Source organism: Chenopodium quinoa, unplaced genomic scaffold, assembly GCF_001683475.1.
Source record: "Chenopodium quinoa cultivar QQ74 unplaced genomic scaffold, ASM168347v1, whole genome shotgun sequence".
In the NCBI taxonomy this organism is placed as follows: Eukaryota; Viridiplantae; Streptophyta; class Magnoliopsida; order Caryophyllales; family Amaranthaceae; genus Chenopodium; species Chenopodium quinoa.
In genome coordinates, this window is record NW_018742630.1 from 1,511,933 (window position 1) to 1,566,369 (window position 54,437).

The 54,437-nt window shown below is 36.6% G+C and overlaps 1 protein-coding gene and 1 pseudogene across 2 annotated transcripts; both read left to right on the plus strand.

Moving 5' to 3' along the window:
* Positions 1-7,647: 7,647 nt before the first annotated feature.
* Positions 7,648-12,815, plus strand: LOC110721800. 2 transcript variants are annotated; one of them, XM_021900997.1, is made up of 5 exons: positions 7,648-7,837; positions 9,299-9,383; positions 9,804-10,300; positions 10,520-10,694; positions 11,499-12,815. In XM_021900997.1, exons 1-5 carry the CDS (start codon positions 7,820-7,822, stop codon positions 11,516-11,518), a joined length of 795 nt encoding a protein of 264 aa, XP_021756689.1. In that variant the 5' UTR covers positions 7,648-7,819; the 3' UTR covers positions 11,519-12,815. The 2 variants fall into 2 exon arrangements, with proteins under 2 accessions (XP_021756689.1, XP_021756690.1); XM_021900998.1 differs by lacking the exon at positions 7,648-7,837 and adding an exon at positions 9,058-9,159.
* Positions 12,816-25,807: 12,992 nt separating this feature from the next.
* On the plus strand, positions 25,808-28,527 carry LOC110721801 (annotated as a pseudogene).
* Positions 28,528-54,437: the final 25,910 nt, after the last annotated feature.

A 54,437-nucleotide genomic window follows, 5' to 3' on the forward strand; every position in this document is an offset into this window, starting at 1 on the left:
GAAAAATAGGCATACCCAAAGGTATGACATCAGCCTTCAGATGCTCACCGGCGTCAGCTAAGACAAGGATATGTTGTAACCATTCAACACTAGGGTTACAAAAGAGTGAAGTGGGAACCGAAGCCCGTATTGCAGCTGACGGACATAAACTCCGATATAACCAGGCGAAGGGCAATGAATCCGCTCATCCGAAGTGGGCATTCGGCACCAATACCCAACCTCTTCCATGATTCCATAGCAAACCTCCATTTGCTCGAAAAACTTGAATTCGGCATCATTTCTAACCCACCAGTCATACGGGGGGAAGCTCATGATGCCCTCATTCGCAGCCTCTTCTAGCCAATCCCTTTATTCGGGAGCCAAAGGCCTAGATGTCGAAGGCCCGCTTCGGTCAAAAGTGTTGGCCGATCTCGAAGCCCTGGGAGGAAAAACGTTAATTGGGACGACGCTGATGGCAGAGCTGTCAGGAGCGGCGACAGAAACAATTCTAACCCTAGGATTCTGGTCGCTAAGAGGCGACATCATCGCCAAAGGACGGTTTCGCCGCAACATCCACTGCAGAACCTCCTCATCCTCTTCTACATTCGGCTCAGCCTCCACTTTCCTTTTTCCACAGTCGCCGGCCATTATCAACGGTGGTTGTGCGAAAGAACGAAAAAGGAGGGTATTCGAAAAAGCAAGAAAAAACGAAGAAATTCCAAAAAAAATTACCTTGGTCAGACGCGGAATTTGCCGATCTATAAGCTTGGAGCAACAAATCTCGATTTTTAGCCTCAGATTGCTAAATATGAAAGAAAAAAGGGAAAAGAGTTTAAAGGCGGTGATTAGCGAGAAACGATTGGAAATTAGAGAAGTAAAGTAAGGAGAGAGTGTGGTATGAGTGGTGTAAATACCTGCCAAATTGGGAATTTTGGGAGTTCGCGCCACTAAAGCCCCCACTAACTCCACTTTAATGCTCCACCTTTCCGTCTTCTTCTCATGTTAACCTCCTACTAAACTCTCCGAATTCCCTATTAACTCCCACAACCATTATTATTTTAATAACCCCCAAAATAAATTCAAATGGTAATTAAATCATTTGCTTCCCTCCATTTTGCAAGTCAAAACCCAATTCGTCAAATTTCCGAACCGGGTCTAGGGGGCAAGTTGTTTGGGTCCAATTTACTCCAATTGGGCCAGTCCACAAATGATCCAATTACAAGCCCAAAGAAGCTAAGGTTCAACCCTCTAAAAGCATACCAAGTTAGTCAAAGGCCTAGTCAACGTGGCAAGCCCACTTGAATTCCAAGCCCACTCAATCTATTTGAGTAAGATATAAAAGCCTTCACTTCTTTTCTCTCAAGTCATTCACATCAAGACTCAAGCAATTAATTCTCTTGCATAACTTTCTCTCTCTAGAAAACATTGTACTGACTTCGGCATTGGAGGGGCTTTCCTCGGCACAACCCCCGAGGCCAATTTACGTGTGTTTGATGTGCAAGATTTTCTCGTCCCAGTCATCACTTAGGTCGAGTCCAATCTTCAGCCCACAGGAAAGGTCCGGACGAAGGACACATTGTTTTCACCCGAAACACTAGGTATAATTTGTGAGTTAGGGAACCTACATACATTGCAGTATCAATAAATAACTCGGGCATCGCCCGAGGCACAAAACTAGTATATATATAAAGGGGAGTTTTTTCCCGAGTTTTTAGAGAGCCGCGTAGGATTAAATTCTTAACGCGCCATATAAGATTATAAATTTTAGTTATAGCCAATTAAATAAGAGATTTATTTGTAAATTTTTTTAGAATTAAATAATTCAAATGTCACATAAGCAAAATTGGTGAATGAGATTTGAAAGTTTAAAACTTTAAATTAATTAAATATAAAATATTATCTTTTAAAATTATTAGGAATTTTATCTAAATATATAACGAATGAGAGAAAATTCACAATTTACTTTAAAATAAAAATATTAAATGATATACTACGAATTGAACAACGAATTAAATTACAAATTTTATCACATAAAAAAATATATATTTATTTTAAAAAATACAAACAAACCGCTTCATCTAGTAGTAATCATATTTCTAAATTTAAACTGTAGTTGTTATTGGAGCATCTTTAATCATCAAAACAATCTCGAAAAGTAATTTCATATGTAGGTGAAAAATTTATCCTCCGTGAAATTGTGATGATGTTCGGTTGTGTATTCGAAAGAAGAGATAGGAAAGTGATAGGGAGATAATTGTAGAGGAGAGGAAACTTTTTAATGCTAAAAAATTACTAAGGGGTCGTTTGGTTGGGGGTAATCAGGAAAGGGAAAGGTAATCAACTATCTTAAATCCCTTTGTTGATGTTTGTTAGACATTTTTAATCATTCTTTTTGCCTATCCTATTACCCTATTTTCCTCTACTTTGATTCCCCTCCCCCCTCCCCCCTAAGGAATCACTCTTACCCCAAAATATTCCTCTTCACCCAACTACCTTGACCACCCCTACAACTACCTTTGACCAACCTTGAAAATACCACCCACCACCTAACACTACTGCCGAGCCATAGGTCATCAGCCACCATGACCACCGCCCAGCCGTCCACATCACTCCTAATCGCCACTAAAACCACCGTGAAACCCGTCTCCCACCCAAAATCATCCTAGACCCACCCGAAAAATAAGGGATTTACTTTCCTTTCTCTTTCTTTCCATTTGTTGATTCTATTTCGTTTACCCCGTGTAAACCAAACGGCCCATAAGTACCCAATAAGATAAATTAAGCTATAAGATATAATCAAATGTATTGTTGGAGTAAACTAAGCAACATCGAATTTTACATAGATCGTCGTTAAAAAGAAGAATGCGAAGAAAAGTGGTGTTATATATTCTGAGTTAATCAAATGGTTTATTTAAACAAATTATCAAACGATTGGTTATTTGAATCAAAATTTTGTTTTAGAGTTAGATTAAGTTTGTATCGTAGTATTAAAAGTGGATTATTATTGTTAAGAGGAATTCAAGCCCAACATCTAACGGTTCGAAGTCAACCCAAACAGATAAATTTGTTATATTACCGTAGTATCACTTTTTTTTTTTTTTTTTTTTTTTTTTTTTTTTTTTGTGATAAACGTAATATCACATGTAAAATGTTCAATGATTTTTAAATTGATGAACAACCCTAAATTATAGGAAATTTGATATCGGTTGTTACATTTTCATTTTGAGTTAAAGAGTATAAAGTGTAGCCATTGTAGCCGGTACATATAATTGGCGGTGAAAAAAAAAGAAACAACAAAAAAAAAAATATAATGCATTTCAAATACTGGTGTATATCTCTATAAAAAAAATGCAAAAAAATAATAATTGTATATATATCTTATGTTATTCGGAGTATCTCTAAGCTATAAAATGCCTAATATATACCAGTATAACGAGTCAAAGGAATATGTTTTATTAGAGGTTGATCGACAAGCAACAATAACCAAAACCCTAAAAAAAAAAATCCTATGATTCAACATGTCTCATCACAGACTGACAATAACACGAACAAGCCTCTAATTTCTCCTTCGGATAATCCAGGTAATAATTCATTCGTTCATTTTGCTCAACTATTTTGACTTACAATTAATTATGTTGATTTATTGTGAATTTGGGATGAATCCTTACCTTTTAAAAAATTTGAGATAACACTTATGAATAGTGTTTGGACAATTATACCTTCTAAAATGTTTATTTACTTATTTATCTATCATCATTAATATTAATTACCTCTTTTTTTAACACTTAAAGAACAGTGTGCGGACATTTATACTCTAAAAATATTTGTTTACATATTTCCCCTCATTAATATTACCAATAATTAAGTTGTGATTTAAGGCCAAATTGAAAGAGATTTTCGTACATAATAAGCTATGGTGTGCGCATCGCGCGCGTTATCCCCCTAATATTTAATATAAATCCACAAATGATGAGCATTCAAAAAATAATCCAATATATGAAAATATGTGTCTACAAAGTACCCTAAAATTATAAGGGGTGAGTATTACATATACTAAAAACTCTCACTACAACTAACAAAGGAGAAATATGTAAGGATATTGCATTGGATTATGAAGATTAATTGTGTGTAAGTAGATACTTTGATCATGATATCTTAGATATGTGTAAATAAATTCTCAAAAGCCGAAATATTATGGAGGGACATACACTCACAAAGTGTATAATAGTATCGGAGCATTGGAGGATGATGTAGGTGGACGCATGCTACCAAATGATGTCCAACATTTATATTTATAGATGATGTACGTAGGTGAAAGAAGTGGGTAGAAACTTCTACATATTTGCTTTTTAAATTGTCACGTAAATCTAGAATCTCATTAACATTCTAGATTCTTCCACAAATTTCCGCCAATTCTCAACATGGTAGCGTTTTCTAGAAACTTTGAGATGTACTCCCTCTATCCTTATTTTTTTGCCCTATTTGACTGTGCGCGATCTCTAAGATGCGTTTTAAAACGTCTATATCTTTATTTCCATATACGTAAAAATTATAAAAACATGATATTAATAATATATACAATGAGACAAATCTAACAAGACCACTCATGACTATATTATCTTTTATATATTAACGGTAAATTATGGTCAAAGTTTGACCCAAAAAATGACAATGGGGCAAAAATAAAGTGACGGAGGGAGTAATTAATTAGACTTATAAAATTTCGGTAACACTAAACCAACAACTTCTTATTTATACTCCTTTGTATTTTGTTAAATAATCCTTAAAATCATGTACATATCATAGTTTTAACATTAGTCAAATGTTAGTGAAAACATTAGCAACAGAAATATATTGTCAAGTATAATTTCAAAAGTACAATTGAAACATATTTTTAAGTGGATCGATGTTATTAATCATTTAATTATTTTTTTTTAATTCTTTTGGATTTTGGAATTGTAAAACTAATGTTATTAGTCAATTGACCAATTGTATCAGCATAAAGTGAAACATTTGCGTAAAGACACACCCTAATCCCATGAATCAATGTGGTAAAAAACCTGAATAACACTGTATATTGTACAGTAAAAAAAATTTAGAAAATGAAAAGTGTTAAAAATAGAAAATAAAATGAAGAAAATTAGGGAAGAAAGTAGGGTAGTTGTTTCTAAATTTGTATTGAATAGACAGACAACCTAACAAATTGTACGGCAAGATAAATCTTGGACACACGTGTTGATTTGATATAATAATTAAGAATCCATCAACAGTACTGTCGTTTGACACCTGGATTTGATGATGTCATTTATTAATTTTTTTAATCCTCCGATCGTATGGTTAAACTGTTTCTTGGCCTTCTTTGTCTAGACTATAGGATGAACACCATGTGATTTTACACCAATTCTTCTAATTCTTTTCACTAATTAAGGAAATTATTATTTCTACTTTTTAATTTTTATATTACAAAAATATTAAAAATGTACTTTTATTTCATTCGTGATTCCAAACTCATATCATTATGTGAACCATACGCCCTCTTAGGAGATTTTTGTGTGAGAAATTAATTATAAGTTAAGGTAAATGAATAATAGAGAAAGAACTAAAGTATCTTTAGCAATTACAAGCTGGAACAATTCATGGAAAAATCATCCTAAGAGAAAACTAATTATAACTAATGTAAAAAATACTTCCTCCTACTCACTTTTTATTTTCATCTGTTTTTCTAAGTTATGTTCACTTTTTCTTTATTCATTCCTTTTATAATAACCTTTATTCAATTTTTATTATCATCTACAACCTGATCAAACCTGCTAGTCCAGCCGGGCCCATAAAAGGGCAGTTTAGTTAACTTTTTTGGGACTAAATTCCGCACTCAACTCGACCTTTTTTATTTTATTTTTTCCCGGGTTATGGGCAGCCCAAAAAAAACCAATTTTAGTTAATATTTTGGCTCTAAAAAACAGCCGTTTTTGAGAAGTTGGGCCCAACTCAAAGTATAGACCTGAAATGATCCATTTTGGGCAAAGCTCAGCCTGACCTGACCCATGATCACCTCTATATATAACCTTATTTTGTGGGACCCAATTATGTTTAATTTTTTTGAAACCCAATTATGTTATACCTCTCTCATGTTTAAAGCAAAAGTATTGACATGTATGGTCCTCATTTCCATTTTTCCTTGGTTTGCGTTGCTAGAGTAACTAAGTATAATTTAGGAAAACAGGGAGAGTAATAAAAAGCATCTTAGAAAATAAAACAATCTCTTGAGTGACTTCCTAAATTCTAAAGATGAAATAAATAAAAATAATAAAATCATAAGCTACAATATCATTGGACGATAGATGATATTGTGAAATGAAGACATGGTGATGACAAACCGAACGTGACTTAAATGCTGGTTGTACACTCGCAAACAAGTTCGAGTGCTACTCCCTATGTTTCAAAATAAATGGTCCAAGTTTGACCGATACATTTTTTCAATGTAGAATTTTGACCAATAATAATATCTTCTTTTATACAACATATATAAATTAATATAAGTGGATGTTTGAAAATTATACATTGAAGCGATTCAAATAAATACTCAGATAACTATATTTAATCTTATGTATTATGTACAAACAGAGGTCAAAGTGGTGTGTGTGTGTGTGCGCGCGCATGTGTGTGTGAATAGTGCAAAAGTCAAATCGAGCATTTATCTTGAAACGAAGAGAGTAGGCATTCATTAAATTTTTCGGGGCAAGTGAGCTGCCTCAGACAATTTGTCGTGTAGATCTAGTTGGGGGGAAGATGCTTGGGCGGCGAGCAAGTTCGCACGGCTGTTTTTCGAAGGTCGTTACTCAAATTCTGGCAAGGAACTTTCTTGAGGCGTGTGACCTATCGCTGGAAAGCACTTCAAGTCTAATTTCCAAATTACCAACTTAAATTTCTTCGATCCTTAATTGCTTCTTTACTTTTATCCTTCATGGAAATAAAGAAGAAAAAATTGTCTTTAGCCAGGTGGAGTAGGTTATGTTAACCAAACTACGTGTATATGATGTACGTTCATCTTCTTATATTTATGTTGGATGTAGTTTGTTGTCTATGTTCTACACAAATAAAAAAACAAATGACCTCCTAGTCCGTTACAATCACGCACTAACACCATCAGTTGAGAATCGTAACCAATTAACATGAATTTTCGTTATTTGACCACATGAAAGTGCCTTCATCCAATTACACTTTTAAAAAAATCATTTATCAAACTAGGCTATCAGAAAAAGTAAAGTCGAAAATAACACACGTAAGATCAATTGACATCTCACTTTACTATTCACAAATTTCTATTATTAAAGTTTCCTGGACCTTGGATATAATCAATCACAATAGTATATTATATGTATGAACATTACATTCTTGTCTTCATCATAGACAAGATCATATAAATGATAGGAAAATGCATAGGAAGCAAGGTGTAGCACACAATTATTGTATGGCAATGTGGGACATTTCTGGTGGACAACTTAGGGTTGTTTTCATGATAATTGAGCATGGGGCATGCACCCCCCAAATTAGAAGTCCCATGAGCTGTGAAATAGTACACACCCCACTTCCTTTATTTCTGTCCATACCATAAACATTAGGGTTACCTCATCTTGTTCATCAAAATAAATCAAATTCCCTCAAAAATATTCTCCTTAGCTTGCAAACTCTTTCGGTTTGTCTTCATACTATGAGCAAGATATTGTTTTTTGAACAAAAAGTTGAAGTTTTGGATCGGAAACTAGCAAGAAACTCTGTGGAAGTAAATGCTTATTAGCTAGCTTATGTTTATTGTCTATGCAAAGAGGATTGTGAATGCATGGGTTCAAATAGTAAGGTAATAAATAATTTAGTTCTATATTTATTTTCGAAGACTTTTATTTAATTAATTTATTGGAAATGTAAAATTGATTTTTCTTCATGGTAATAAGGATTGCATGCATTAGCTATGAAGTAATACTCCGTATGAGACAGAACTAAGCTAAGCTAGTTAGTAGAATATAAAATGGTCAAATAATGTGAAACGGGAGAGACTACTAATGCTTAAATGCAGGGGCGGACCTATTAAGGGGCTCAGGTGGCACCGACTCCGCCAAAAATTGATTTTTTTATTTTATTTTATTTAGGTAAAGATGTAAATTTATGGGTTAAATACAATTTTAATGTATTAAATAACATTAAATTAGCTTTGTCATAATGGTAATGCATTGAGTTTGTACTAAAAGTCTTAGGTTCAAGCCTTCTTACAAGCGTTTATGTACTTGCTAATTAATATAGTTAAGAAAAAAATTATTGACAATAATTCTTCATTTCTGGCCAATGCTGTAGTAACATCGACTCAATCCCTGGCATTAGGGTTTTTTTTTTTTGATCCATGACTTCAAACTTTTACTCCTTTTATCTCAAGTTGCATTGCGTATATTTAGATACAGATAGAATAATATACTCCGTATTATGTTATTATATGTTGATAAGTTTATAAGTGGTTATAGAATACAAGGGGCCGGACTTATCACAATACAACCAATCCAATGTTGTAAAAATGGTGGTAATTAAAAACTTATAATAATTGGCAAATGAAATACCATAAGGATCATGTAGACGATTGAGGTGATCTTGTTATTATTTTCTTGTATTTTATTTTTTATTTTTTGAGGTGAGACAATTGAGATGGAAATAGTTAAAAGAAAATGCTATACATAGTTTTTAGAGCTACATATAAGCATTAAATACACACTAGAAAATCGTATAAATTTAGAAAATCATAAAAATATAAACACTAATTACACTAATTTACGCGTGTTTTTGTCATAAATTCTTAGTTTTATACAATTTTTAAGAGTGTATTTAATGCTTATATATTGCCCTAAGGTTTACATATAACATTAATTAAGATAATTAATTAAAGAAAGAGTTTAGAGAAAGCTGGAAAGCGACAAAATGCATGACATGGGAACTTGAACCAAATTAGCAAGTAGTGATTTGGCTATGGAATTTTCCCATGAAAGCTCACTTCTATATAATGTTGTCCTACTTATTTAGCTCACATTGGCTTAACAAAACTCTATTTATTTTTAAACACTTTGTTTTTGTAAGCCCCCTTTCAACTAAATTTCTTATTGCTTCAATTCAAGAATCTCATTTGTCCTAATAATGAAGGTATGTTGTTAAAATATTTATAAATTTAAATGCATGTACCAAAATTTGGAATCTTAGATTAATTTTCTATTTTAGGTGTAGATTTTATTCTTATTAATCACTATTTTTGTTTGTGTTGTTGTTTTACTTGTTTATGTAGCTTTTCGGCTGGATGCATGGCAAGTTCAATGGAAGATCACAAAGCAACAATACTAGTAGTACAAAGGTTCATGCATCTAACAAAAGTGAGTTCCTCCACCCCTGGATATATCTAGTGTAACTGTTGTATATAGCTTATGTGGATCAAGTTACGAGTAATCAATTTTTAGCTTTTGATCAAGACTTGTCTTATAATTTGATATGTTAAACCCCATCATATTTCAGGGGTTATGAGAGAGTTGCATCACTGACATATATATGTGTATTTGATATAAGGAATTTACAAGAGTTATATACAAACATATGATTCTCTTTTTTTTCCCCCTTAAAAGAGGAGGGGTACGGTAGTGTTGGGCAATGTAGATAGTTAAGGTGGTCCTAGATTTAATTACATATCCTAATCCTTGATTAATTACAGTACTTTTCTAGTGTAGTATATAGTTAGATCTTTTGCCATGTTTTTTGGGAATGCTTCACTAACCAATTATATTGTCCCTTTTCTATAGATCAAACTCCACAATTAGGAGCTCAGAAAGAGGAGTTTAGTGATTGGCCTCAAGGATTTCTATCAATCGGTACACTTTTTAATAAATCAACAAAAGATGATAATATTAAAGAGAATTCTCCTCCATCATCTCAAAACCCTATACTTGACTTCACATTGGAAGAGGTTAAAGAGCTTCAAAAGGAGTTGAACGCGTTAATGTCCTCAAATGATCTCAATTGTTTATCGAGTTTAGATGCTAATAGGAAAGAGGACGACGAAGAAGAGGATGATGAAGACGAAGACCAATCGGACTATCAACATGATGATACAATGGTCTTGTCTAACAACAATAAAGCCAAAGATGTGTACTTGGACTACAATGGTAGTAAACTTATTGGTAAAAAGTCATTGAAATTCCTCCTTAAGAAGGCGTTCATTTGTGGTGTTGGAGGGATGGGGCCAACACGTAGTCTAAAAGATCCAACTCTTACGGTCCCTAAGTCGAGAATTAGTAAGGTAACCATACATTCAACAAATTCAAATCCCTTCTTTCTATGTTATTATCCGACTACTTAACAAACGTAACCTTTTTTTTAAAATTTCCTAAGCTATTATTTGTCCGTTAAAATATTATAAATGCATAATTACTTATCAGTTTAAACCGTTTCTTAAAAGTAAAAATATATTTACGCGACTAGAGATTCATGATTAATGATTGTTCATTGAATCTTGTAGATCTTGAGAGCAATGCTTCGAAAGAAGATATATCCCCAAACTTCTTGTCCAAATATGTCAAAAAAGAGGTATTTGGGGAATGTACAAACAGAAAGTTGCAACTATGATGATGATGAAGATGAACTTGACATCGAAAGAGAGAACAGAATCAAGTGGGACAAAAGTGATACAGAATGTAAGTGTTACTAATCATAATTACATTTATGTATCTAGTAAGATTTACATATGATCGATTAAGATAAGATTAAGGTAATATAAAGGCTTCTTTTTCTCTCTCTATGTAACAAATCCTAATGAAAGAAATTAGAAAAAACAACATATGCATGAGCACATAAGAATCCTAAAAGTTGAAATATTAAGTTAAATCAAATATTAGCGATATCAATTTATGAGTGATTTTGTCATAAAATTTTAAATTATTGCTATTTAGAAAATGTATTAAATGCTTATATGCAACCTTTAAAAGTATTTTATTGTTTTTTTAACCTTTTCTAATCCTTATCACAGGTTTAAAGGAGTGTTTTAGCCAATTGATGTCACTTTTATATCGATTGAAGGGTTACTTGATTGGTACATTACAATTTTGAATGCCCCAAATTTTTTGCAAAAGATGAATGATACACCACTCATATATATATATATATATATATATATATATATATATATATATATATATATATATATATATATATATATATATATATATATATATATATATATATATATATATATATATATATATATATTCACAATAATTTAAAACATTATCCACGCACTAATTGAAGTCATTTTATAAATATTCGGTGTATGTGAATATATATGCGGACAAAATAGGTATTTTCCTTACCATATCGAGGGGCATTTTTCTTACCATGCCTTAATGACTATATACATCCTTGCTTTAATTCGCCTTAGATTTATGAACAAAATCAAATGATTACAATATGTAACCATGACTGGATTTTTCTCTTTGTTGCAGTTATTGTTCTAGAAATTTAACCTATTCATAGCATGAAAGGCGATTCTTAAGTTTTCATCAAATGGCTGATCAATTGATTCTATTCGAAGAGACCTTATACCAAAAGAAAATGCAACATCTTTTGGTTCTTTCATTCATATGCAGAGATGAAATTTGGTCATTTTATCTTGGTTTATGAAGCATCATTTTGACCATGGGATTGATATATATATGTACAAGAAGGATTTTTTTTTTTTTTTTTTTTTTTTTGTTTTAGGACGGGGCTGTTCAAGAGCAAATAAGGTGTATTCTTGTATATGAATTATTATTAAACTCGATCTATTCTTATCAAATATTACATGGGAAATTGAGTATTGTAAAATAATGCAAACAATTGTACTGTATTTCTAAACTTGAATGAGTTGAACCTCTCAAGGTAATAATAACTAGTATGTAGTGTAATGATTGAGTGACTAATTCTAAATTTTTAAGTTGAATCTTTTTTACTACCTCCGCTTCATATTACTCGCAACATTTGTCAAAAATGGCCGCTTTACATTACTCGCAACAAATATTTTCTTACCAATAAGTTTTTGGCTGCGAAATGACATTTTACCTTTACTGTTTTTTTTAAAACATCCTAATTAAACTATGAATATGTTCTTATTACATTAAACCCTAAGGTTAATTAATTTCACCTTACCACCAAATTCATTTCCCTCCTCCATCTACATTCAACATCTTCCTTCATAAGTTTTCTCTCTCTTCCTTCATAATTCAACATCTACATTCAACCACCACCTTCAATGGCAACCACCACCATCACCACCACCACTACCACCGATCACTACCACCATCATCTTCAATGGCAACCACCACCTTCATCGCCGCCTCTATTTTCTCTCTCTTCCTTTGCTTTTTGTTTCCTCATTGCTGATGAAACCCAAATTCGAAGGTTTTATAGTCATATTTAACCATCAAAACTCTAGATCTAGAGTTTTGATGGTTAAATTTGACCAATTAAAGCTTTAATTGATGATAGAGAAGGATTTGTGGGTTTGTGGTTGGTTTGTTCGTGGTTGCTGGGTTCGTGGGTGCGGTGGCATCGTGGGTTCGTGAGTTTGATTGAGGGTTCGGTTTTGGTTTCGATTGTGGGTTTGGTTTTGGTTTCGATTGTGGGTTTGATTGATCTTCTGGGTTCGATTGTTTGTTCTGGGTTTTGATTGTGCAGGGTGGTACGGTGGGTTGTTGCGGCTAGGTTTGTGGTAGTGCTGGGTGCGTCGGTGGTGCTGGGTTCGTGGGGTTCGATGCTGGGTGGTGGTGGTGGGTGGTGGTTTCGGTGATGCTGGGTGGTGGTGGTTGGTTTCAGCGCTGCTTGGTGGTGTCGGTGGTGATGGGTTATTTAATTTAATTAAGGTTGAATTTATTTTTATTTTTTATTTTTCTTTGGGTTGGATTAATAGTTAAGCATATATCCTTATTTTTCAATAATCATGCTTTCTATCTTTTGCCTAGGAGTTTGCATGCACCCTCTTTGCTGCGAGTAATCTGAATTAGAGGTATTATTCAAAATTAATAATTATTGTGTATAACACAAAATTGACCATAGTCAAATTTGAACAAAAAGTCCTAATGACTAGTACATCAATCAATCAAATCTTCCTTCACAGTACATTAACTGAGGTTATCAATTGACCTTAATTTTTTTCACGTTAATTGAGGTTCAACTTATTGGGTTAAATTGATGATGATTGAATTCACTTTAAGTCTAAGCTTCTTCATTCATTGGCTTATGGATCAAGCGATGCAAATTGAAAAGGATATCATAATTTTGTCAATAAATCTCATATTACTCGTATAGACTTAAGTATGATTCGTATGGAATTAAAATTTAATGTTAAAGATAAATTAAGAAGATGTAGGATCAATTCTCTCCACGTAGTAACACATACATACCGTCATTGTATGTAAAATTGTAAATGATAATAATGATCAGTTGGACCTTTCGTTACATACCCCCTTTTTTTTTCTCTCACCTCAGCTCAGCCCACCACCACCACCGTATCACCATGGTCAGAAACCCCACCATAGTCTCTATAGGCCTATAGTAGAGATTGATGTCATCAATGGATTGGGTTCAGATTGGGTGAAGCTTCACTCACATCCATCCTCCATTCCATCCGATCCATGTTCGATTTGATCCATCAATCCATCATATTGCTCGTTCTCAACCATTTAAATCAAGATTTAGTCCATTGAGCAGTTGGCAAACCTATTTTATTTCTTGATTTTAACAGAACTTTTAAAACTAATGGATCAAATCAATGGATATTATACAAAGTATATAATATTGTCATACCTAGCAACCATTAACCCTCCACACTTCACTATGCATCCTAGCTACCACAACCACCAAGACCAACACCTTCTAGCCATCACCACACCACACCACCTACGCCATGCTTAAAACCTACACAACCCCACCATATCATAACTTTGCCCTCCTTTCTACTCTCAAACACCGCATAAATTCCACAACCTTGCCAATTCTTTTTGGATCACCGCGTACCATATGACAGACATATGCGGATTGTGTTAAATTGTTATATGCTTCAAAGTTGTGGAATATGTTTCCTAACATTTCTCAGTTACGTGGCTATTACTTGGTAAGCTAGTGGGTTTAATACTTTGTTGGGTCATGTGTTAATTTGTTAGTGGTTTAGTCTTCTATGAAATTAGGAACACTTTTTTTTTTTTAAAAAAAAAGAAATTAGGAACACCTTATTTTTGCTAAACTAAATAATTTTCACTACTGGAATTAATTTTGCCACTAGGCGAAAAATGGTCTTTAGCACCGGTTCAAACCCCCCTTTGCGCACCGGTTTTCAACCGTTCCAAATTTGAGGGATGACAAATCTCTGAAGATTTCGCTCCGGTTCAAAACCGGTGGCAATTCAGAGATCCAGCACCGGTTAACCGGTGCGAAATACCCTCTTTGGCACCGGTTAACCGGTGCTAAAAGGTCATGGCTCGCTTTTTTTTTCAATACAATTGGCACCGGTTTGAAGCCTGAACCGGTGCCTTTAACTGTGTTTTTTTATCGGCAATAAATAATAATATTAATACTAATAATAATAATAAAAAAACCTGTACATCCTGCATTAATAATTCTACCATTATTATAATATATTATAATAACAATAATAATTATAATTATAATTATTATAATAATAATAATAATAACAATAATAACAATAATAACAACAACAACAACAACAACAACAACAACAACAACAACAACAACAACAACAACAACAACAACAACAACAACAACAATAATAATAATAATAATAATAATAATAATAATAATTTCTAAATTGAAATAATAAAAATAATACATAAATATTAATTAATATTCCCAAATGCAATACAATGAAGGGTCATCTGTATTTACAATTCCTCAAAAAAAGAAGAAGTGTCATATTTACAAACAATACTAATTAATAATGTAGTTAAAAAGTTAACAAAATATAAATTCCAATAGACATGATATTTACACATTAAAGGTGATGAAAGACGCCAACATGTCTCGAACTTCATTAAGTTCCTTGCTTATCAATAGATCTCTCTTTTGTACCTTGCAAAACTTGGAACAAACAAAAATTATGTTATAAGTAATTACTTAGGTTATGCATGTAAAAATACATTTACAAGTTCACTTAGGCAAAAACTACATAGTTAGGCCTATAATATGACTACTACTTCGCCTATTTTCTACATTTCTTATCAAATGAACTCATTCTTTCTCAAAACATGTCAATATTACTTAGTTATATGCGGCTAAGGCTTGAAATTACATGAATTGAGCAATTCAAGTGTTTTAGGACACATATTGATCCAAAATGGCCCAAGCATGGCCTATATGATTACTAGGATGCCTATTTCCTACATTTCTTGTCAAATCAACACATTGTTACTCATAACATGTCATTATTACTTAGTTATTATTACTTGTCATTATTAAAACATTTCTTGTCATTATTACTTTGTTATAGGCGGCTAAGGCTTGAAATGACATGAATTGAGCAATTCAAGTTTTTTAGGATGCATTTTGATCCAAAATGGCGCAAGTAAGGCCTATATGACTACTAGGATGCCTATTTCCTACATTTCTTGTCAATTCAACTCATTGTTACTCATAACATGTCATTATTACTTAGTTATAGGCGGCTAATGCTTGAAATCACATGAATTGGGCAATTTAAGTGTTTTAGGATGCATTTTGATCCAAAATGGCCCAAGTAAGGCCTATATGACTACTAGGATGCCTATTTCCTACATTTCTTGTCAAATCAACTCATTTTTACTCATAAGATGTCATTATTGCTTAGTTATAGGCGGTAAGGCTTGGAATCACATGAAAAGAACAATTCAAGTGCTTTAGGATGCATTTTGGTCCAAAATGGCCCAAGTAAGGCCTATATGACTACTAGGATGCCTATTCCCTACATTTATTGTCAAAACAACTCATTGTTACTCATAAAATGTCATTATTACTTAGTTATAGGCGGCTAAGGCTTAAAATCACATGAAAAGAGCAATTCAAGTGTTTTAGGACGCATTTTGATCCAAAATGGCCCAACTAAGGCCTATATGACTTCTAGGATGCCTATTTCCTACATTTCTTGTCAAATCAACTCATTGTTACTCATAACATGTCATTATTACTTAGTTATAGGCGGCTAAGGCTTGAAATTACATGAATTGAGCAATTCAAGCATTTTGATCCAAAATGGCCCAAGTAAGACCTATATGACTACCAGGATGCCTATTTCCTACATTTCTTGTCAAATCAACACATTTTTACACATAACATGTCATTATTACTTAGTTATAGGCGGATAAGGCTTGAAACTACGTGAATTGAGTAATTCAGGTGTTTTAGGACGCATTTTGATCCAAAATGGCCCAAGTAAGGCCTATATGACTACTAGGATGCCTATTTCCTACATTTCTTGTCAAATCACATGCTAAGAGCAAATAAACTAAGTCAATGGCATATCTCATCAAGCTGTAGTGTGTCTGTATAACGACTCACTATGTCAAACATGAATCTCATCACATATAGGCCACAATCAACTCCGTTATCTTGTTGTGCACACTAGCATAGGAACAAAGTACATGAATCAAACATGCATAGCAAATTAGTAACATTTTACGCATTGTTTATTACGAAAATCACAATATCATGTGGCATTACCATCGGTGATTTCCATGTGGGACCTTGAGGAGCTCGACAATTTATCTTCTTCATAACACTATAGAAAAGTAAGTTCAAATTTGATTAGTATGACTAATAAATGAGTTAGGTAATGATAATCAACACTAGGTAGCTTTATTTACTTTTGCAGTATGGACTTCACGAGGAGCTTTTTTGGATGAGGCAATCGAGCTGAATCAAAAAGGAAGATTGTGTTACTAGAAACACAAATCACCAACAGGGTCCAATGCAAACTACACAAATTCACAATAGACAAACAAATCAATAATTATCCATGTACAACATATAATCAGGGGAAACAAATGAATTTGACATGTTTAGACGTACTCCTCATAACATGGGGTGAATATGAACTTGTCTCCCACACGCACTAATTCCTTGATACTCCGTTCAACATAGTACAACACGTCAGGGTGGTTGCCTAAGATTCTAGTAGTGCAGATCTACTCGGGGCATAACCACCCAACTTGACACGGAGAATCAATGTCACGTAAGTGCTCCTATAATGCTCTGCATGCATGATAATAGAATATTAATGGAAAAATAAACGACAATCACCACTAATCTGAATAACATAATTTGAGCGGCATTGAATTACCTCATGAATGTTTGAATGAGGGAACTGTTAAGCATTGAACCACTTAGAAATTCCTTCACATCTTCTTTGATGAGCCATGCAATTGCATCGTCATCATAGTGGAACAATGCCTTAGGTAGTGCAACTTCAATAGGAGTGTCACTAGGCAACATACTAACACGGTTGTGTAGATAAGTTAAATCTTTAGAGTGCGATTGAAGGACCGTGTCTGCAACAAGTGGAGTAGCTTGAATAACTGAACCTCTCGAAGAGTTCTTCTTCAAAGCTTTTTCACTCTCCGACCGTTGTTCACTCCTCTTCTTTGGCACCGGTTGATCAATGCTTTTAGGCTGCTCCACCCTCCTTCTCTTTAAAGTTTGTCTTTTCTTCAAAATCTAATAAAGCAAATCACGCAATTGGTTAGAAAATAAATCCATCCAACTCTTGGGAAGACAACCAGGCATAGAGTAAAGAGTGAACCTAAAATCTTACCTCGTTGATCAACCTTACCCAAGCACATGACCATTGCACAAAGCTACCTTTTGCTTCCCAGAGTGTAGTAATCCCATCCTCCTCTATGGGCACCGGTACTAGGATGTACTCGAACCTCGCAATCACATAATTGATCCCGACCGAGTAATGTTGTGGCCTAAGCGGTCACAAATGAACCGTACCACTGGTCGGTTGTGCACTACCATACGCAACCAACTGCAAAGCTCCATTGTTTGATAGCCCCGGGTGTAGAAGTGCACAACGGGTCTTTTCCTACACCAATTTGGAAGAAGAAATTTCATTACCAAAGCGATTATAAACAATGCCTACACCAAAAACAAAACAAGCAAAGGCAACAAAAAAGGCCTACAAAACACCACAACACCTAACAAAACTACACAAATAAGAAAACAAAAACTGCTCTGCACAGCCACAAACAACAACAACACACATCACACAAACAACAGCAACACACACAACCACAAACAACAGCAGCACACACACGCCACAAACAACATCAACATAACCCATCCTTGAACGTGTAATCTCACTAGTGAATGTATGTCGACTTTCCAATTATAAGGAAAATGCGGTAGCATTTCCCCCCAGTTCTCCAAGTACACAATGTAGGTGATTACTTACCCACATATGTACCCAGAGAATAGGGTGAGGAAATGGTAAGCCAAGATGTTCCTTAAAATCGAAAAAAGACATACATTCACCACCTAAGTGAGAGTAAATGTTCAAAAACAGTCCCAACCGGGGACTATTCAAGACTTTCTCCTAATGAGAAAGCCTTGAATGGGTATCTAGGCATATGATGATGCAAGCATTTTATATATTGCTGTATTTATTTGTCATTAAACAATACACAAGTTGTAATAGCATGAAAAAACTTTTATTAAATGAATAAAGAAAAAGAAATATTTATAGCTTAGAGAAGTTTATAATTCATACCAATTACCAATATAGCAAGTACAATGGAGGTATTCTTTCTAACTTCCCACTTGAGCTAAATATGTAGTCTTCAAGCTAAACTTGTACTTCAATTCACATATGAATCTATAAAAACACAAAAACAAAAAACAAAACAAAAAACAAAAGTTAGTAAGTATGAGAATGGATAATAAGAAAAGATAGGGGCATATGATTAAGGAAGGAGAAAGAAAATGGGGATAGATTATGCAAAAGCTAGCAATTGTAGCAACCGCGGCTAATTAACCACCCTCCATAACACCCGCCACACAGGCCACCACCTTGATACACCACCACTTTGCAGCACCACCCAGTGAAAGTCGCCAACACCAACTCGTAGCCACCACACACCTGCACAGTACAAACCAGAAACAACCTATCCTACCCACCTCTCCACCAATTGCCGCCAAGCGCAGCAGTTGCTCTACCAAGCTGTTGCAACTACACTCACCGAACAAAACCAGTAGCCCCTACTTCACCATTCACTAATCAACCAATTCAACCCACACCACACGTCCACACCTGCCACACCTCACCAAACTCCCCTGCTCCCTCACAACCCACAATTCATCCACCAAATACCACCGCAGCCCAACCACTAAAACAAGAAATACCCATAAACAATTTGCATGCAAGCTCACAACAAGGCAATAACTCAATGCACAGCAAGTAAAGGAAACCGGAAAGGCAAGCTCACCAGACACCAATGTACACTGTTTGAAGTCGTGACAAGAAGGCCATTGTTGAGGTGGAGTCGTGCGCGCTTCAATGACAAACCCTAGATTACAAGAACCCTAAAATTACTAACTGAAAAACAAATCCACAAAAAACCCAAGAATGCGAAGGGATTCGATAGTTTAAAAAGACCACAAAAAAACTTACCTCGAAGTTGCTTCAATGGAGGTAAGAAAGCTCAAAATCCGCTTCAATGGAGAATAAAGAGCACGAGCTTCAATGGAGGAGATAGAAATATGGAGAGAGAAGGAGGTGCAGCTGCTTCAATGGAGGTGAGAAAGCTAAAAAACTGCTTCAATGGAGATGGTGGAAGAGAAGAGTGAAAAAACGAGGGAAACAAATGAATGAAAATAGCAGGGGAAAGAAATACATAAAGTCTGACCGTTTTTTTTTAAAAATATTTCGCACCAGTTTGAACCGGTGCTAATTCTTTATTTCGCACCAGTTAGGTTTGAATCGGTGCGAAATCTCTTTCCCTCCCTTTTTTTTGGCTTTTATAATCCGCACCGGTTTGAACCGGTGGGAAAAAGATAAATTGGCACCGGTTTGGTTCAAAACCGGTGCAAAAAGTGTATTTTCCAATCCCACCTATTTTTTTTAGCACCGGCTTTTAAAAACCCGGTGCGAAAACTACGGTGCCTATTTCATTTTTTCTACTAGTGTGCTTACATAAATTATTTTTTTACTGAACTTAAATTAATTTTACTAGACTGGAATTATTTTTACTGATTAACTATTATATTTCTTCTTCACAATTACTGATTTTTACAGATTAAAAATTATTTTTATTAAACTGAAATTATATGTTTACTAAACAGAACTTATTTTTTACTAAACTGAAATTATTTTTAGTTAATATTTTTTTAAGGTGAAGAGAACAGGGCCTTAGTTGTTATTGATTTAGAGATGGAGAAAAATTGTACTACATATTACTCCCTTCAGTTCAATTTGTTTGAGAATAATTGACACATTTTGATTATTTACACTATTTATATACAATGTTATTTACTAGCTTTTTTTTATGTAATTTATACAAAAAAGACGGTGCCATGTTTCATGTTGTTATATAGGCATCGGTATAAATTTTCATAATTTAACACTTTTTTTTTAATAATTTTTATTAAATATTTAATTAAAGATTCTAGCTTTATTGTGGTCAAGTGTGTTTCATAGCTTTTACTTGCATGTACATTATTCAAAAACTCCACTTCAATTACATTTTCTGTTTCATAGTTTGAGAAAATTAAAACATAATTTTTTATAAGTGCATAATTAAATATATTATCGATTAAAGTTATGCATGACAAACGTAAAAAACAAATATCTTGTAAGTAAAAAAAAAAAAAAGGATTACTTTGTACTTCGTAAATATTAATGTCAAACTAGTACAACGACAAAGATGTCAAATTTTACCGTGTCAATTTTTCTAAAATGAAAATAGGATTAATGTTGCGTGGTTGACCTCTACACTCAAGGTCAAACATTAGTGAATGCTCTTTAATTCACTAGTGGAAAAAACGTCATTTGCAGCGCACTATTTGTAGCAAACCTATATACAGAACGCTGCAAATAATGGTTATTCAACGTGGGTCAACCATTTAATAAATTAATAGCAGCGTTTTTTGCTAAAAAACGATGCAAAAAAATTGTAAAATTTCTAAAAAAATTATTTGCAGTGCTCCCACATAAAGCATGTTACAAATAAGTCAATTTATTGTAGCGTTCCATACTTTAGAATGTTGTAAACAAAATTACTTGCAGCGTTTCTTCTATAGGGCGCTACAAATAATTGTGATATTTTACAAAAAGAATACTTCGTCTTTTCCGCCCCTTGCTGAAAACCCTAACCCCAAAAAAAACCCAGAGAGAGAAAGGATAAAAAATATTAAGAATTTGAGCTTAATTAAAAGTGGGTTTTGCTGTTTTAAGCTCAGTTCACTTAAATTTTGACTGATTTGATACATTTCAGTTGCTTAGGTCTGTTTTATTGCATGTAGCTTCAATGTGACTAGCCCTTCGGTTCCCTTTGAATCTGACAATTTTGTGAGTGGTTGCTGATTTACTTTTTTAAGTTGACCAACCAAGATCTGTAACTATTGTTAATTTAATTAGTTACACATTTTGTTTTTGAGGTTTGTTAAAATGTTAATTTCTATAAGATTTACTTAAATACAGTGAAAATCTTTGATGGGTTTTGGTCAGTTTGTAGGAATTTGGTGAATTTTTGACAAATCTATAACATCAAGTATTGCTTAAATTAGCAAAAACGGAGAAAATCATGTTACTCTTATTGTTTGCCTATTTTAATTTGTGTGTTTGATTGAATTTTGATTTGATTGATTATTTTGGTATTTGGGGTTGGATTTAGGTTTATAGTGTGATCAATTGGATGTTGAATTTTAGTTATTTGTGCAGGAACTGAGAACAACTTCGTAGTCACACAATGCCAAATCTGAACCACATATTTAATTATACACCAATTTTATATGACCAGCTTGACTACATTTTAGATTTGTTAGATGCGTATGAGCAGAAGATTTGAGTTTTTGCATGAATGATAAAGTGTGATCATATTGATTGTTATGTCTGAAAACTCAAGAATGTCACGCAATATACAGCTCCTTAGACTCTCTCAGCGAGTTGATGTCTACAGCTTTGGGGTTCTTTTGCTTGAGGTGCTCACTGCCCGAGCCCCATCTCAATTCTCTTCACCATCCTAACCCAAGCTCATGTAGCTTTCCGTTGCCACGTAAGCCAAAGCATCTATGTATCCTCATGATTATTTCACTTACTGTCATGTGTGTGTGTGTGTAATGGTTGGGGATGGGATGGGTAAGCAGCTCTACTGTTACTGATTTCTGACTATCGACCTGGAAGCAAGCTACTTAAAATTTAGGGAAATTAACAATGGTACACCCAAGTTCGGGCCTTTCTCAATGGTACACCTACTCATTTATTCTTTATCAGTGGTACACCCAAGGTTTTACACAATTATCAGCAATACACCTACCGTTTTCTTTCCGTTAAAAAAGGTTAGTTTTGACTTTTTTCGACTTTTTAACTTAAAAAGTGATACGTGGCGGCCTGTAATTGGTCCAAAAAAATAAAAAAAAAATTAAAAAATTAAAAAAAAAAATAAAAACCCCATAAAGAAAATAAATTAAAAAAAACCCCACTATATTCTTCTTCCCTTTCCAACTCTATAATTTCAGGCCACCTCATCTCCCACCCCTACTTCCCTTTCTGGCCAATCTCCGCACCCCACCCCTTTCTCATTCCCCCTCCGTCCTCTTTCCACTACCGACCACCCACCTACCATCCTTCAAAACCCCTCCCCTTCCCTCCCTTTTTGATTTTCGACCACCTCACCCAAAAACTTTGTCGATTCTCGGCCACCCCACCCACAAAACCCTCACCGTCGAGTCCCCCTTGTCGGCCACACGTCCCCATCCACGAAACCAACGAAAGTCCTCCCTTTCGATGGTAGGTGGGTGGTTTTCAAAGGTTTCAAGGGCTGAGATCGACGGGGGGGGGGGGGGGGGGTGGTTATTAGGTTGGGTCGTCGCCGGAGTTAAGAGTAAAGGGGTAGGTATGTAGGAGTGTCCGTTCGGTTTTCGGTTTGGATTTAGTCCAAATCCGATCCAATCCGAAATATAATTCGGTTTTCAATTTTCCGATCCGATCCGATCCGAATTTCTCTCTTGATCCAATCCAATCCAATCCGAATTACAATTCGGTTATTTGGATCCGATCCGAAAATCCGAATTATAATACATTATTTTTTAGCTCCTAATACAATTATAAAAATAAAGCTACACTATAAATAAAAGTCCTCAAAATCATGATTAAAATAAATAGTTCAACGTCAAGTCATTAATTAATTAATACAAAGTCTCTCTAACTTATTTTATGTAGTAGTATGTATTTAAACTAAACTTCAAAATATACAAAAAATCCATATTTATACAAGCTTAATTTTATAATTCGGTTTTTGGTTTGGATTGGATCCAATTAGGGTCAATCCGATCCAATCCGAAAATCCGAATTTCCAAAAAATCTCAATCCGATCCGATCCGATTTAAAGTTTGGATCCGATCCGAATTGATAATTCGGTTTGGATTGGATTGGATTTCGGTTTTTATCCGAATTATGGGCACCCCTATAGGTATGGGTCGGTTTTGAGTATGAGTAGCGGCTGGGAAAGGTGGCAGAGAAAGGAAAGAGGGCGGGCCAGGTGGTTGGGGGAAGGAGAAGGGAGGGCCAGGTGGCAAGGGTTAGGGGAAGGGGATGCCGGGATGGGTGGCTGGGGAAGGAGGAGGGAGAATATTGAATTTTTTCATTTTAATTTCTTATTTTATTAATCTAACTTTTTTAAAAAAAAATTTATTTTATTTCTATTTTTTTGGACCAATTACAGGCCGCCACATGTCACTTTTTGAGTTAAAAAATCGAAAAAGCCAAAACTAACTTTTTTTTAACGGAAATAAAACGGTAGGTGTATTGCTGATAACTATGTGAAACCTTGGGTGTACCACTAATAAAGAATAAATGAGTACGTGTACCATTGAGAAAGGCCCGAACCTTGGGTGTACCATTGATAATTTCCCTAAAATTTATAATTAACCATTGGCAGATTGGGGATCGTGGAATCACGGCCTAATATTAGGCAATTCGCAAGAGTAAACATCTAGCTGCAAAAATTAGCTATCTGCCTCAATCTTATATCTAATTAGCACATCAATTAGATATAAGATTACCAAAATTAACCATTGTCATGTGATCAAGCTTACCAAAATTTCACATCTTGCAGGCACATCAAGGAATTGGAGGCAGAGTTGCATGAAGTTAGATCTTCCACAAACACGAAAGAAGAAAGCCACCAAATGCAATTTGATGCTCCTTCGACTACAACGAATGACATGAACAACAATGACCAGCTGGAGCTCAAAGCCATGGTTGATGTCATTGCAGCAGAGGCACATGAAATGGCACTAGCTAAGGAGAATGATGAACTACGAGCTAAGATCAAGGTTCTACTCGAGGACAATAGTAAGTTTATAGATTTGTATGAAAGGGCAGCTGCAGAGACCAATGAAGTCAATAATGTAGATGCTCAAAGTGATGCCGATGAAGGCCAAAATCGAGTTTTAATTTTTATGGTTTTCATATTTGGCCAGAGGAGTACCCCCATGATGTTATTTGTAATGACCTTGATTTTTTTATGTTTAATAAAATCATCAACATTGTTTCTATTTGTCTTGTTTTACTTTTGTTTTTTATTTAAATTGAGGTATGAATATAATCCAAATACCAAAATTAAAATATAAAAAATAAAATAAAAATAAAAAAAAAATATTTGCAGCGCGCCTAGGTATAGTGCGTTGTAAATAATTGGACAATTTGCAGCGCGCCTAGCTAGGGTGTGCTGCAAATAATTCAATCATTTTGCAGTGCATAAGGTTAAGCACGCTGCAAATAATCATTTTTTGCAGTGTTTTAACTGCAAATAATATCCAGTATTTGCATAGCCCACATATATAGCGCACAAAAATGCAGCAAAAAGGGGGTTTTGACGCGCTGCAAATGACGTTTTTTCCACTAGTGATTACAAAGAATTTAATAATACTTAGGGGGTGTTTGGTTCGCGGATTATAGATATAAGGTATGAGTTTAGAATGACTAAAACTCATACCATATGTTTAATATTAAAAGTATGAATTTTAAACTCATACTTCAAATCCATGAGATATTGGGTTTAGAAACTTTGAGGGGAGGTGGGTTTGACTCATTCAATTCTCTAAGTTATTAAATACATAGTATTAAGAGGATGAGATTTCATTACTATTGAACCAAACACATGATATTAAGTATTAAGTTCCAATCCGATACAACTTTAATCACATTCTTAATTCCAAACTCATACCACTCAACGAACCAAACACCCCCAACGAACCAAACACCCCCTTAAAGGTTCAAACACTCCTCATCTCGAATGGGGTTCTGGATTAACAACCAATCTACATTTTAGTTGATTGTTGTTAGACCCCAATTTGTAAAATACCCAATTTCCAAAATCATCAGAAAAACCCTAACCCTAGTTTTTTAATTTTGGGTGTTTGGGAGATTAATTCAATTGACTGGAGATAGTAAAAGGGGATTCCTTTTCCCAGTGCAATTGAAAAAAGTGGGTTGAATTAAGAAATTTCTTGGTGTAAATTTGTTAAATTCTTTTAGAATTTTCAAGAGATTGAAGAATTGAAATTCAATTCAATGTCTTAGGCTGGTCCTGAAGATCTTTTTTATTTCTACTTCACTTGCTACTTATCTTGATAGTAATGATCCTCTTTCTTTCTCTCTGTTTAATTCTGTTTTCTTGTACTATGAATCTGTGTTTTTTTTAGTTTCTGTACTTATTTATACCTTTTTTACATCGTTTCGCTTGATGGGATGAGTTAATTGTGATTAATTTGAGGTTTAAGTGGTTCAATTGTGCTAATTTTACTGTTTTATTGATAAGAAGTTTAATGGAATTTGTGGGGGTTTTTTTGAATTTTTGCTGCAGCGTTGATTTAGATTAGTATTGAATTCTATATTTTTATGGATTTTTCATTGAAAATGGAAAATTTTCACTGTGAGATCATGAATTCACTGTAATTGTGAAGATCATGAATTCTTGTATGCTGCATTCGATTTGAACAAAAGACTGTTGTAGTGTCTGATACTAAATACTCTTACCTTTATTGTTGTGAACTTGTGATCCTGGAATTTATGTCAAGTGTGATTCTTAGCTTTTCGCTGGTACTTTGTGTCAAGACTGTCAACTAACTGAATTGCTGTTTTTGGCTTTGTTCGCATGTTAGATCATAAGCATGTTAAGTATGTATATAAAAGCGAGCATGTGATTGTACTCTTAACATTTTGTTTGGATTGAAGGAAATGGAGGGAAAGGAAGGGAAAGGAAATAGAGGGATGGATATTGAATAATCTTTCATTTGGATAACAAATGAGGGAGGAAGGGAATTAGAGGGGAAATAAATAAAGGGATTAAATTGTAAGAAATTGATCTCTTCAACAATGAAGAGATTTGCAAGGAAAACTCATCATTCTTCCCTTTCCACCCCTTCCCCTCCATCCCCCTCTTTTTCTTCCCCTTTCTCTATCTAAACACACCGTAAATATAGCGTTCTGGGAATTGTAAGAAACTGATCATCCATCCCATTGTTGTTGTACTAGTATGAACTTTTGTTCTTGTTTGAACTACTTGTCTTTCTGCATGAATAAGCCTCTGTCTTGACTCTTGAGGCTAGAGGTAGTGAAGAGTTTTATATCCAGTGTACAGCATTTGTCTGTATGCACGTAATGTATATGATACCTCCTTTTAGTTAATAGGGAATTCTGTGATTGAATTTTGCAACATTATTGGATTCTTAGCAATGTATATCTATCATCCATCCCATTGTTGCTGTACTAGTATGAACTTTTGTTCTTGTTTGAATTTCTTGTCTTTCTGCATGAATAAGCCTCTGTCTTGACTCTTGAGGCTAGAGTAGTGAGTTTTTATTCAGTGTACGACATTTGTCTATATGCATGTAATGCAATGTTATGCGAAGTAGATATCTTAATATCAAACTCTCTCCAAAAGGCCTTTGCTACTTTTTTTTATCTTTATTTTCTTAAAATAATATATCGATCTCCGCCAGTGGGTTTCCCGCTGCTGGTCTCAAGCCTGGATAAAGGAGGAGGGTTATGGTAGGCCAGTGACAGCTAGTGTAAAATTTTGTCACACTGCTTGACATGCGCCACAATGATTAAGAGTAGTACTAGGATGGGTGACCTCCTGGCAAGTGCTCATGTTGGTTTATGTAGCCGACCCCACTTATGGGATTAAGGCGTTCAAGCAGCAGAATAATATATCCTTTTAACCTATTTAAACATCCCTCTTTCCCACTTCCCTGGGCTGACCGTACTGTTTCAAGTACTCTGTATATCTGATAACAGTGATAAGTTTACTTCTCTTCTGGTTTCATACACAATCTGATCTGAATTTAACTAAGATTATTCCTTGTTTTAATTTTTCAACTCGCTAAACGTGTATATCTTGTGCAGGAAAGCTTCTTGTCTTGTTAAGGGATGGTAGAAAGCTCCTAGGGATATTAAGGTCCTTTGATCAGTTTGGTACTAGTTCTATAGTATTGTTTATTTGTTGTCCAATCTTCATTGCTCCTCTCTGCTTAACCATCCCCCTTTCTTCCTGCAGCAAATGTAGTTCTTGAAAGTACCTGTGATAGAGTGATTGTTGGTGATCTTTACTGTGACATGCCGTAGGGTTTGTATATTGTCAGGGGAGAGAATGTAGTATTGATTGGAGAACTGGTAATTTTTATATCCATTTTCAAATAAATTCTTTTGAGGCTACATAGATTTTGATCAGTGTTCATTGTTCAAGACCATGCCAGTAGGATAACAAGTTGAGGACAAGCCAATTTAGGAATGGGTTGTCTCACTGCCCTAGATTTAAATCCTTTCATAGACATATTAAGGAGATTATGGAGTTGGATTAATATTTTTCTGTTGATGGTTAGGCTGTAGGTGAGGAAGAGCTTCCACCACATATGACATGCGTCTCAGAAGCAGAAATAAAACAGGTAGAAAAAAGTTATTGTTACACTATTTTGCTCCTTTGGTTGCAAAGCTGTCTAGTACTCCAAAGGGCCTCCAAAACGCTTTCCTTTTTTTCAAACTAATGGTTGTGTACTTGTGTAATGTGGATGCTGATATGTGTTTGGTTTTGTAGGCTCAAAAGGCAGAAAGAGAAGCTTGTGATCTGAAAGGAATGATAAGAAAGCGGATGGAGTTTCTAGATTTTGATTGAACACTGAGCTCCATGCCTCCGTTAGACTTTGTTATCTACCATTCTTAAGTCATTTTTCCCTTCCTCCGCAAATATTAAAGCGGATGTTGGATATTTTAACTAAAAAATAATTAATATCAATTGGTTTTTTAATTTAATGTATTTAACTTTTAAATTTAAAATATAAATAAAATCTTTAATTTTAAGTTACTGCTTTATATATTTACTCATCATAATTTAATGTTGTTATTATGAGATTTTAACTCCTACTATTACTTATTTGAAGGTTATTAAATTATATTGGTTAAATTTTAAAATTGAAAATGCTTTAATTTACGAGGAAGCTCCAGTTTATCTACTTGATAAACAAAATTCATTTATCAAATGACAAAACTATAAATAAATTAATAATTTTGCCTAGTCATTATGGCATATTTGTAAATAAATCAACTATTGTAGGGTTAATTTTCTAGTTATCATGACATATTTGTAAATAAATTAACTATTGTGGGTCCATTTTTAATAAAAAGTTGTTGATTTATTTACAGTTTTGCCATTTGATAAACATATTTTGTATTTTTTCTTAATTTACTAACGTCAAGGAATGAATGTTACATTTATATGTTACGATCATCCTCATGATTTGGCTTTAATTACTACTCCCTCCGTCTCTAAATTAGAAACTTATTTCTCTTTATTATATGAGTAATAAATTTTAGAAATAAGCTTTTATTAAAGGGACGGAGGGAGTATTATTGAGGATGAGATTTTAGTGGAAAATATTCAATGCAAATTAAACATTTGATTGGGGGTTACAACTTTCAAGTTGCTTGGAGTTACAAGTAGTTACTACTTGAAATGAGTAATAAATATTAGAAATAGACTTTTAATAAAGGGACGGAGGGAGTATTATTGAGGATGAGATTTTAGTGGAAAATATTCAATGCCAAATTAAACATTTGATTGGGGGTTACAACTTTCAAGTTGCTTGGAGTTACCAGTAATTACTACTTGATAACTTGATTTATGGGGGTTACAACTTTCAAGTTGCTTGGAGTTACAAGTAGTGCATTACTACTTGATAACTTGATCAGTGTAACGTTATACATTTTTCTTAGTTTTATAAGTATGTATTTTTAGGCAACTATTTTATAGAATATATACATTCTTATTGAAAACATTCCCCTACATACTTAGATAATTTATCACTTTCGGTTACAAAACCACTAGTCCTTTTTCTTTAGAGAGCCTCCACCCTATTCAGAAAGTCTACTTAGCCCAGTGAATCGACTCCTCGACCTCTCTCTCTCTCTAGCCTACATTCTCTACACGATTGAGACATCTTCCACACTTTCAGTGCCTTTATATACAAAATTTGTTGATTCCTTCACAACAAATCGAACCAATGAATCAAATGATTAAAGAAAATAACGGGTATGAAACTGCCTCTTGGTCCTTGAAGCCCGCCCGCCAAAGGGTTAAGTCGAGTGATTCCCCTATAGTCTCTGCATTTCAATAATGAGTCTCTGATTCGAGCTACCATGGACATATGAAACTTAAAAGATGTTCTTATACTATACATTAGTGTATTTCTCTTAGTCATAAAGGGTCGGGCATGACTTCATCAGCTCTACCTAAACCTATCAACTTACTCAACCCCTTAACCTGACCCATTTTTTGGGTTTTGAACACAAATTTTCAATCCAAAACTCATTACTCTCTTGGGTAAAAAAATAGGAAAATTGGAAAACAATAATCCCACTTTTGACCTTTCTTTCGAAAAATAATCCCATTTTCAATTAATGCAGAATTAATCCCACCTTTGACCCTCATCTTCTTTAAACGGTTCTTTTGATCTATAACCTGTTTTACAGGTTAATTTTTTCTTATTTATTTTTTGTTTTTTTTTCTTAAATCTCTCTCTCCACAACCACCAATTCACTGCCACCGACACCACCACTGCCCTCACCACCGCCACCTTAGAGCACCCACTCGAAATTTAAAAAAACCTCCTATCCCTACCCTGTTCTTCCGTACAGTTTACCACTGCCCACCCCTCCTCCAAATCCACACATAATTCCACCCGCAAAAACCCACGTCCAGCCAACCACAACTCCACCCACCCAACCTGCACTTCAACTCTCCCTCCTGGCCTCCTCATTGATAATCATCACCCCTGCGCTGCAACCATCACCACTAGGGATAAGCAAAGACCCAGGGTACCCGGTACCGAACCTAGAACCGGTTAGGACCCGCCGGGTTCGGACCTAGAACTGGTCTCATCGGTTCCGGGACCGGGTCCAAAATGTCGGACCGGGTACCCATCGTTGTTTAATATGTTTAATTTTACCCTTATTTAACCAACCTAATACTTTTATTTTATTGTTCATTTCAATCTTAATTTTAATTAGTTTTTCTCTCTCTTCAACCCTTCATTTCTCCATTTTCAAAGTCCACCAACATATATAACCACCACCTACCACCCCCAGCTTGCGGCGACCCACTCCACCACCACCTTCACTTACTCCACCAACACCCCACCACACCGACACTACCACCACCTCTTTCACCGACACCACCTACACCCCACCATTCTCATCAGACCAACCCACTTTCACATATCACCACGCAACCCGACACTACCTCCACCTCTTTCATCAAGACCACCGACACCACCACCACTTTCACCCAGCTCACCGACAATATCAGTCCACTTTCACATATCACCACGCAACCTAACACTACCTCCATCTCTTTCATCGAGACCACGACACCACCACCTTTTTCAACCGAGTTCGAGTTGATTTGAACAGCCGAATTAGAAGTTGTTGATGATGAAGAAGTCGATTGTAGGTAATGCGGTAGAAAGTGAGGAGAAGAAGAGGAGAGAGAAAATTAGAAGGCAACCATTAAAATTAAGGCTACCCATTTCAGCAAGGTTCAAACAATGGTAAAGATCGAAAATGTGGGTGGATCTCTATTCTGGTCAAATTAATTTCTGAGAAAAATAAATAGGAGATTGAAGAAGATGAAGAAGAAGAGCCATTAAAATAAATTGGGATGAAGATTGAATATTCGGGTACCCGGTCTTGGAACCGATTCCAACCGGTTTCGACGGAATCTTTTTCCTTCGGAAAGTTGCGACAGACTCTCGATTAAAGTAAAAAACAACGCCGGCAGAAATAAATCCGTCGAAAATTGGTCTTCCGTCGGAATAGGCCGAACTTCCTACAAAGGGTTTGCGATAGAAAATTCTGACTGAATTCCGTCAGAAGAACAATTTCCGACGGATTTTTTCCGTCGGAATCAAGATGTTTTCTAGTAGTGCTAGAATCCTTGTACTTTGGGAGTTTGAGCTATACGATGTGATTTGCGGAGTAAATCTGATCTTCTCGGGATTATACTCAGCGTTTTGTCATTGTATGGGATATTATACTCGGCAATGTTGCCATATGTATCTTCCATCTTGGCTCACTCCTTTCATAGATGCTCGACACATGTGTCGTTTTGCCAATTTTAAAACAAGTCTTACTCGGACTCGAAAGGGTGTTGTATGAACAGCTCAACCTCTTCCAGAGCTTTTTGAACTTGTACGGATGAAAGAGCCATTCAATATACGTTTGGACCATATAAAGATCTGTATATTTCCCTATTGAGGGAGGCTTATCCGAAGGTATTAATACGTTTTACATTTATTGGGTCATAGCCTTATACTAAGGGACCTTTGTCCTACATTTCATGAAGTGGCTTCTCAATAAGGAAAGTATGGACCTTAGTCTTTCCTTATTGCCCCAATAGGGTGGCTTGTTTTTCAGAGACTCAAGTAAAATGTGACGGCTAACATTTGGATTAGTGATCTGGTCGTTCAATTACTAGAAGAAGCTGACCTATCTTATCTTTGATAGGCTTTCTTCTATCTTCGATTATCAACTTGATTATATTGCAATGATACTCGACCTTGAAGTTATATTGCGAGCAATGAATGCTTGCGTAGATGGTTGGACACTTAGTAGGCATCTTAAAATCATGGAGGGCCTACTCGGCCTATTTATAATTGTTGCATTAAGCTTTCAAAATTTGTTGCTGCTTACGGTCTTTAGTAATAAGTCGAGGCCTAATGGTCCTCGTCTACTCAGCTTTTCACAAGTGTCGTTTATCTTCCTAAAGGAAGGTTGTTTGCTCATTAGCTGGTCGGCACTTTGACTCTTTTGACTTATCTTCCAAAAGGAAGATTGTTTTCTCAAGCTTGGCCTTTTGGCTCGTGCTTCGGCTAGCTCGATCACTTGCTTTATTGTGCACTAAGCTTTGCTATCTTTTGAGCATTATCCCCTATCTATTAGGACTTTATGCTTGGTTGGCCTCATGACCATTTGATTGTTTTCGGATAGGCCTGATCTTGGTGCTCAGTTTCACTTTGTTGCTGGACGACTCTAAAGAGGCCCAACTACAAATATTCCATGCTGGCATACGGCTGATTGCATGATTTGGATAGGACCATAGAGCCTTGCCATTGATGTTGCTAAATACTCGTAGTATTTTTATCATCATATTGCTATGCACGAGTTTGCTTGGCCGTGATGTCTCTTGGTCAAGCATGAGTTAGCTAGCTACTCAGTACTGATGCCATTCGGCTGGATTATACTAAGTCTGAATGACTTTTTTTCTGCCCCTTGCCCTTTGTACAAGCCTTAGGACTCTGCATTTGACAGCTTGACAAGTGCAACTTAGCCCCTACTCATTGTTTAACAATCGGCTGCCAGCAACATGGTTCGTTGCCGCTTAGCCTCTGCTCTCACAAAAGGCTCTCTTACTTATCATTTTTTGTCATTCGACCATGTTCGCCAGTTCCACTTGGACAAAGGTTAGGTTAGCTGCTTTGATTTTATAGTCGGCTCTTAAATGTCGAGCCAATTATCATAGTCGACACTTTAACTTGTTCTGTATGCCGCTTAGTCTTTTGAAGAAGGTCGTCCACTAGGGAAATGCACGACACTTAATGCCATATACTTTTTTAGAGTAACCGAGTTGATATTCGCATATAAGCAAACTCGATTGATTTCATTAGGCCAATCATGTCGTCTAAAAGCAAAGAGATTGTCCTTTGCTAGATGGAAGCTCGACCTTTACAGACTTTCTTAACCACTTCACTCGGCCAAGTATGCCGAGCGAAAATTGGGAGGTGGTCCAATGCTAGAGGGCGGCTCGGCCTCCACCGATCAGCTATGCACATGAGAGCGAGCTTAGCCATTTCACTCGGTCAAGTATGCCGAATATTGACCATCACGTGTCATATAACAAAGTTCATGGTTGCGAGCCCTCAACTGTTGCTCGGCAACGTGGCCATATGAATGTAAGGTAGGTAGGCTTCACTCAAGAGAAGCTTGACCATCTTAATTAGTAGTTATGCTCTTGACTTAGGGTTGTCTTGCATGCCTATCTTCGGGAGATGACATGCAACGTCTGCTCAGACAAGGTGCTGGTTAGTCTTAATTAGCTCTTGCCCACTTTGCAATAAAAATGCCATATGCTCGGCACCATTATCCATGCCGCCTATTTTCTCAAGGCTAGCTTCATTTGTATGGCCAGATCGGCTTCCTATCTATATTCGGCGAGGGAACCAGAAGTTTGTCGGTCTACCTTGATTTAGGGTGAGCAAAGACCAAGGGTACCCGGTACCGGACCCGGAACCGGTTAGGACCCGCCGGGTCCGGTCTCGGAACTGGTCTCACCGGTTCCGGGACCGGGTCCAAAATGTCGGACCCGGTTGTAACCGATTCCGGGACCGGATCCTGAAATTTTGGACCCAGTACCCGATGGGTACCCGGTTGTTTAATATGTTTAATTTTACCCTTATTTAACCAACCTAATACTTTTATTTTATTGTTCATTTCAATCTTAATTTTAATTAGTTTACCCACTCTTTTTTAATGTCACTCTATATTTCTCTCTCTTCAACCCTTCATTTCTCCATTTTCAAAGTTCCACCACCATATATAACCACCACCTACCACCCCCAGCTTGCGGCGACCCACTCCACCACCACCTTCACTTACTCCACCAACACTCCACCACCACCTTCACTTACTCCACCAACACTCCACCACACCGACACTACCACCACCTCTTTCACCGACACCACCTACACCCCACCATTCTCATCAGACCAACCCACTTTCACATATCACCACGCAACCCGACACTACCTCCACCTCTTTCATCAAGACCACCGACACCACCACCACTTTCACCTAGCTCACCGACACTATCAGTCCACTTTCACATATCTCCACGCAACCTGACACTACCTCCATCTCTTTCATCGAGACCACCGACACCACCACCATTTTCAACCGAGTTCGAGTTGATTTGAACAGCCAAATTAGAATTTGTTGATAATGAAGAAGTCGATTGCAGGAAATGCGGTAGAAAGTGAGGAGAAGAAGAGGAGAGAGAAAATTAAAAGGCGGCCATTAAAATTAAGGCTACCCATTTCAGCAAGGTTCAAACAATGGTGAAGATCGAAAATGTGGGTGGATCTCTATTCTGGTCAAATTAACTTCTGAGAAAAATAAATTGGAGATTGAAGAAGATGAAGAAGAGAGCCATTAAAATAAATTGGGGTGAAGATTGAAGATTCGGGTACCTGGTCTTGGAATCGGTTCCGAATTCCTGGATCTGCTTCAACCGTTCCGAGACCGGGTCCAAGATCTGGATACCCGGTACAACCGGTTCCGGGACCGGATCTTGTGAACAGAACCGGGTACCCGGTTCCGCTAACCCCTAACCTTGATGCCGAGTTGCTTGTGATAATTAATATCTTTTGCAAAGGTCGCCTAGAATCGAGTAGATGGTCCTTTTCTCAATAGCAGTTCGGCCACCTAACCCGGTCGTCTAGAAGTGAGTAGATGGTCCTTTGCTCAATAGCAGCTCGGCTGCGTTGGCCGACCATTGATGTCCAGAGGGAGAGCTTTATAGCTTAAATTCACTCGGCCAGGCATGTCATATTGAAGCTAAAAGATGATCCTTAGCTTGAGAGCAGCTCGGCCAACTATGCCCGATCAGGCCAACTTTCATGCCCTTACTTGTAGCTGCTCCTTAAATGCTTTGCTTAGCATTTTTTCCGTTTTGGCATGCAATAAGCAATCTCCCTTTAATTTTATTCAGCACATTAGCCGAGTCATTACTTATCCGCCTGAAAGTGATTAGGAGGTCCCTTGCTCAATAGCAGCTCGGACACCTAATTTCATTCGTCACATTAGCCAAGTCATTACCTGTCCGCCTGAAAGTGATTAAGAGGTCCTTTGCTCAATAGCAGCTCGGACACCCAGCCATGGCCGACCATCTATGCTTGAGAAAGCAAGCTTTTAAATTTCACTCGGCCAGGCAGCTCGGACAGGCTTTGAGCGTTCACATTTCACTCGGCCAGGTTGCTTGGACATGCTCTTTTTGTTTCCAATCATAATAATGATGTCGCCTAATGCCACAATTCGGCCCTAAAGCTCGGTTGTTACATCGAATTTTCTAATTTTATTTGACTCGAAAAACATTTAAACGCCTTTTTCGGGCTTTAAACGAACTTGAATGGCTAAAAATAGCCTGTCGTTCACCGCATAGCAGTGTGTCAAACTCGTTAGCCCGTTTCCCTTTCCGAAAATGTATTTTATAAGGCATTCTGACAAGTACTAATTTTTGCCGATTTTCGTCAACGTCAAGTGGAAGCAAGAAGGGTAAGCTTCTATTTTAGCTTGGCCACATGTCCGCCTAAAAGGAAGAAGATGGTTCCTCACTCGAAGGCAACTCGGACACCCAGTGCTGGCCGACCATCTATGCTTCTGAGGGCGAGGTTTCCCATTTCACTCGGCTAAGAAGCTTGCGTCGGCCATATTGTTGTCGTATGAAAGTAGGAACATGGACCATTGCTCAATAGCAGCTCGGCCAGGCAGCTGCTCGGTCAAGTTGCTCGGCCAAGCTGTTGCTCGGATAGGACCCTCGGCCAGGCTGTTGCATGCTGCCGACCATCTATTCTTTCATGGGCATGCCTTGTGATTTCACTTGGCCAACAATACTGCTGCTGCCCAACAACCATTTTGCCGCCTAGATGTGAAAAGGTAGGGCTTTGCTGTAGGGCAGCTCGGCCAGCCCTGGCTGCTCACAGCTCACATGGCTGCTCGGCCAACCGCATAGCAATAATCACATGGCAAGGACGAAGCTTCGTAATATATATATATATATATACATATATATATATACATACATACATATATATACATACATACATATATATACATACATATATATATACATATATATATATATACATATATATATATATATATATATATATATATATATATATATATATATATATATATATATATATATATATATATATATATATATATATATATATATATATATATATATATAACTCGGCCGTCATTATGCCGAGTAAATGCTTGAAGGTAACCCTTCCTTCAAGGGCAGTTCGGCCGTTGCTCGTTCGGCAATGCTGCCATTTGGATGCATGAAGGAGAGGCATTTCTCACATGGATCTCGGCCAGAATACCGAGTAGCTAAACTCATAGAACATGAGTGCTGAGCAGCTTGTCTTCAATGGGGCTTATAATATAATTCACTCGACATTTGTTATGTTTGATAATTATGCCATCTTGATGCTTGGACACAAATCAGCTTCTCAAATTAAATAGAGTTCGGCACCTCCAATTTTGACATTCTACTAGAGCTTTGCTCCCTTTTTCTCCACTTGGCCGAGTGTAGAGGATGCATGTGTAAATGACACCCTACATACATGCATCTCATTGCTAGCTGCATGCTTAATATATATATAATAATAATAATCATTATTGTTATTATTATATATAATAATTCTTTTGATTAGAAATTATTATATATTCTATACATTATCTGTTATAAACGGAATTGCACAAATAAAATAGTAAGAACAATGTTACCGAGAATAAGACTGAGTCGCGGACTATGAAAACGGGAGAAAGATTAGCAACGTTTACCTCTCAAATTATACTCGGCATTCATGCATAGCAGCCAAGTCGAGCTGCTGTGCTTTAGGGAGCGAGCTTCGTTCATTCTCTCGGCAAGGATGCCGCCTAGAAACAAAAAGGTAGGACCTCAGTCAAGGGCAACTCGGCCATTAGCTCCCAGCTCAGACAGGCTGCTGCTGCTTCGCATTTGCTTTTTTACTCGGCTAGCTTACCTTGGCCATACAGAATTTGGAACAAGGAGCTTTGCGTGAGGGCAACTCGGACACCCAGCTCTAGTCGACCAGCCATCTATGCTTTCAAGGGCATGCGTTGCGATTTTACTCGTCCAAGGATGCCGCTTAGAAGCTAGGAGGTAGTTGAGTTTATATTGCCTTCACATGGAGTTCGGCAATAATCATGCCGAGTAGCTAGGCTCTTAGGGGTGAACTTTACAATTTTGCTCGGCAAGGTCGGCTGTTTGGTGACCAGCTTGCTGCCTGCTTTCTTCTTCCTCAAGATTATTGCCGAGTTGTTCTTGCAAATGAAGCTGGCCGGTAATACATTACTTTTATGTCTAGTAATACAACTTCTACTAATGATAGCATCAAGATGTAGTATCTTTTATACACTACTTTAATTTACATAAGACATGTAATAATTATTATTTTATGATAAATTATCATCATAATATAATAATTGATATATATATATATATTTCCTTATAACACTCCCAAGTAATGATGATATCATAATAAGGATTTCCTTCAAGCTTAATAATTAAGCCGAGCACACTGCAACAACAGTAGCCTTCAAGCTTATCATGACAAAAGCCTTGCTTGCATGGAGGTACATAAGCCACTCGGCCGAGAGTGCCGCTTAAAAGCTTGGAGGTGGTCCTTGACTCGAGGGCAGCTCGGCCACCCATGTTGGCTTTAATTTCTTGCTGCCACCTTGTTAAGGTTGGTGAGTTCACAGCGGAAGCAAATTAAAGATGTAGAGATTGATAAAAATAATTAGGAGAAATATAATGGCAAAATAAATAGTAAAGAAATGGACACCCAATATTTAACGTAGGAAAAATTATCAAAAAAATCCACGACGACGAGCACAAAAAATAATCCACTATATGAAAAATAGGAGAGTACAAGAATCCTTAAAGGGTGATGAGTAATACAAGAAAACTCTCACTATAGGAACTCACAAAGGAGTAGTACAAAATAAGGAATAGTAGATTAGGGAGATTGTGTGTATGTAGAAACTCCGATCATGATATCTTAGAGAGCCGACATTTATATGTAAATTCTCTCTAAGTATAAAGAATGTATAAAAGGACACTCATAGAGTGTATAATATATATCGGAGTATTGGAAGATAATGTAGATGGATCCATGCTCCCAAATGATGCCCAACATCACTATATATAGGTGATGTATAGAGATGGAAGAAGTGTGTGGAAAATTCTACACATGTTCTGTAAATACTCCACACAAGTCTAGAGTCTTCATGACCATCACCAAATTCTAGATTCTTCTACAATTCTCTATCAATTTCTGAATGTACGAGAATTTTCTAGAAATTTTGAGAAACCTTGAAATGTAATAAGTTGTGATATGGAATTTGGGCCGCACTAACCCAACACACTTAGCTCGGCCTAATAGCTGCCGTTTGAATGTAGGAAGGACGGTCGACACTCACATGGTGCTCGGCAGCTATGCCGACTGCTATTATCATAGGAGCCACCTTTCCAATTTTACTCGGCCACATGATACCATTTGATCAGCTTGCTGCTTGCGTTTTAGTGTTGGCTTCCTTCTTATGACAAGCTCGGCAATCTTGTCGAGTTGCTATATTGCAAAGCCCCATCCAACGAAAATGAAACGACATATTAAGGCCGCCTAGCAAGCTGGTAGCTCGGCACAAGGGCTACAAGCCGTTATAATGCTCGAAGGTGAGGTTAATCTCACATGGAGCTCGGCTGCCGAGCTGCTATGTTCATGTAGGTGAGCTTCAATAATTCACTCGGCATTCTTGCCGGCCGAGTATGAGCTTACTACATATGTACCACTCTTTTCACATAGAGCTTCTCTTGCATTGTTTGCCGAATATAGAGGTGCTGCTTAATTGGAGTATTCATGAAGAGCTACTCTTCTTGCTGTTCGGCCTTAATGTTGATGTTGGGCTTTTCATATCTTTCAATTCATATACTTGCATGCAAATGTTCACCATGCTTACGTGAATATGCTCATGGAAATATATACTTATGTATATAAATTATACATAAATGTACATATAAATATAAAGCATTATCATCATAATCTACCAAGTTGCCAACTGCCATGCAATTTGGCCTTTTATATACTTTAACCTTTTTTATAATCATATACATATGCAGCTCGGCAATTTCACTCAGCCATGAATGCCGATTGGAACCTCGAAGGTGAGCCTTCATTCAAGTGCATCTCGACCACCACGCCGACCAGCTATGCTTGTGAGGGGTAGCTTACCCATTTCACTCGGCTCTCATGTCGTTTGGGTGTATGAGGGTGAGCAAGGTTTCTCGCATATGGAGCTCTTCAATCTTGCCAAGCTGCTATACTCATGAGGGCAGTGGCGGATCCAAGATTTCCAAGATAGTGTGTCACCATCAATTATTGATCATTTGTGAAAGTACAATTTTTTTTTTCCATGTCTTGTTCATAATTAATTTCAATCCAAAAATTATATTTATGTATATATATATATATATATTTCACCAAATTGATTTCAATCCAAAAATAGGACACAAAAATACATACCACAACCAAATACAGTACTTAAGAATTCAATTTTACAAGTCGAAAATACTACAAATAACATGTTATAAACAAATGGTACAATAAAATTATTATATTGAATCAACTTTATGATTTTTTAGTTAATTGATAAGCTTTATGGGGAAATATTAAAATCGGTTGTACAAATATAAGATATAATAAAAGGAAAAAAAAAATTATTAAAAATTATAGAAAAAAAAGTGAGATAACTTAAGAGACCAGTTATTAAATATAACTGGTCTCTTTAATGAAAAAAGAAAGTAGCGCAAAAAAATTGCGAAATGCAATAGCAGCATCAAAGAGACCTCTTATATAAATAACAGGTCTCTTTAATATTTAAGTAGCAATAGCAGCATTAAAGAGATCGCCTACCTTAATAAGAGGTCTCTTTGATGTTGTTTGTTGTTACCAATAGCAGCATCAAAGAGACCTCCTATCTATAATAAGGGGTCTCTTTGATATTTTATTTTTAAAAAAAAAAATTACTGTGTCACCGGAACCACTATGACTAAAGGTGGGTCCGCCCCTGCATGAGGGTGAGCTACGACTTTTTACTCGGCATTCATGCCTTTAGCAGCCATGCTCTGAGCTTGTAAGTTGCTCATGCCGAGTTGCTACGCTCTGAGCCACCATGGTTTGCATTTTCATCTGCCATTTTTGCCGATTGCTTGTTGCTCGGTCGCCTAAAATGACGAGCTGAGTATTTGAGCTACACCTTGGCATGGAGAACTTCTCTACTGGTTGACCGAAAGTAATGGTTCTGGGCATTTTATGCCTTAGCTTTTTTAGCTACTCAAATGCAAGTGCATGGGAATATGCTCCTTTATGTATATATTAATGTATAGTAAGCCAGCTAGCTCATGTACTCCGCTTGCAATAACTCATTTTTTTTTTATAAATATATCTAATAATGATTTCCTCACAAATATATCTAATAATGATCAATCAATGATAGTAATAATCGATCACTATTAGTACAGCTCTATGCTAGTTGCCACTGAACCTTTGTTAAAGGACTAACTCAACTAAAAGCTTAAGCTGATGGTTGAGGCCCAAGATTATGTTTTTATACTATATCACGTCCCCTCACACAAGAGTCCGTTGGACTTGAAGTGTGGATGCAGCATGGGCCCTCTTCATACCCAACGCTTAATATTCCACTTAAAGGTGGGGGTGGATGAGATTTGAAGTCATGACCTCTATGTCACGTTGGCTCTGATACCATGTTAAAGGATCAACTCAACCAAAAGTTTAAGCTGATGGTTGAGGCCCAAGATTATGTTTTTATACTCTATCAACCTTCTATCAAGAAGTGACATCTGTGCACGTACGAGTATCTGTATGTACTTGATCAGTTGCTTGAGGCTTGGCCTACTATCAAGTGGCGGATGTACATGCACTTGAGACTTAAGGGGCATAACTTAATAACTGCTTCTCATTAGCTCGGCTACCCTGACTGAGCATCTATGCTTGCATATGCGAGCTTCTCACTTTGCTCAGACAAGCTGCTTGGCTGCTCTGTACAAGCTTCTCATTTTATCTTGGCCCTCACATTGGGTTACATTTGTAACGAAGTGTTCCATTTCTTGAGTTAGTATTTGATTATGGCTAAGTGTCATTTCAGATGTGTCTCCCCACAGACGGCGCTAAATATTTCAGGGATTTTTGGAATAGCCTGAAAGGGGGTATGAATTCCCTCGAGAGACAGATTCGAAATGCAACACCTGTACGGCCTGAACACCTGCAAAACAACGAATCTCCGGTTTACCGGAGATCCGCCTCCGACATCAAGTTAGTGACCGGCAACGGAATTTTAGAGAGAGAAAGTAGAGAGAAGTGAGAGCATATTTTTGGGTAGAGTGCCTTTGAGAATTATGTAGTCTTGTTCCCATCATAAAATTATGGGGTATTTATAGAGATGTGGGAGATCATGCTCATAACCTAGGAAGATCGGCTGCCCTATACGTGGTTGCCACATGTATTAGGGTTTGACATGTCAACACTACCACCATGTCAACAGCCACCACGGGTTTCACCACAACCACCAGCCGTGAAGTCGTCGTCCCCTGCTGCTCCAATGCCGCCGTCCGGTAAGTTTCTTTGCCATTTTTTTTCGTGAAACCCTAACCACCACCATGTCAACAGCCACCAGATTTCACCACCACCACCAGCCTTGACTCCGCCATCGCCTTGTGACTCCAACACCTCCACTCGGTCTGTAGCCCCAGTAAGTCTTGCCCCCCTTTTTTTTTATAAAAAAAAATTGACAGCATAAACAGGAATTAAGTTTTTAATTTGAATTCTTTGTAGGATTTGTAGAGTTACTTGGTTTGATTGACATTAACAAGTGCAGATCTACAGGTTAGAGACTATATAAACCCTAAAATTCTTGGTTTAGTATATACTTGGCATGTTAGTGACTAATTGTATTTTGATATATGTTAGTTTATTATTGTTTTTAGTGTAGTGTATACAATTTGTTGTATTTACATTTATTTTAATATGTTGAAATATTTGAAATGAATATGTTGTATTATGATATGTTAGTTTAGTTTAGTTTATTTAAGTTTAGTTGTTAATTGTTGTATTATAATATGTTAGTTTAGTTTGGTTTAGTTTAATATAATAATGTATGTTAGTTTAGTTTAGTTTAGTTTAATACAGTGTATGTTAGTTTATTTAATTTAATATTTTTGTTTGATATAATGTTTAATATAATATTTAATAATTGTGCTCATTTATTTGTTTAGTTTAGTTTAATTATGATATATATTTGTTTAGTATAATGCATGTGTCCTTTACTTTATATATGTTGTAAATGAATCATTTGCATAATCATTTGCCTAGATACCCGTTCAAGGCATACACATTAGGAGTATGTCTTGAATAGTCCCCGGTTGGGACTGTCCTTGTACGCTTATTCTCACTTAGGTGGTGAATGTATGCCTTGTTATTGGTTCTAGGGAAAATCCTGTCTTTTCATTTCTCTACAATGTTCTCTGGGTACATATGTAGGTGTGTTTAATCGCCTACATCGTGTACTTGGAGAACTGTAGGGAAATGCTGGCAGATTTCCATAGAATTGAAAACCTGGCTTACATTCAATACGTCAAAGATAATCCCGAGAGTAGTAACCCGAATGAAGTTAGGTGTCCATGTGCTAAATGTAAGAACAAACGGCTTTGGGATCCAGAAACGGTTAAAATTCATCTGTTTCGCACGGGTTTTATACCTAATTTCTATGAGTGGATGTGTCACGGGGAAGGGTTTCCGAGAGTTCCTGAACGGCAATCCAATGAATATCGTGAAATGGTTTTCGATGCTTCTGGGCATAGTCAGGATCAAGGGCATTCCGAGAAGGCTAGTGTTTCATCAGAGGAGGAGCCTAATGCACAAGCTAAGCATTTTTTGGATTTGTTGAAGGCTTCTGAAAGGTCATTATACGAAGGGAGTTCGTTTTCTGTGTTAGAGATGGCCGCTAAAATCACTAATATAAAGTGCGAGTATAATCTGCCCCACAGATGTGTTGATGGGTTTGTTTCTTTGCTCAGTAAAGAAATCCTAACAACAACCATATGGCCAACACATTCTATGAGGTGAAGAAGATTGTAAAGGGCTTGGAACTGCCTCATGAAAGGATTCACGCATGCTCGAAAGGATATATGTTGTTTTTGAAGGATGATGCTCAGCTGTCTACATGTAGGGCGTGTGGCAGCGACCGATACAAGCAGACTTCCAAGGGTAGCCTAGTGCCTTTGAACGTTTTGTTTTATTTCTCGATCACACCCAGGTTGCAAAGGCTCTTTACAACCAAGAACATTTCGGAGGAAATGACATGGCATTCGAAAAATCCTCAAGTTCAAGGCACAATGGCACACCCTAGTGATAGTGAAGCTTGGAAACTCCTCGATAGTTGCTTTCCAGAGTTTGCCTCCGAGCCTCTTAATGTTCGGCTTGGCTTGTGTACAGATGGTTTTGCTCCTCATGGCAAGTTTGGGGGACAATTTTCTTGTTGGCCTGTCATTTTGACCCCTTACAGGCTTACAACCTGCCTGCCTCAATGTGTATGAAATGACAATTTATGTCCCTTTCGTTGCTCGTTCCTGGTCCTAAAAACCCTAAGGGCAACTTGGATGTGTACATGCAACCGTTGATAGAGGAGTTCAAACAGTTATGGGAAGTTGGCGCGCATACGTACGATATTTCTATGACTTTGAGCAGCCATCCTATGGACCGTTAGTGACTTCCGGCTTATGGTATGTTGTCCGGTTGGGCCACATCTGGTAAGAAAGCTTGTCCATATTGCATGGAGAAAAGCAAAGCATTTTGGCTCAAACATGGTTGTAAGGTTTCTTGGTTTGATTGCCACCGCCAGTTCCTTTTATAGATTACCCTTTTCAGAATAGTAGAACTGCATTCTGCAAAAACAAAGTCGAAAAGGGTGCACCTCCACACATTATGTTAGGAGAGGAGCTTTGGGAATGTGTGAAAGACCTTCCAAAGGCTACAGATGGGCCCGAGTCATTTCAACACCTCAAAAAAGAAAAGAAGGGGTGGTTCAAGCAAAGCATACTGTGGGAGCTTCCATATTGGAAGCATCTGCTTATTGGTCAAAACTTAGATGTCATGCACATTGAAAAGAACTTCTTTTATTAGTTAATTCACACTGTAATGGATGTGAAAAAGCATACGTGTGACACGCCATCCGCTCAAAATGACATTGCCAAATAATGTAAACGTCCGCAGCTTCATCTTCAGGAGGATGATAGAGGAAAAGAGCTCTTGCCAAGGGCTTCATTCACTCTTGACAAGGCTCAGAGAAAATTTTTGTGTGAGTGGGTTAAACAGCTGCGATTTTCCGATGGTTACGCCTCCAATTTGAGCAGATGCGTAGATATGCAAGCATGTAAGCTACATGGAATGAAAAGTCATGACTGTCACGTGTTCATGGAGAGGTTGTTGCTTTCTGAGGGAATTGCTCCCTTGCCATATTTGGAATGCAATAACAGAGATCGGCCAATTCTTTCACAATTTGTGTTGCTATACAACATCAGTTAGTGACATGGAGCGATTGGAGAAAAACATAACTGAGATCCTGTGCAAGCTTGAGAAGGTCTTCCCCCCTGCATTCTTTAACTCCATGGAGATTTACCTATTCATTTTCCATATGAGGGGAAGTTATGTGGTCCTATTCAATATAGATGGATGTATCCGTTCAAAAGGTAAATCAAAGATCCATGCACATCCAATTTCTTACATCAGATTCAATGTCATGCCATGTTTATACATTTACATAACTATGATTGCAGGTTCCTCAATCATTTGAAATGAAAAATTGGAAACAAGGTTTGAGTTGAAGGATCCATTTGCAATGCTTATCTCACCAAAGAGATAGCAAACTTCTGCAGTAACTACTTTCAGGCGACGGTTGACACTAAAACACAAGATCTCGGTCGAAATATGAATGTCGACGTGGACTCCACAGTGGACGACGCTGAAATTCCAGAGTTGTTCACAGAGGATAGCGGTCGTGTGTCAAATGAGGGCAAAACTCAGTTTTTAGATGAAAAAGAACTCGAGTGCGCTCATTTGTTCGCGTTATGAAACACCGGCATTCTTGGTGAATAAGAAAGGTATAATATGTTTAGGAATAAAGTTTGTTCAAAGCCATGAACAACTAAAATTATTACAATGTTGATTTACATTATTTTTGGCCTCTTAGGAAGTTCGAGGACTACATTCTTAGTACTCGACCTTATCTGCGTAGAGAAGAAGTAATGGAGAAATGTGAAGCTGAATTCTCTGATTGGTTTCGTTGCAAGGTGATATAAACTATCTAAACGTGACATAATTATGATTTAATATTCCTTGCTATTCAATTTACTCAATTAGGGAAGTGTGACGGTTATATTCAAAACGTTGATAAGTTGTTGAGGAGGAATCAAATTCGGATGTGCTGCGAGCGTTGTGCATGCGCCCTTTCAAGCGTGTTCGAACTTGGAAGCAGATTTTTGTCGGTGGCTTAAATTTCCATACACATGCCCATGGCAAGCACAAATCTAAGATGAATTATGGCGTGTGAGTATCAAGTGAGGATGGTGGAGAGTACTTCGACATTTTAGACAACATTATTGAACTGGTCTACACTGGTCCCGAAAAAAAGTACAAGACTATTTTTTTAAGTGTAGTTGGATGGATTGTGGTAGGGGAATGAACATACATGAATAGCACAAGCTTGTCGAAGTGAATCATACTAAAAAATACCCCAAGTACAATCCCTTTGTTTTATCTTACCAAGTGATTCAAGTGTACTACGCATCATACCCTAGCCTAAAACCGGATCGAGTGCAATGGTGGGCTGTTTTTAAAACACAGGCAAGATCAGTGGTTGATGCTCTGGTGGACTTAGAGTTTTTGCAGGCACCATCCCCACAAGTACATGCAACGCTTTGCCCACCAAATGATATTCCAGACTATGTCCTAGATGATGATGATGAAGATGATGACAATGGCTTTGTTATCTCAAGCGATGAAGATGATGAATCTAGCATCAACTCTAGTGATAGTGACGAGGATGATGATATCGATGTATTATTAGATGATAGTAGTGATGATTCTAGTAGTGATGACATTAATGAATAGGAGAATATGTTACTCTCCTTCGTTGAATTTGCTTGTTATTGTAAAATAGATAATTGACTTGGTCTTATAATAAATCATTACTTTTACGCTGAAATTTTATTACATTGTACTACACTTGTAGCTTATAATATGCTATCATGTTATTAACAACTATTTCAGGTGATCATGGCGGGCGGTAAAGATAAAGGTAAACGGACAATGGAGATCGACTCCTCCGATGAGGACATGGAGGATGCGGATGCACATGATTTGGGTGCTACTTAGGAGCCCACTTCCAGCCCATCACGAGATCAAACACAGGAGCATTCACATTCACAGTTTCCGGTATTAGACCCTACTGTGCATACATTCAATGAATTGGTTTTATATTCTTAATTTTGAGAAATTAACCTATTTATTACCTCTAACAAGTTTTATAATACTTTTTGTTGATGATCATCTAACTTTGTGGTTTCGTCTTTAAATGTAGGTTTGACGACAACAAGGTGAGGAATGCGGTATCCGGGACACTAACCGGGTACTATCGAGAGCCTTGGAGGAATTACGGAGAGGTGGATGAAGCAACGAAGCAACACTGGTGGAACTTATTCAGCGTAAGATATTTTAAACTTAATTAATACATGTTTTATGAAAAGTATGAGATGAAGTTGAGTATATGACTTATAAAGTTTATCAATTGCAGAAAGAATTCACATGGGCACCTCAATTGACCGAGGATGTGAAGCATACTTTTGATAAGAAGTTTGCTACTCGGCTATGTGACATGTTTTACACAGTCACGCACAAGATGAGAGGCGCCAAGCCACGCTGGCTCAATGAGGACGTCCACAAGAAAATGATGGATATTGTTGTCACTAATCCAACTTACAAGAAGAGGTCGGCTCAAAACAAGAAGAACAGGAGGGGCGGTTCAATGGAAAATGCGGTTGAAGCTACCCACTATCAGGGTTCAATGTCAGCTGTAAAACATGCTAAACAGATGGTAAGTTTGTTGAATAGGCAGGTAAAATAGAAGAGAATTGTGTATTACTATGTAAAGGTGCTCTAACATTTAAAGTTTATCATTTTCTGCATGTATAATCAAAGGCGGCGAAGAATAAAGGCCAGCTCCCAACAGCTCATGAGCTTTTTCTGAAGACGCACTTCAAGGAAGTTCCTGGGAAAGGCACAGTACCAGCCAACACCAAAGCACAGCATATTGCGGTAATAACTTCAATAACACTTAGGATTTGAACTTATTTGATTGATTTCATGAATTACTTTCCAAATCGTTCCCAAACCTTAGGGAGTTGTTTTGTTTTTGTGAATTCAAGGCTTGTCCACCTAAAACTACCTATAATAGACATGTTATGAGAAAGAAATGGTTCATTTGGTAAGAAATGTAGAAAATAGGCAAAGAATAGGTCATATAGGCCTCACTTGGTTCTATTTTGGTCCAAATCGTTCCCAAAACTTAGGGAGTTATTTTGTTTTTGTGAATTCAAGGAATTTACACCTAAAAATACCTATAATAGACATGTTATGAGAAAGAAATGGTTCATTTGGTAAGAAATGTAGAAAATAGGCAAAGAATAGGTCATATAGGCCTCACTTGGTTCTATTTTGGTCCAAATCGTTCCCAAAACTTAGGGAGTTGGTTTTTTTTATGATTTCAAGGCATGTACACCTAAAAATACCTATAATAGACATGTTAAGAGAAATAAATGGTTCATTTGGTAAGAAATGTAGAAAATAGGCAAAGAATAAGTCATATAGGCCTCACTTGGTTCTATTTTGGTCCAAATCGTTCCCAAAACTTAGGGAGTTGGTTTTTTTTATGATTTCAAGGCATGTACACCTAAAACTACCTATAATAGACATCTTATGAAAAAGAAATGGTTCATTTGGTAAGAAATGTAGAAAATAGGCAAAGAATAGGTCATATAAGCCTCACTTGGTTCTATTTTGGTCCAAATCGTTCCCAAAACTTAGGGAGTTGGTGTTTTTTGTGATTTCAAGTCATATTCACCTAAAACTACCTATAATAGACATGTTATGAGAAATAAATGGTTCATTTGGTAAGAAATGTAGAAAATAGGCAAAGAATAGGTCACATAGGCCTCACTTGGTTCTATTTTGGTCCAAATCATTCCCAAAACTTAGGGAGTTGGTAGTTTTTGTGATTTCAAGGAATGTTCACCTAAAACTACCTATAATAGACATGTTATGAGAAATAAATGGTTCATTTGGTAAGAAATGTAGATAATGGGCAAAGAATAGGTCATATAGGCCTTACTTGGTTCTATTTTGTTCAGAAAGCTTATTTTAACTTACATCTGTGTGCACCTTTTCATATGTGTATCTTTTAGGAGGCCTACCAGAAGAAAGTTGAAGAAGAAAGCACCCAAGGGATTCGGAAAAGTCCAAATGAGTTGTACTAGGAAACTGTAGGTGGTCGCAACAAGAAGGGTCGTGTGAAGGGACTTGGCCAAGGTGCAGAGCTGTATTATGGCAACAGGAGGGGTTCAGGTTCCAAGTCTTCCCAGCAGTACATGCCTTCCATTCTTTCCCAGATGCAGGATCAGGTGGAACAGAGGGTAGAGTAGAGGGTGGAGGAGAGGGTGCAAGCTATGCGGAGTGAAATGGAAGTCGAGATGGAGGCTCGATTGGCCGAAATAGAAAGGAGAAACCAAGAGAGGTATGAAGAGATGATGCGTCGATTCTCACGCAACGACCCATGTTCCAAAATTCCACACCAGCGTCGAGACCCCACGAACGACCCGGGTAGCGGCGGTGCAGGGCAAGGTACTCCGGCTGTAGCTTAGAATTTGTGTATATAGTATGTACATGTATTTAGATTTAGATTATGTTGTATAGTTACACACAATGTATAAATTATTATAAATAAATATATAAAAATATTTTTGTAATTAAATCATAAATTCAAATTTATCTTAAATTAGGTGCAGGAGATATAGGTGACAAATAGTGGTAAATCCAAATTAAATCGTTTAATTTGCTAAATAAAAAAGACTAACTCCGACAAAAAAATCCGTCGAAAGCTCTTACTTTCCGACGGAATTATTCCTCAAAATCTTCTTCTCTTCTGACGGAAAAATTCGTTGCAATCTTCCCTCTTTCGACGGATTTTTCCGTCGAATCTTCCCTTTTCCGACGGAATTTTCCGTCGAAACATGTCTTTTCCGACGGAATTTTCTGTCGGAAAACGGCATGTTCCGACAGAAAAATCCGTCGAAAGCGGGAAGATTCCGACGAATTTTTCCGTCGGAACATGTCCATTTCCGACGGAAATATTTTCGTCAGAAAATTGCGACGGACTCTCATTTAAAGTCAAAACCAGCTCCGACATAATAGATTCCGTCGGAAAAGTGGCTTCCGATGGAATTTCCCTCAGAAAACGTCGAAATTCCTACAAAGGGTATTGCGACAAACTGATTCCGACAGTCCGTCGAAAGGTCGTTTTTCGACGGATTTTCCGATGTTTCCGATGGAAAATCCAGCTGTTTTCTTGTAGTGTTAATTGATTTTTTAATTTAATGTATTCAACTTTTAAATTTAAAATATAAATAAAATCTTTCATTTTAAGTTATTGTTTTATATATTTACCCACCATAATTTAAGATCATTTTTATGAGATTTGTAACTCCTAATATTTATTTGAAGGTTACTAAATTATATTGGTTGTTTTCAAAATTGGAAATGCTAAACTAATGTCAAGGAATGAACGTTAAAGGTCATCCTCATGATTTGGCTTTTATTACTATTGTTGAGGATGAGATTTTAGTGAAAAAGATTCAATGCCAAATTAAACATTTGATTGGGAGTTACAACTTTCAAGTTGCTTGGAGTAAAGGTGGCCACAGGCCGGGTTGGCCTGCGGGCGGTCCGGCATGGCACGAAGTTCGACGAGGCACGACACGGCTCGTTAGTTGGTCCGGCCTGGCACGGTGGTCGCCTGGCGTGCCGTGGGCCGTGCCACGTACAACAGTTGAACTTTTCCAGCACGGCACGGCACGAGCCCGCCCCTTGGCCCGCATGCCAGCCCGCCAAGCACGGCCCGCGTGCCAGGCTGCTTTATGACCGTTGCTCAACGTCTCTAATGGAGACCGTTGCTCAACGTTCTTCTTCCTCCATTGTTTCCAACGGCTACCTCCCCTAAATTTCTATAAATAACTCCATCTTCTTCATTCCAAATCACAAATTCACAATCTCTTCTCTTAATCTCTTATATTCTCTAATAATTCTCTTAATCTCTTAAATTCTCTAATAATTCTCTTAATCTCTTATTATTATCTCTTAATATCGAAAAAATTAAAAGTTCATTATCGTAATTAGTGGAAAGCGTTGAAGCACGGTTGTAAGATCTAAATTAATCTTTAATTTATTATTGTTGTTATTATTATTGTTATAATTATTGTTATTAATTATTATTATTGTTGTTGTTATAATTGTTGTTATTAATTATTATTATTGTTATTGTTATTGTTATTATTGTTGTTATTAATTATTATTATTGTTATTATTAAAATTATTATTGTTAATTATGGCATCACCAAACATGAACAACCCATCATCCTCTAGGAAAGCCCGATTTGTCTGTGGTAATAGTTCTAGGGAATCACCTAATCCAATGACCCCCCTCCCCCAATTTCAAGTCCGACCAATGACCCCGGTAACGTCTCCCTAGGCTCTGAACAATTTAGGCACGATGGTACTTCCGATTTTCAACCCTATAACATGAATAATATGAATATGCCCGAATTTCCACAAAACCAATTTCCACCACAAAACCAATTTTCACAATTCGGTCAATTCCCACCTAATTTCTTTGACCCACAAAATTTTTATACTAGCCAAGGTATACGTAGCCAACAAGATACCCTAAATGCCTCCGGTTCTACTACTAACCAACAAATCCCCGAATCTACAAACACCCAATTCCCAAACACACAAAAGCCATGGTTAACCGAAATTGACATGGTAAATATTAAAAGCCGCAAAAGTGATGTATGGAATTATTTTTTGCTAAATAAAGCCCAAACAAAAGCAAAATGTAAAACATGTAGTAAAATATACTCGGCATAATCCAAGTCCGGGACGGGACACTTAAGTAGACACTTTAGAACATGTGCACAACCAGCTAGTGATCCAACCCAGCCAAATATTTTTCAATTCCATCCACACGGCTTTACCTACAACTATGAGAGGGATAGGGATGAACTAGGGAAAATAATAGTACACACCGAACAACATTTTCTTTTCTCCGAAAGTGAACCATATTACACTTACATTAATAAAGCATTACAACCCCAACATAAAAGAATCTCTAGGAAAACCGTTCGTTTCACCGCCATGAAAAACTTCCTAGAGTACAAAATGCGGTTACAAGACAAATTGAATAAACTTAATTGTAGAGTGTCTTTGACTGCCGATTCTTGGGATAGTGGTTATAAATATCACTATTTATGTGTGACTTGCCATTGGGTAGATGATCAATGGTTGTTACAAAAACGAATAACCCATTTCAAAATGCTAGAATACCCCCACACCGGTATTAACATTGCTCACCATTTAATGGAAGCTAGAAATGAATACAACCTTAGAGAAAAAATCATGTCTATGACATTTGACAATGCAACCTCAATGACATATACTGCTAATTATGTGAAACAAAATTTAACCGATGTAATATTAGATGGTGATGCACTTCATACTAGATGTGTTTACCATGTTCTTAGCTTGTGTGTACAAGATGGAATTAGAGCAATTGGTCAATACTATAACAAAATTAGAGAAGCTATTATGTCTATTAATAGCTCAAACAAGAGATACCAAGAATGGAAAAGTTTTCTAAGACAACAAAAGATAAGAGCAATAAAAATCAAAACCGATTGTCCAACTAGGTGGAATTCCACCTATGACATGTTAACCAAGGCAATTGAATATAAGAATCCTTTAACAATTTTTTACAACGGAAAATTTCCAAACAATGTTATATATGAGGATGATTAGGATAAATGTGAAAGATATACGAAATTTTTACAATTATTATATAACATAACATTTTGTTTATCTTCTGTTTATAATCCTTGTGCTCAAAACTTTCTTTCAAATGCATATTTACTCGCTCAGCTTTTCGCTGATCATCGCAACCAAAGTGATTATGATCAATATCTTCCAGCAATGGAAACAAAGTGGCGTAAATATTATACTGAAATTCCTTTAATTTATATTTTTGCTTCCATATTAGATCCTATGCAAATTAAAAGTATGAAAATACATTTATGTTAGTTGACATTTATTTTCAATGCATGCTTATTGACGATAATGTAGAAACCTATAAGAGTAATGTGAAGGATCAATTTTTTGCTTTATATAGAGTTTATGAAACCAATATGGCACCGTTCCTCGCTTTGGCCCTTCCCAACCATTCTAAAACGTAAGTAAAAATTAAAGGCCAAGTATTTATTTTCACAAACTACTAACTTGATTTCAAGGTTTTCAAGTGATTCATCAATAAGGAGAACGCAAAGCGATGTCTCGGAGTTGCAAATGTACCTGAGTTACGACTTCACCAAGGGCATGAACGACGATGAGATAAACAGCCTCGACCTCCTTGCATGGTGAAAACAACAAAGCTCGAAACATCCAACTTTGGCGGCAATGGCACGAGACATTCTTGGTATCCAAATCTCCTCTGTTGCCCCCGAACGAGCTTTCAGCGCATCCGGGAGAGTTTTAGACGATAGAAGAATAAGTCTAAAACCTGAAACACTTGAAATGTGTGTGTGTTTCAAATATTGGTTGGATGCTGAAAATCGATCACAAGACCGTTCTTACGACGACAACGACAACGATGAAGGAACCTAGCCGATGACCTTAAAGAAGAAGAAGAAGAATAGACAATTTTTGTATATTGTACGATTTTTATCATTATCAATATTATCATTGTACAATTTTTAACACTATCCTATTTTTGTTTAATATCCTTGTACGATTTTTATCATTATTATTATCATTGTACAATTTTTTCAAGTAATAATAATATGAAGTATGCATTATTCACATCCAAAGTCCAATTTGCTTTTTTATCCTATTAAGTTATAATTTGTAAATTAATATAACAAAAAAAATTATGATAATTAATAATACAAAAATAAATATAATAAATTATAAACATTAAACTATAAAAGTAATAGTATAAACTAAATATGAATATAAATATTAAATATAATAAATAATAAAACATAAATATTAAACTTAATTTATTTTAGAAAAAAAAAAAGAAGCAAAGCAAGGCCAACAGCACGGTGGCAGCACGCAGGCCAGCCTGGCACGAGCCCACTTGATCGGCACGTGGGCCGTGCCGTGCAGTGGGCTGGCCTGCGATTTTGGGTGGCACGGCACGCTTCTTCAGGCATGTGGCACGGCCCGGCACGGCATGTTGCCCACCTTTAGCTTGGAGTTAAGTAGTGCATTACTACTTGATACCAATTGGCTATTGGTGTAGTGGTGATTGGGATTATACTTGGTAGGGAGGACCGCGTTTTCGGTCCCCCGCAACAACAATTGGGAGGGGACTGAAACCTAACCAC

Bases quoted from the DNA above. Each gene is read 5' to 3' on its own strand.
- LOC110721800 (XM_021900997.1), top strand. The intron at 9,384-9,803 runs GTGAGTTCCTCC...CCTTTTCTATAG, and splicing joins GGTTCATGCATCTAACAAAA to ATCAAACTCCACAATTAGGA. The intron at 10,695-11,498 runs GTAAGTGTTACT...TCTTTGTTGCAG, and splicing joins GGACAAAAGTGATACAGAAT to TTATTGTTCTAGAAATTTAA.